General features: G+C 38.0%; 3 protein-coding genes and 1 long non-coding RNA gene across 5 annotated transcripts; 2 read left to right on the top strand and 2 right to left on the bottom strand.

The window, feature by feature from the left end:
- The first annotated feature begins 1792 nt into the window (after positions 1–1792).
- On the top strand, positions 1793–23526 carry LOC142624443 (uncharacterized). Of its 2 annotated transcripts, XM_075798009.1 has the most exons (9): positions 1793–2398; positions 2484–2576; positions 2710–2814; positions 4298–4450; positions 12674–12772; positions 12877–13005; positions 20916–21095; positions 22462–22578; positions 23081–23526. In XM_075798009.1, exons 1-9 carry the CDS (start codon positions 2111–2113, stop codon positions 23243–23245), a joined length of 1329 nt encoding a protein of 442 aa, XP_075654124.1. In that variant the 5' UTR covers positions 1793–2110; the 3' UTR covers positions 23246–23526. The 2 variants fall into 2 exon arrangements, with proteins under 2 accessions (XP_075654124.1, XP_075654125.1); XM_075798010.1 differs by lacking the exon at positions 4298–4450.
- A 10115-nt stretch (positions 23527–33641) lies between these two features.
- On the bottom strand, positions 33642–34141 carry LOC142625138 (uncharacterized). Its single transcript, XM_075798838.1, has 2 exons — positions 33988–34141; positions 33642–33880 (listed from the first exon to the last, which is right to left on the bottom strand). The coding sequence occupies exons 1-2, from the start codon at positions 34139–34141 to the stop codon at positions 33642–33644; spliced, it is 393 nt and encodes a 130-aa protein (XP_075654953.1).
- A 335-nt stretch (positions 34142–34476) lies between these two features.
- Positions 34477–37231, bottom strand: LOC142625136 (uncharacterized). Its single transcript, XM_075798837.1, has 2 exons — positions 37077–37231; positions 34477–35296 (listed from the first exon to the last, which is right to left on the bottom strand). Exons 1-2 carry the CDS (start codon positions 37229–37231, stop codon positions 34477–34479), a joined length of 975 nt encoding a protein of 324 aa, XP_075654952.1.
- Positions 37232–63706: 26475 nt separating this feature from the next.
- LOC142623630 (uncharacterized) lies at positions 63707–67076 on the top strand. The gene is made up of 4 exons (XR_012842171.1): positions 63707–63866; positions 64810–64875; positions 66199–66253; positions 66767–67076. It is a non-coding gene; the product is annotated as an uncharacterized LOC142623630 (long non-coding RNA).
- The last annotated feature ends 5013 nt before the right edge of the window (positions 67077–72089 follow it).

Below are 72089 nucleotides of genomic sequence, written 5' to 3'. Positions count from 1 at the left end.
GCACCATCATATACAAAAAGGGTGCTACATTGGTGGTGGTATAGGTAAAATTTATACCTACATTGCTACAGTGCATAGCTATATATGGCTGTGCATTGAAGCTAAAAGCTAAAAATAAATTAATTTTTTATCCCTACCTCCTATTAAAATATTTTTTTTCTATTTCTTTTTTCTCAACCCAACAGTTTAGATCTATCACCTCTCTCTCAACTCTCAACTCTCACCTCTCTCTCTCAACTCTCACCTCTGCCGAGATTCTTCTTCCACTCCTCACCTGCTCACTCTGTCGACCCAGGCCATAGACCCTCTATGCGACCCACGCTTGTGGTTGTGTGGGTAAATCAAGCTGCTTGGTGTGTGTGTGTGTGTGTGTGTGTTGTTTTTTTTTTTCCTTTCTTTTTTCTATTGTGGGCTGTTGTGGTGGTGGTGGTTGTGGTTGTGTGGGTAGATTGAGCTACTTGAATTTTTTTATGTTTTTTTTTTTTTTTTTGTGTGGGCTGGTGGTGGTGGTGGTGGTTGTGGGTGTGGTTGTGGCTAAGGTGGAGGTGGTTGTGGTTGGTTACTGAAGTTTGTGGTGGATGTTTTTTTTTATTATTATTCTAATGAGTTATTTGTATTATTTTAATCAAATAGCTAAAAATATAGAGCGATTAAATTCAATTAGGACGCGGTGTAAAAGCCTATGTTTACGCCATCTAATAATATTGTGCCACATCAGATTTTTTTAAAATAATTGCACATAATATATTAAACTATAATACACACAATTACTATCTATTTTAGTAAATTAAAACCCTAAACTAAACTTCATCTAAAACCAATACACCTTGGTATGCTGCTAGGAACCAATCATTCTCAACCTAGAAAGCATCAAGCAAATGGTCCACATGGGTGTGTGTTCGTTGTTTTAAAATAAAAATCCTCAAAGAGTCAATTGAAGTGCAGATTGTGGTGAGTTGGGAAAAATGGGCAAATGAGCCTTTGTTAAACTTGATATGTTTGAAGTCTTGTTTCAATAGAGATAACTGATGCACCTTTGAGCGAAAATCATGATTGCTTTGCCATTTGTGCTGATGAATACACTTGATCAAGTTTGGCTTGCACGAAGACCTTGAAGCTTGGTTGAGAATGATTGGTTCTTGGCAACTTTCGAAGGTGTATTGGTTCTAGAGGAAGTTTAGTTTAGAGTTTTAATCTACTGAAATAGATAGTAATTGTGTGCATTATGGATTAATATTTTATGTGAAATTATTTAAAAAAAATCTGATGTGGCACAATATTATTGGATGGCGTAAACATAGATTTTTATATCACATTCTTATTGAATTTTATCTTAAATATAGATCCATTGATGTTGGATGTATTATAAAGTGAAGAGGAAGAATAAATAAAGTAACTTTTGTTGGTGACGAATAGCTAAATTTTTAGTTTCATCAATGTGAATGCTCTAACATGTGCTGAGACTAGTATTTTACTATATTCTTAAGAATTTGCATTTATTAAATTTTTTTAAAGTCAACTTTTTATATATATATATATATATGTGAGAGAGAGAGAGAGAGAGAGAGAGAGATTTGGATATATTGCAGAAAATTAGTTTATTTTTGTGGTTATATAAATAATAACAACATAAATAGATCTATTCATAAAAATAACACAAATAAATTCAATAGGCAAAAATAATGTAGAAGAAATCTATAAAAATAATTAAAAACACATGGACCGAACAAAATTGTTTAATTCTTGTGGTAGGGAAGTTATATTGGTTGCACATTTCTAATAATATTTTTTTGTTATAAATTTTTTTATGTTTACCAAAAAAAAAAAAAAAAGGAGAAGGAAAAAAAAGAAAAAAGAAAACAGAAAGGATATTTACGCGGTAGAAAGAAAGAAAGAGTGGCGTGAAATTAGAAAATAGAAAATAGAAAATAGAGAAGAAAGGGGGGCGGCGCGTGGACGTGAATTGTGAGGCGGGGTGGGGTAGTAAGAAAGTAAAGAGTAAGGAAAGGGAAGGGTGTGTTCTGGAATCTCCAGATCAGATCAGATCGCATAGTCAAGTCACGTGACTCACTAATCTCATCTCTGTCGAAGTGGGAAGAAAACCCTAAAGATGGTGAAGAAGAGAGTGCCGGAGTGGCTGAACAGCTCACTATGGTCTTCTTCCACCTCCAACGAAGACGATCATCGCCTCTCTGTCGCCGTACAACCTCCTCCTTCTTCAACCACAACCACAACATCACAACAATCCAACAACAACAATCACAATCACATTCACACATCCAAAGAAGCTGAAGTTGTTGTTGAAGCAGAAGCAGAAGCAGAAGCAGAGATAGAAACCCATGCCCCAGCCGGTCCCTCCGCCGAGGACATTTCTCGCCAGGCCCAGCTCCTTTCGGAGGTGAGCTATTTTTGTTTTAATAGCTTATAGCTTATTATTATTCTAAAATGTTATTTGATTGATTTCTGTAATTCAATTTTTGTAGATATCAAAGAAAGTTGTAAACATGCGGGAATTGCGTCGGATTGCATCTCAGGGAATACCCGACACTGCTGGAATTCGTTCCACCGTCTGGAAGGTAAACTCTCTCTCTCTCTCTCATCATGGGGGCTGGGGGGGGGGGTTTCAATATTTTCCTTTTTCTAAATTTAACACACTGTGGTGAAGTAAATATATATATTTTAAGACTTGTTGGTTGTTTCTTGTTACAGCTTTTACTTGGCTATCTACCACCGGATCGTTCGCTTTGGCCATCTGAAATGGCTAAGAAGAGGTCACAGTACAAGCAGTTTAAAGATGAGCTTTTGATGAATCCTGTATGTTGTTGTTTTGAACAACTTTTAAGTTTTCATACCTGCATCTTCTGTTTCTTCATTTAGTTGAGATGACAAACAATAACTCAATCAGTTTTCGATGAGATGAATTAAACATAATGCAGCTCACCATTTTTTCCATATTGAATATGGGCATTCGGCTTCTTTTTTTTAATACTCCCCCTTTTCTATGTATTTATGTGTGTGTGTGTGTGTGTGTGTGTGTGTGTGTCTCCGTGTATTTATGCTGAATTGTTCACCTTTTTGTTCAATTGTTGGCTTTCTCCCTCAATTTTAACAGCATTTTTATTTATTTCTGACATGGACCTCACCAAGGCAGGGCCCTTTGGACCCATCTCTGGGGAGTTAACCATAGATACACGATCCCACCCTCCAAAACTGTGAATCAAGTAATCCAGGGGAACTCCTAGTGGGGACATTGAACCAAGGATGTTTGGATCTACTGCTCATCCCAAGCCTCCAACCATTAGGTTTCACCTTGATGGGTCACAGTTTTAGCAGCATTGCCAATCAAATCTATGGTGACGTGAAAACACATTAGTCGCCAATGAACTTTAGCTCAAATGGCATCTCTTCCCCCATAATAAATTGTGGGAAGATGAGGTTGTGGGTTCAAAATCCAATAGGTGCATGAGTAAACTTACCAATTAAGAAATAAAAGAAAGTAAAAGAACTTAATATAAGTTATATGGACTTGGTAATGACAATAGAGCATTATCACTAGCCATTTTTAAATCCCATTTGATAGATGTTTTAATTAGCAAGCCTTGCATTTTCTTTTATTCCTTAAGTTGATTTATACTCTATTTTGTTGAGATCCAAGTTTACCTTCATGACTCTGTAATATTAGAACTTTTTTTTCCCTCTTCTCTACAATATCTTGATAGAAGAGAGAGAGTTTCTTGGGAGGTTTGGTCATGTTTAGGAGAGCGACTACTGCATTGGTAAGAACGAATGAGGGAACGAAAAAGGGTAGACGAAGACCAAAAATAATATTATTAGTAGTAAAAAAGGACATGTCAATTAAGAAAGTAACAAAGAATATGACTTTAAATAGAATAGAATGGAGAAAAAGAATACATGTGGCCAACCCTAATTAATTTGTTGAGGACTCATAACTGACCCTAAAATTTTTAGACTAATGCTTTGTTGTTATTGTACAATATCTCGAAAGATTCCTTTTTTGATTGCCTTTGGAAATAAGATTTATGTTACCGTGCTTCATCTAACTAACTGCAATTCTTTCTTACTTACCAGAAAAAGGAAAAATGTTTATATTCTACCTCTTGAATCTTGATTAAGGTAGTGTGAACCAAAGGCTTACAAACACAGGACTTCATCTTAATGAAAAGTAATGAGATATTTAAAATATTAATGAAGCATGCTTTCATGTTGCATCCAGCTTGAGTTATTTTTTTTCCCCTGCAAAAATTTGGGTTTTCTTAATGTTTCTGTGGCTAGTCAGTCAGAAGTCACAAGGAGGATGGATAAATTCAAAAGTTGTGAGAAAGACGACTCAAAATGTGAAAGCAGGTGCTTGCTCTCAAGATCAGAAATAACCCATGGGGAGCATCCTTTGAGTCTTGGGAAGACCAGCATATGGAATCAGTTCTTCCAGGTATCATATTAAGTGCATTCACTTGAAAAATGTTGTAAAAACACAGAATTGAAAACTCGGAATTTCCTAGTCTATACAAATGAGAATTATGATGCACTTTATAAATATATTTTAGTTTTGCCATCCACTGTGAAAGTAGAGGAAGAGGATTGAAGTTCTCCTCCAATCCTCTTCCTCTATTTTAGGGACTGCTAAAATACGTCTCACTATGGAAATAAGTGAAGTATCCTGCTCACCCTCCTCCAAGTCATCCGTAGCAAAAGCTCTATAATCAAATGCATCTTCCTTATGATCTTCATCTTGCTCACAATCACTCAATTTCCCCTTAAATGAACTCAATTTCCCCTTAAATGATCTCCCTAATTGTGTAGACATGTTGCAAATCCTTGCTCTGATACCAAATTGATGTAGGACAAGAATGACCAAGGTAATATAATTTAGAACACCAGGGACAGATCTGGTATAGCTTGGGGAATAGGCTGGAAAATAATGGGGATTATAGGGTTTCCAAAGGGACAAGGATAGGGTTTTAGGAATGAAATCAAAGGTGAAATTCAAGATTTGGGTTGCTGTAAACAGTAATATGAACAGTAACTTTGAATAGTAAAATTAAAGAAAATAGATAAATTTTAGGAATCACACCTAGACTTCCTAAGCATCACACCTAAGGTTCCTTGGCATCACACCTCGGAGAAGGTTGCATCACACAAACCATAAAAGAAAGTATCATAGCTCTTAAATTCTGAAAACATTCATTGTTAATCAACCAATAGAAAGTACTACAACTCTTTAAATAGAAGACTAATACCTAATCCTAGTTAAACTAGGATTTCTTAAAACCCTAATAAGTCTTGGACTTGGACTTGGACTCCTTGGGCTGTATTACTAAACCCAAACTAAATAACAAAGCTTAAAATAAAACTAAAGTAAGACCCAATAGACTATAAGCACAGCCCATTCTAGAATTTTAGGAAATTACAAAATTGCCCTTGATACATAAAATCAAATAAAATATAGGAAATTTGTCTTCTCACTGCCTCTTGCATCACCTGGCTACCTTTAATTAGCCATAAAATATCTTTCTTTCTTTTTGGTTTCTTTTGATACTTTGTCATGGGTGGTTCTATCTTTTTCTTTGTTGAGTCAAAATCATTTGAATATCTGTTGAAGAAGGGGGTGCAAAGAGATTGTTCATGGGCAAAGAGAGTGCAAAGAGATTGTTATCTATGATGGAGGAATTTATTTCCACTAAGTCTCCTGGACACTTTGCGCGAACCGTCAGAGATGGAATAACAACTTTTATTCTACAATTGGGTTCCAATGCACATGGCTCTTTTCTTATGATTTCAGAACTTTTTCACAGCCGTCGAAAAGGTTTCTTAGTGGTACCGGAGGGGAAATTGGGTAGTGGTTGGGGAGGCTCTTGTCGTTAAACTACCCCCAAAGAATCTACCTGGGATTGAACATAAAGCCTCCAAATCATTTGTGATAGCAGTGGTGAAAGGCCGATGAGTTGAATCCAAAACACACAGGATGGTAGCGGTAGTGAGCAGCTAGAGCAATGGTAGTGGAGGAAATAAAGGAAAAGTATTAATGCTGAATTCTCAAAATTCAAATTTTGCAAATCCTGGTAATCAAACCCACGATTCACGTGAGAGAAACTCTGGGAAAGAGAAAGCACAGATTGGGGCGAAGATCATGTTTGTGATAAATGGAATTGTTTCGAATGGAAGCAAAGGTGGGTTGATTATGGATCTTTATATTAGTATGGAATGTGGGCCTAGGGGGGGGGGGGGGTTAGCTGGTCCAAGGTTCTTGAGGTGGACTCATTGGTTGGCCAAGTTCCATACCCAAAGCCCATTAACTATAAGCCCAAACAAAAACCTGTTTTTAAGTGGCGGCTCAAACCATCGCAGCCCACTATCCCTTCCATTTTGGCACAAAATCAGACCCACCCACACTCTAAGCCTTCCTTGCATGTTCCTCTCTCTCACCCAAATACTTCGGCATCAACAATAGCTTCTTTGGTGGGTAGCGATAAGACCGATGTTGAGCCAACTTCGACCCACATGGAATCGACATGCACCGAGAAGCTTCTCTCAGTGATCAACAATGTCAATGCTTCCGTGGATGAGTTTCTGTGTTTCGATGCTTCCGTGGATGAGTCCCTGTGTTCCGAAGGTGATGTGGCCTTGCAACGTGAGATCCAAAGGATCATCCATGAGCATATAGACAACGTCATCATGAAATGGGGGAATTCCGAGCAGTGGGTTCTTGAATTAAGAGATGGGAGTGGGTTCTTGAATTAAGAGATGGGAGGAGGGTGGCAGTTCCGATTCAAATTACTTTGCCATTAGGAGATGTCGTTGACGGTGTGGATGACTCGAATCAGTTGGCGATGGTACCGGGGTTGTCATCAGAATCTAAGGAGACAATATTAGGACAGGAAAATGGGGATGATGTTGTGGAGGATTGGGTTTCAGATGTCTATTTTGAGGATGCTTTTCAGTATACTGAGGGGGGTCTTCGCTGCTCTTTGCTGCCTCTAACTGTTGAACCATTGGCTTTCTCTTTGCCTATGGGTGTTATGGATAACTGTGAAGGGTCAACAACTCTAGATGGAGAAATTGCTAAGTAAGGACAATTACTCAGAATGGTTTCATAGTAATTCATTGGGTTTGATGATTTTCTGGGGACATCCCTCAAAGGTTTGGAACAGACAGCAATCGAGTTTCTGTTGGCTGATGAAGTTGAGTTACAGCAGAGGGCTACTGAGGAAAAAATTCAAAAAACTGTGAAGAGCTTAGGAAGGAAAGGAATAAGGGAATTGAGAGATTTATTTAGCTCTATCAATTATGGTTCAACTTTAGCAAGGCGCAGTGGTAATAGTAAGGAAAGGGCTCTAATTGTTTCCCAATGCATTTAAAGATTTTATCTTGGAATGTTAGAAGTTTGAATGAGAAGGAAAACGACTTCAAATTCGTAACTTAATACGTACTTGGAGGGTTGATATCGTTTGTTTGCAAGAGACGAAATTGGAATGGGTTACAAGAGGACTTGTTAGAAGTATATGGAGTTGTCCTTATATAGATTGGTTATATCTGGGTTCAAAGGGTGCTTCTGGTGGAATTCTGCTCATGTGGGACCAAAGGGTGGTTGAAAAGATAGAGGAAATAGTGGGGCATTTTTCAGTTTCTTCTAGGTTAAAAAATGTTAGTGATAAATTTGAGTGGGCTTTCATAGGTATCTATGGTCCAAATTTGAACAGGAAGTGTCAACTTATGTGGGAGGAATGGATAGCTGGTGGAATTTGTCATGGTGTTTGGGAGGTGATTTTAATGTTATCCATTTTCCATTAGAGAGGTTGGGGGCCAGGAAGATTTACTCACTCCATGTATGAATTTTCAGATTTTATATCTCTTCATGGCTTAATGGATAATCCTTTGGAGGGAGGTCTTTACACATGGTCTAACTCTACCTTAGCTTCTAGAATAGACTGGTTTCTCTTCTCTCCGGTATTGGCAGAGTATTTCACACATTTCTCCCAAAAACGGCTACCTAGAGTGTTATCTGATCACTTTCCAATTCTTTTGGAGAGTGGGAGTCATTGAAAAGGGTGAATCCCTTTTCTTTTTGAGAATATGTGGTTGAAGGCGGAGGGGTTCTAGACAAGGTGAAGTCCTGGTGGGAGAATTACCATTTTCAAGGGACTTCTTGTTACATACTTGCCAAGAAGTTGACTGCTCTAAAAACGAATCTAAAAAAGTGGAATGAAACAGATTTTGGCAATATCATAGCCAAGAAACAACAACTATGGAACAAATTGAATGCTTTAGATGTTAATGAGGAGAATCAACCTCTAACAGAGGAGGAAAAATTGGAAAAAGCGACCTCTTGCTCTGAACTTGAGAAGACCGTCTTGTTAGAGGAGATTAACTAGAGACAAAAGTCCAGTGTTGTACTTAAAGGAGGGGGACTCCAATATGAGGTTTTTTCATAGGATGGCCAACTCTAATAGAAGAAATAACTATATTGAAAATCTTATGATTGATGGGGATTTGTCTTCCAACTAGGATATGATTGCTAATCATATTGAACAATTCTATTTGAATTTATACTTTGAGTAGCAAGATCAGCGGCCTTTTCCAGATGTGTTGGATTTTCCAAGGATTTCAGGGGATAATGTGGATTGGTTAGAGAGACCTTTTGAGGAAACTGAGATTTTTGAAGTCATCAAGGATTTTAAGAGGGACAAATCACTTGGGCCAGACGGTTTTTTGATGGCATTCTTTCAAGCTTGCTGGGGGATTCTCAAATCAGATATCATGGCTGTGTTCTACCATTTCCATGTTATAGGTCAATTTGAAAAAAGCTTGAATGCAGCTTTCATTGCACTAATTCCTAAAAAAATTGCAGTAGTGGAAGTAAAAGATTTTTGGCCTATCAGTCTTTTGGGGGGGGGGGGGGTTTATAAAATACTTGCTAAAGTTTTGGCTATTCGACTTTGCATGCTTTTAGGAGATATCATTTCAGCACTTCAAAATGCTTTTGTTCTAAATAGGGAGATTCTTGATTCCATTCTTATTGCTAATGAATGTCTGATAGTAGGTTGAAGTCTGGTCTGCCATGGTTATGTAAATTGGACATAGAGAAAGCCTTTGATAGCGTGAACTGGGGATTTCTTACACACTTGCTTGAGTGTTGTGGCTTTTCTGATAGTGGAGGCAGTAGATTTCGTTTTGTTTATCAACTCTTCATTTTTCTATCCTTATTAATGGTTCTCCCTATGGTTTTTTTGGGAGTTCAAGGGGGTTGCGGCAAGGTGATCCTTTGTCCCCTTTGTTATTTATGTTGGTTATGGAAGCCGTTGGTAGAATGCTGGCTATAGCTGTCCATGAAGGTTGTTTGTCAGGTTTTCATGTAGGTGATTCTACAGGAAGATCTTTGGTGGTTTCTCTCCTTTTCATTGATGATACTCTCATTTTTTGTGATGCTAATCTTGATCAAATGCTAATTCTCCGTATGATGCTCATTTGGTTTAAGGCTATGTCGGGTCTGAAGACAAACCTGGGTAAGTTTGAATTGGTGCCTGTGGGGGCAGTTCATAACATTGATTTTTTGGTGGCTGTCCTAGGTTGTAAGCAAGGGTTTCTTCCAATGAAATATTTGGGTCTTCCTTTGGGAGCAAAATTCAAGGACAAGACAATCTGGAATCCAATTCTGGAGAAGTTGGAAAGAAAATTAGCAGGTTGGAAAAAATTATATTTATCCAAGGGAGGTAAAGTCACTTTAATTAAAAACACTCTCTCAAATCTTCCTGCTGATTTTCTTTCTTTATTTCCTATTCTTGCTTTAGTGGCTAACCGAATTGCAAGATTTCAGTGGAACTTTCTATGGGGTGGCCTAGGGGATGAGCCCAAATTTCATCTTGTTAATTGGATTACTATTTGTGCTCCACTTTCCTTAGGTGGTTTGGGGATTTGGAACTTGAGAATTTTTAATGTAGCTTTATTAGGGAAGTGGTTATGGAGATTTGAGTAACAAAGATGCTCTTTGGCAAACAAGTGAAGGTGAAGTATGGTTGTGAATGGGGTGGTTGGTGTTCTAGCTCATTCTCTAGTCCATATGGAGTTAGTTTGTGGAAAAATATAAGATGGGGTTGACCCTCTTTATCTCGGTTTATCTTGTATGAAATTGGAGATGGATCAAAAGTGCAGTTCTAGCTAGATTGATGGTGTGGAACATCTTCTCTTGCAGACTATCCTAAATTGTATAGGATTTGTCGAAACAAAGAGGCAAGTGTGGCTGATCTAATGAGGTACACCAATGGAGTCCTTTATTAGGATATTCATTTTTGTAGGGATGTGCATAATCGGGAATTAGAAGCATTCTGAAGCTTCATGGATACCATTTATGGCACTCCTATAAGGGGATTGGGGAGGATAAGAGATGTTGGTTACCTGACAAGAGTAAGGGGTTTATGGTTAGTGCGTATTACCATCTTCTAGTTGGCCATAGTGAGCAGTTTTTCTCTTGAAAGAGCATCTTGTAGAGTGACTCTCTTTGTATGGACTGTTGCCTTGGGGAAATGTCTGATAATTGACAATTTAAGGAAAAGAAAGGTATGCATTTTGGATTGGTGTTATATGTGCAAGTCTAATAGTGAAACTGTTGACCATTTATTCTTTCATTGTCTGATTGCTTTGGAGTTCTGGGATATGATTTTTGGTTTATTTGGAGTTTGTCGGGTTATGTCAATGTCTGTTGTTAAGCTTCTTGCTTGTTGGCAAGGTCGATTTGGTAGCCATTGTAATGGATATATATGGATTGTTATTCCTCATTGTTTGACTTGGTGTATTTGGAAGGAAAGAAATAGTAGGTGTTTTGAAGACAGTGAGTGCTCTATGCCTGATCTCAAGCTTTTATTTTTTAGAACCTTATTGGACTGGTTCTCAGTGTGGGGAAACCAACCCTATTCTTCAATTTTGGATTTATTTGATTTATGTAATTTTTGTATTCGATATGTACACCCCTGTATACTCCTTGTGTACTTGGGTGTCTCTTTTCTTGATATCAATAAATCTTTATTACTTATTAAAAAAAAAAAAAAGAAGATAGATAGCAATGTTGTCTAATGGTGGGTGATTATGAAGTGTATCAAGGTAAGCATGAAATTCATCCCTAGCAAAGAAGATTTGGTTTATTTCTTTTTCCTTGCGACAATTATGATATATATGTTGTACAAGTGATTTTAATAGATATGTAAATTCATATGAAGAACCAAGTCCAGAATATCGCCTAAAAAGATATTTTGATGAATTCCAACTTCAAGCATCGAGGGAAAATACAGATTTAGGAGTTGATAATTTGAACCCAAACTTTGAAGGAAAAATTAAAGAGGTTGAAAAAGATCAAGTCTCATAACAAGCTGATGAATTGAAAGTTGAACAAGGTATCTTCCAAAAATTCCAAGAGGACAATGGAGTTGTTTGAGAAAATTGAGAAGATTGATGATGATCTCATTTCGTGCAAAGATTTATTGAATGAAGAAATTATCAAAATTATAGGTAAGCTCATAACCCACAAGTTCGATTATCCAATTGATCCTGTGAACAACAAAGTTTTACAATATTTGAATTTTATTGGAGTTGAAAGATTTGATTTGGGTTGTCAATTCTTATTTGGTGAATATTGTCAATTGCATAAAAACGAAGGAGAAAGAATCTCATATTACTTTGTTTTTAATGGTGGGTTTGTAAGTATGAAAAGAAGATTGAGAGATTGAAGTATTTGAAATCTTCATTCTCTTGGTATGGAATATCTCAAATCCTGAGTGTTAACTTACAATGAATTCTTTTCAAGTAGAGGTGTAGGGCGTCGTACACATTATTGGAAGGCTTATTTTTATTGTTGTAGTTTTTGAATTTTATTGAATAGGGTTCTATTTCTTGTTTTAGAGAGTTTTAGTATATTAATTAAGATCTTTTTAGGATTCTTTTTTAATTGGAAATTAGTCTTCTAGACTCTTTAAATTGGCCCTTAAGTTTTACAACAAAATGAAGTATTCTATCAATAAAAAAATTTTGTATTTCACTCTTTTTGGTGGATTTTAGAACTTAATCTTGTGGATTCAATGTGTTCTAGGGTTTAGTCATGCATTACCCCTTCCTAAGCTACCATGCTGCCCCAGATTATGATTGTTTCCTAAAAAAAATGATATAGGATTATGATTTTCTTCTGGATTGAGTCTTCTATGTTTTGGGATATTTTCAGTTGGTTGCATCCTAACAGAATGTGCTGAATGTGTCCACATATACTATGATGACCTATAAACTCGCTCTAGAGAATTTTCCTGCCACAAAAAGAATAAGGCAGAGGGTGAAGTTTGGGTTCAAAACTTACCAGGTGCATGTCTAATGTCCAGCAAGAAAAAAGAAAAAAAGGTTCCACATATTTCAGAATTATCCTTGGATCCACTGCAGATCTGTCTTCTTGTTCTTGACAAAATTTGCTTGCATTTGCTATTATGTCTGATGTTTGCTGCTTTCTAGTCTAGATTGTAGCTTGAGAATGATTGCTGTCTACTATTTCTTAAAAAGATTACTGTCTTCTGATTAAGTGCAAAATGAAGCCCCTTGTGCTATTGAAACAGTAATAAATTATATTAGCTGGTGCTTGTGTAGTATTCTTGTGAGATTTATAATTATAAATATGGGTTTGTAGGACACAGAGATCATAGAACAGATTGACCGAGATGTGAAGCGCACCCATCCAGACATGCACTTTTTCTCTGGCAACTTGCCTTTTGCAAAATCTAATCAGGTACGTTCTCTGTTTTTGTTTTAAAATTTAATGTATGTGCGCATAACCTTTTGACTATGATGAGTATAAGGAGTTGTACTGACTTATATGCCTCACATTTTCAGGAGGCTTTAAAGAACATATTAATTGTTTTTGCAAAGTTGAATCCGGGAATAAGATATGTTCAGGGGATGAATGAAATTCTGGCTCCTTTATTCTATGTATTCAGAAATGACCCTGATGAGGAATATGCTGTAAGTACATGACAACTTATTTGTTTTGTTTTGTTCTGTTTTTTAGGATGATGCCTCTGTTTTGTCTTTATAGTATCTTGTTTGTGTTTGAACTGTAATCTACTTCTATAGTCTGTCAAACTGAATTTAAGGTTTTGAATTTAGGTAATCAGCAATAGTAGTTGGATGCTCATGCGCTGCTGCACTTTATTGTTTCACTGTAATTTCTTGGGATTGAGGCCATACAAATAGGATCTCACTAGGTACCTAATTGCTTAATTCAGTTGAGTGTTTAATAAATGTTTTTAATAAACATTTCGTTTCCTCTAGATATTTGCTTTCTAGGCTTGAAGTGTTGTATTACCGCTTTAAGTTTCCAGATTGGCAAGCATTTGATATCAGAATATTAGGCTATCTTTTATTCTATAGCTACTGTTGCTTTGTCTGAGAAAAGCATATTCCCATAAAAAAGGGGGAGCTTTTTTGTTTTGATTGCTTATGGTTTAGCTACTTCTTAGTTCTTTCTGCTCTTACGGAAGAGGTGCTTCTTCTGCTCTGGTAGAAAAGGTGCATAAGAACCTATACAGTCGGCTCCAGAATAGGAAGGGACGTTGGCTGGGGAGAGGGCTGACTGTGAGTGTGAATGAATTTGGAAAGAGGCGGGTATTATGGGATGCTGTTAAGGGAGGGCAACAAGCTGGCAAATGGATTCCACGAAATTCTGATTATACTAAGGCAGTGGGTCTGGGCCCATCTAAGTTGAAGGCCCAAGCCTCGTTGGGTAATGAAGAATCCATGTTGGGCCTGGGATTGCTAAGCCCAACTGACTTTGAGGCTGGAGAAAGCTCACTTAGTGGATCTAAGAGTCTGGAGCCTTCTTTCCAAGAAGGGGTTACGTTGCCAAGTCCAGGTGGAAATGAACATATTGCCATGAAGGAGTTTCGGCGCTCAGTGGTCAGACCCACCACATCGGAGCAACCAGCGATGCCGTCGAAGGTATCGGCGAACTCACCCATCACATCGGAGCACCCGGTGACATCGCCGATAGCTCCGATGGTCACACCCATCATCTCGGAGCAACCTTCGACATTGCCGACAGCTCCGATGGACTTCGCAGCGACGGAGGCTGAACTCGAGGGTGGTCAGTTCAGCTCGGTTCGTCTAGTCCAGCCACCCACTGAGCCGACAGCACCGGTGGTGGTGGCCCAAGTCTCCCAAGAACAGGTTTCGCTAATCGGTGCTCCGTTTGGGTCGAGGTTGGGGCCGGTGGTGTCATCGGACACAATATCAGAACAAGTAAGGACTCTTGATGACCCGATAGTGTCGGAGTTGGTGCATCTGTCGTCTTCAGTGGCATCGGAGGATGGGGCTGAGGAACTTGTGGGTTTGGAAGGATTGGTTTATTCTGACTCTGAGGGAGTTCATCTCCCTGGCCCAAATATAAGGGAATTGGTTGGAGATTTGGATAAGACTTGGGGTAACTCTAAAGACTGGATTTTACAAATGCGTGATGGCCGGCAATTAGTGCTCCCATTGTCACTGTATCGTTCTCCTGATTGTTTGTCAGTCTGCTCAAGTATAGAGGGTGAGTGTGTACCAGGCAGTGTTCCTTGTAATAATGAAGGGCAGAGGGTTACTTGGGCAGATGAGGGGCTAGTAAACTCCTTGGCTGTGGTTCCCGGGTTAGTAAGTGAGCCTTGGGAGTCTGATGAAAGGTTGAGGTCTTCTGAGGGAGGTGTTGAGCCATTAGTTGTGGTACCTTTGGCTACTGAAGGTCCGTTGGAGTTGGAGTCTAGTCCTATGAAGAAGATTGGGTGTAAGGAGTTTACAGATAACTGTCAACTTTCACAATGGGTAACAAATAGGATAAGGGCTTTCAAGAAATCTGTGGGCACTTCACTAGAAGGTTTTGAGGAGCAGATTACAGGACTGTTATTAGCCATAGAGGCCAGAAAGAAAGATAGACAGAAACTTGTGGTGGGTGATCAGACGAGGTTGGTTAAGTCCGGACAGAAAGGTCAGCGGGAGTTGAAAAATTTGCGGTCATCTTTGAATGTTGAGTATGATACAAATAAAGAAAGGAGTGCAAGTTTTGAGCGGGCGGTTGTGTCTTATCAATGAATGTGAAGATTATTTCTTGGAACGTTAGAGGGTTGAATGAGCAGGATAAAAGGCTCAGGGTTAGAAACTTGATTAGGAAATGGGGGCCAGATGTGGTTTGTCTTCAAGAAACCAAAATGGGACTGATTAATAGAGCAGTGATTCGTAGCTTGTGGGGTGGCCAACATGTTGATTGGTCATACTTAGGCTCTTGTGGTGCTTCTGGTGGGGTATTAGTGATGTGGGACACTCGGGTAGTGAATAAATTGGAGGAGGCAGTGGGGAGATTTTCGGTTTCCTGTAAGTTTACAAGTGTGTCAGATCAGTTTGTATGGGCATTTACGGGTGTTTATGGTCCTAATTTACACCGAGATAGGAGATTATTATGGGAGGAACTTTGTGGCTTGAATAGCTGGTGGAGTGTCCCATGGTGTGTGGGTGGTGACTTTAATGTGGTTAGGTTTCCTTCTGAACGATTGGGGTCTACTTCTTTCACTACTGCTATGAGGGAGTTCTCCAATTTTATCTCAGAACAGGGTCTCATTGATCTGCCATTACAAGGAGGTACTTTCACTTGGTCTAATTCTAGAGAAGTTGTTTCGAAGGCTAGGTTGGACAGATTTTTGTTCTCTGCAGATTGGGAGGATAAGTTCCCAACAATTTCTCAAAGACGGCTATCTAAATTGTGCTCAGATCATTTTCCAATTGTCCTTGAGGGTGGATTTTTTCAGAAAGGGAATATGCCATTTCGATTTGAGAATATGTGGCTGAAGGATGAAGGTTTTGTGGATAGGGTTCGGTCATGGTGGGATTCCTACCAGGTTCATGGTGCACCGAGTTATATTTTGGCCAATAAATTAAAGCTCCTTAAAAATGATCTGAAAAGATGGAATGTGGAGGTGTTTGGTCATGTTGATGTCCGGATTAGAAAATTGTGGAAGGACCTTAGTGTTCTAGAGAAAAGGGAGGAGAGTCAGGGATTATCAGCAGAGGAAAGGGTGGAAATGGGAAGAATTCGTGATGAGTTAGAGAAAGCTATCCTGTTGGAAGAGATTTGTTGGAGGCAGAAATCCAGAGTTCTTTGTGTTAGGGAAGGAGACAGGAATACTAAGTTTTTCCATCGTATAGCTAATTCTCACAGGAGGGTTAATTCTATTGATAGACTTATGGTGGATGGGGTGTTGTCATCGGACCCGGCTGCGATAGCAAACTGTATCTCTCAATTTTATAGGCAGCTTTATTTTGAGGAGGTGGCTCACAGACCTGTTTTAGATGATGTGGATTTTTCTAGCATCTCGGTGGAAGATGCAAGTTGGTTAGATAGGCCTTTTGAGGAAGAAGAGGTGTTTCAGGTGGTCCATGACTTTAATGGTGATAAGGCACCTGGCCCGGATGGCTTTTCCATGGCATTCTTCCAGTCTTGTTGGGGTGTTTTGAAAAATGAAATTATGGCTGTATTCCACAACTTCCATACTCAGGCGGTGTTTGAGAAGAGTCTTAATGCTTCATTCCTAGCCCTTATTCCTAAGAAAGTGGATGCTGTGGAGGTTAAGGATTATCGGCCTATTAGCTTAGTTGGTGGGATGTATAAGATTATTTCTAAGGTGTTGGCTAATCGGCTTCGTAGGGTGGCGCATGGACTTATTTCGGATTCACAAAATGCTTTTGTGAAGGGCAGACAGATTTTGGATTCCGTCTTGATTGCTTCTGAATGTATTGATAGTAGATTGAAGTCGGGGAGTTCGGGGGTGCTATGTAAGTTGGATGTGGAGAAGGCGTATGACCATGTGAGTTGGGATTTTTTAATGTATAATCTTCGGCGTTGTGGTTTCTCAGAAAAATGGAGAAAATGTATAAGGTATTTCATTTCAAATGTGAAAGTTTTCCATTCTGATCAATGGTAGCCCTTCTGATTTCTTTGGAAGTTCTAGGGGGCTTCGGCAAGGGGATCCCTTATCTCCATTGTTGTTTGATATTGTGATGGAGGCGTTGAGTCGTATGTTGGATGTGGCTGTATCCACTGGGCAATTCTCAGGCTTTTTTGTGGGCAGTATGACTGGTTCTTCAGTAATGGTATCCCACCTTTTATTTGCAGATGACACGTTGATTTTTTGTGATGCTGAACCTTCTCAGATTGCTAATTTGAGGGCCATTCTTGCTAGATTTGAGGAGGTGTCAGGGCTTCGTATTAACTTAGGGAAATCTGAGTTGGTACCTGTTGGAGGGGTACCCAATTTGGAGGATTTGGTGGGTTTGTTGGGGTGTGGACAGTCTTCTCTGCCCTTGAAATATTTGGGCCTTCCTCTAGGTGCAAAATTCAAGGACTTATCTGTTTGGAACCCTATTCTTGAGAGAATGGAGAGGAGATTAGCAGGTTGGAAGAGTATGTATTTATCTAAAGGAGGTAAGGTGACACTCATTAAAAGCTCACTCTCGTCCTTACCTACATACTTCCTTTCCCTTCTTCCTTTACCGGGTAAGGTGGCTAAGCGGATGGAGAAGCTACAGAGAGATTTTTTGTGGGATGGGATTGGTGGTGAATCTAAATTTCATTTAGTTCATTGGGTCAAGGTTTGTAGGCCTTTGCAGGATGGGGGGTTGGGTATAAGACAGTTGAGTAATTTTAATTCTGCCTTATTAGGTAAATGGTTGTGGAGGTATGGTACCGAGACTGATGCTTTATGGAGGAGGGTTATAGAGGCAAAATATGGGAACATGTGGGGTGATTGGTGTACGAAGAAGGTGACAAGCCCTTATGGGGTCAGCTTGTGGAGATATATTAGAAGTGGTTGGTTGAACTTCTCTAAACTTCTTGTTTATGATGTGGGGGATGGTACTAGAGTAAAATTTTGGAAGCATGTGTGGTGTGGGGATTGTACTCTCCAAGAGGCCTTTCCGGAGCTATATTGTCTTAGTAGGTCCAAGGACTCCTCAGTGGCTGAAGTTATGGGTTGGTCTGCTGGGAGGTTTCACTGGAATGTGCAATTTCGTCGTCCACCACAAGATTGGGAAGAGGAAGCCTTTGACCGGTTTATGGGGCTAGTCTATTCCTCGTCAGTGAGAGGGTTTGGTCCAGATAAGGTTTGTTGGAAGTCTGCAAGGAATACAAGATTTGAGGTTAGAAGTTATTACAGTTCCTTCTACCCTCATAATCTTGTTTCCTTTCCTTGGAAAATGATATGGCAATCGAAGGCGCCTCCAAGGGTAGCCTTCTTTTCTTGGTCTGCTTCCTTAGGTAAGATCTTAACAACAGACAACCTTCGTAAAAGACGAGTGATAGTTCTTGACTGGTGCTCTATGTGTAAGAGGTGTGGGGAGTCGGTGGATCATCTTCTACTTCATTGCACCATAGCTTGGGAGTTGTGGTCTTTGGTTTTTGTTTGTTTGGCATTCAGTGGGTTATGCCTCGTCGTTATTGAGGTGTTTGAGGCTTGGCAAGGAAAGTTTGCGCGACATCGTCACATTGATGTTTGGAGATTAGTACCTCACTTGATTTGGTGCATTTGGCGAGAAAGGAATGCTAGAAGTTTTGAGGGCGTGAACGATCTTTCTTTGGAGATTAAGTCTTGTATCTTACACACACAATTTGAATTGAGTGAGGTTTTTTCTCATTTTTTCTTGTTCTTCATTTTCTATTTTTCTTGACCGTTGTTCTTTTGTTTCTTGATTTTTGTTCCCTTAGTACATCCCCAATGTACTCGCCTTGGCATTTTCTTTTTTATTATTAATAATATTCTTACGTTATTTATCACAGAAAATCTTATTTTGCAAACAAATTTTTCTAGGCCTATGGTTTTCAGCATTGACCAAATTTCTTCCCTGACAGTTTTTCTTGAATGGTAGGTCATTGCAATTTTGCTTTCTTCCGTGAATTTGATTTTACTTCTCAAAATATGTATATATTGAACATTTCATGCCCCTCCTATTGCTGACTTCACTGGATTGGCCAATATAACATTTCATAGTTAAAAACAAACATTTTGGAGAAGATTTTGCTATTTAACTACTCACTATTTTTTCTTTTATTTAATAGTGCTGTTTTTGTTATTATTATTATTAATAATATTGTTATTGTTATTATGATCTCTGGTATTTCGGTTTTTTAAATGTTTATTACAAATCGATTCATTGTTATTTTCTTCCTTTCTACCTGTAGCAGGTTACAAAATTTGGTGCTTATCTAAAAACCATGTTGTAGAGTTTGCACAGCCTTTTGGTGCTATTTCTCTTTTTGATATGTAATGAACAAACTATTAGAAATTGAAAGGATGTTGCCCTAGAACACACAATTTATGCAAGATAAAAACCTCTTACAACAGTTTTTGTTACTTGTTCTAGAAGAATAATTATAAATAAATAGATAATAATAATAATAATAGTAATAGTAATAGTAATAACTGGGAACTAGCATCCATTTTCTTCCTGTTTACCTTCTCTGCTGCCTTGTAACCCCTTATATCTTTGTTCATGGTTTCAACCATGTTCTTGAGTTTTCCTCTAGCGTTGTTATTGATCTATGTAGATTTGTCACTTGTATTAGTTGTGAGATTTAATATGGAAGAAGTTGATCTTCAAACCGAAGAATTAAACTAAGTTTAACACTAGATTTAAAGATAAAAATAAGACTTGCATTGTGTGTAAGCACCATATTTTTCTGGTATGATGAGAATCACTTGCTAATGCCAATATGTGCTTGCCCCAGTAACTATTAACAGCATGATCACAACATGGAGAAAATCATGTGTCCTACCTTTTGTGGTCTTTCTACATCTATAGAGAAACCTCGGACACTGTTTAGACTTTTTATTTAATCTTTTGAGTCAATCCAAGAAAAGAATGGTTTTGTAGGGACAACGGTTTTGACAGAGGAAATCTGTATTAAAATTTTAACTTTTCAGTCCATCTTAAAGGGTCAGTTGCGGCCTTTGGCTATGAAATGTGATTAGCACTCACTGATCCCTTAGACCTCTAATGAATGTCGGATCTGATCCAATTGCTCTAGACAATGGCCAAAGAATTTACTGTATTTGTCACCTTCAGAATCAGATTTGTTTCTGATTCAATGTTGGTCTGAAATCCTTTTTTTGGCAAGAAATCCTAATGATTAAGATATTGCATCTGTTAGCTTTCCTTGGTAAGGCATTTGGAAGGTCAAGGCACCTCGGCGTGTTTCTTTCTTTATGTGGACTGCAGCTTGAGATAAGATTCTTATGGGTGATAATTTGTGGGATAGGGGTTTTGATTTTGTTGACTGGTGCATTATGTGTCGCTATTGTGGGGAGACAGTAGATCATTTGTTGCTTTATTGTGGGAAGGCTCATCGGTGGTGGAGCTTTTGTCTTTAGATCCTCTGGAATTTCTTGGGTATTACCAGGTTCGGTTGCAGATCTACTTTTTGACTGGTGGAATTGGTTGGGGAAGTACTCATCTAACATTTGGAATTTAGTTCCTTTGTGTCTAATGTGGTGTATTTGGAAGGAACGTTGTCGGCGGACTTTTGAGGACATAGATAGATCTGATGACCAGTTGCTTGCCTCTTTTTGTGGTTCCCTTCTTGATTGATCTAAGGCTTGGGGACTCACATCTAGTGATTCTATTTATATGTTCTTTATCTCTCTCCTTTGTTATTAATTTTCTTTGTTTTTTTTTCCTCCTTTTTGTACTTCTGGTTTGCTTTGCCTTTTCTGCATAGAGCAGTTTTTTGAATATATATCTTTCTTATTAAAAAAAAAGTTCTGAATAATGTAATTTCCATCCATAGCTATCATGTTACCAATATATGCCTTTTAGTTTCATTTTTCATTTCTTTTCCTAATTTGTAAGTTATGCAGGCCTCTGCTGAAGCAGACACGTTCTTTTGTTTTGTTGAGTTATTGAGTGGATTCCGGGATCACTTCTGTCAGCAACTTGACAATAGTGTTGTGGGAATCCGTTCCACAATAACAAAGTTGTCACAGCTTCTTAAGGAACATGATGAGGAACTGTGGCGTCATCTTGAGGTCACAACCAAAGTAAGACAAGATTCTAACTTATAAATTTTTTGTTGCTTTTAGTTGCCCTTATCGTACCATCTCTTTTTCTGTTAGAGAACTGGGTGGCTCTTGATCCAAGCATCCCAGTTCAGAAAACTCCCTGGGTACCTTCAAGCTTAAACGTATCTCTTGATGGGATAATGGTTCCATTCTGAGTGCAATACTAAATATCAGATTCATACTGAAGAAAAAGCTAAAAGTAAAAATATCAAATATGTTATAAATTATTACCTGTTGCCTGTTGGTGACATGCTGGGTGCTGAAGAAAAGAAGTAATTCAAATTCTTGGTTGTAAGGTGTCCAACCTACTTGTGAATTATTTAGGTCCAAAAATCCAATATATTCTAAATTAGTTCCTTTTGGTGACATGCTGAGTGCGGAAGAAAAGAAGTAACACAAAATCTTGGTTGTAAAGTGTCCATCTTCCAAATCAAGGTAATATGGGATAGTTTATTGAAACTATGGAAGCTGGAAGAAGCTTTATTTATGCAAAGGAGGTAGAATTATGTTGATTAAAAGCACTATCTAACCTACTAACCTTCTTTTTAATGCTCTTTCCCCTTTGCCTGTCAGCTTTGGTAAAATACTTGAGAGATTTTCTTTCGGGTGGCATTGATAGACTTCAATTTTCAATTTGTTAAACATGCCTTGTCAGTGAAATGTTATGGTGTTATGCAGTGGAAATAGATGTTCTTTGGAGAAGGGTGATGAAAAAAAAGTACAGCGGTTCATGGGAGCTTGAACTGGTCAAATTTTCATTGGAACCTAAGCTTTATTAGAGTGGTACAAGACTGGGAGATTCAATCCAAAGTTTGATTGCGTGATATAATTTATACTACCAAAGTTGGGCGGGAGGGAGAGGATAAACTTATTTGGGTACTTGCTATAACCATGGTTTTGGAAGTTAAAACTTTTGTAAGAAATTGGAGGGTGGTGATTCTTTTCCTTGAGGAAGTAATTGGAAGGATTAAATCTCTAGTAAGAGTGGGTTTTTTTATAATAATAATTATTATTATTATTATTATTATTATTATTATTATTAGTAGTATTATTATTATTATTTCTAAATTTGGATAGTGGCATTAGGGAAGATTCTAATGATGGATAATTAAGGAAGCTGATAAATACCGATTGTCCCAAAAGCTTAAAATATAACTATCAAAAAATGGCAAGTTTTAATCATTTAACCATAATTTTAACACATGATTTAGTCACCAATCTCCTCCATAATTCTATAACTATCAGAAAATGGTAGCCAGGCCTCCATAGTTTATGAAATATTGTTAACTCTAGCTTATTAATCAATATCTATTAAGCCCCTTTCTGTTTTGTAATAAAATGACAGGTCAACCCCCAATTTTATGCATTTCGGTGGATTACTCTTCTCTTGACTCAGGAATTCAATTTTGCGGACAGTCTTCACATTTGGGACACACTCCTAAGCGACCTTGATGGTCCTCTGGTAGGATTATGTTTCTTTCTGGCATTATGCTATTTGACATTCTTTGACTGTAGAAAATATGGAAATCTTTTGTAGCTGAAGAGGAGAGAAAGAGAGAGCTGGATGGTTTTAAATAACCCAAGCATTCCATTTCCCTTGAGCTGTGCTAGGGAATCAAATTAGCACACAATGTCTTTTTCTAATAATAATAATAATAAACCCATGCATTGGACAGTTTGAAGTTTGAACTGACAATGTCACCCATCACTCCCTACTTATGGGGTGGAAGTACCACTAACCCAAAGGCCTTCGGCAAGTAGCACACAATATGAATGTTATTTACCCGTATCACTAATGATTTAGCAATCAAACTTTATGGGTTTCAAATCTTGTGATCCACTTAACAAAAAGACGCTTTTTCATAAGTTCCATGTAAATGCTTTTGGATGATGTATATTGCCATTAACTGAAAAACAGGTTTGAAAGTATCAACATGGTGACTATACTAAATCTATGTTTGCAGGAAACCCTTCTTCGGGTATGCTGTGCTATGCTGATACTCATCCGGAGGCGCCTTCTAGCTGGTGATTTCACTTCTAATCTCAAACTTCTCCAAAACTATCCCCCAACAAACATCAGTCATTTGCTCTATGTTGCCAACAAGCTGCGTGTACAATCCTTGGGCTAATTTTCTGAGCCACACTTTTTTCCTGTGTCCTCTTTTTGTGTTCCAAAATTTAATGCTTGTAAATTATTGGATGTAAATCTGGATTGAAAATAATAACTGATAGGCAGGAGTTTTTTTTTGGGAACTCAAATTCATTGTTTACCTTATGTAACAGGCATGTGTAATTTTCCATCTTGCTACCCCCTCCTAATTCTAGATTGATTAGGTGGTTGACCAAGAACATTTGTTAATTGTCGTATTTTTCATTTGATGTCTATTTGATTCAAGATATTGTCAGTCGAGTTTACAGTTTACTTTTTCAGAATTGCATGCCAGTAAACCTAAGGCATTAAATGAATCCTTCCCCCATCTTGCCCCTTTGAATTTGGTTCAGGTCTTCTTCCAAGAAAGAACTAGAAACATGCCAGACGAGCCAAAATTGTGCAACCTGTACCAACAAGATGGTCAATCTCAGATCTAACAGATTTGGTGGTGACTGCTTGCTCCTTCAAGTTAGAGCGAAACATAAAAAATCAAAATCAAAATCAAAATTGGAAAAAGGCAACTGAAAAAATGGAAAAAAGCAACACAAATCATTGCGTGAGTTTCAAAATTTTATTTATTTATTTACTTTTCAGTTCATTCAATACATAATTTATATGATATTCACAAAAAAGAAAAACAAAATCTACTTATTTTTTCAACAAAAAAAAAAAAATCTATATCTGATGATTGATGCTATTTAAAATAAGAAATGGATCCACAAACCAAAAAAAGAGCGACCATCTTGATAGATTTCACCACGCGGATGCGTAGGGATAAGTTGAATGTGGATGGGGCTCTTTTCTCAAGGTTGGCTTCATCAAATGAGGAGCATTCCTTACTGAAACCGTGGTTTTTATACCCAGACCGTTCAATGAACTGTAAAAGGGAGAGGTTCAAGATTTTTGAAGTTGAATTGAGGTCGAACCGTGATGACATCATAATAAATTTAATAATTATTTAAAATATAAATTGTAGGAGCGCGGTTTGAGTCCTAAGCCTAAAAAGATTACAAGATTAAGGCCTAACACAATGAATTTGTAGATAATGGGCTGAAAACTAGGCTTTAATGAATTGAACAAGGGTTATGATGGACTAAAGATGACAAGGAAGTAAAGAAAAACAAGTATTATGTGAAGAAATCCTTCCTCGGCAATGTCCGAGGAAAATAGTTCTTGGATATATTGCTCTTAGACTAGATCACAATTTCAGTTCTTATTGCTATAATGTTTTTTCTACCAATCCTTTGATCCCCCTATGTAAGGGGCTTCTTTCTCTCTTATATCATCTTCTTTTCTTCATCTCCACCCTTCATGTGTAGGTCAAGTTACTGGCTTTGATCATTGTCTCATCAGCACTTTTCTGAAATCTTTGAGAGTAGCTGTAAGACTAATATTACTGTTCAAGTATTACCTCCACATTAATGAAGCTAGAGAGTTAGTTGCAGAGCATTCAATGCGGTGGTAGCAGCTTTCCCTGAAATATTTCTTAGCTTCCCTTTGTCCTATGCTCCCCTGATGCTTATCCCTATCAGTAGAATCTTCTAGAGTGTTGCTCTTGATGGTAGACCAAACCTTCTGACCTCTGCTCTGCTTAACTGAGGAGGCATTCCTCATCGGACTTCCTTTCTAAGCCTTTGCAGTCATAATTTGATCGTGGCCCTCTAACTCGTACCTCTTCCTTATCGTCTACTTGTCCTCGGACTACTAAGCGTCCTCGGACAAGGCTCACGACCCAATATATACTCCATAGCCCTTTATCCCAACAATAGCCCTCAAAATTTCCTTCTTTTGCTCCTCGAAAAAAAGAAAGGGATTTTGATACTATAATCCCAATTATGCTCTTCTCTTACATTCTGTATAGGTGTCTTTTCAATTGCCTAGAAGCACACTCTTGACGTTTCGGCATCCGGGACACGCTTGCAATTAATTCCTGTGGCTCCGTGTTCCCCACGTTCTATGGTACGATGGGGATCCAATGGCTGGAGATTTTTACGAGAATTCGAGCGGGAATTTTCCTGCTTGCTTTTCTCTCTCATATATATTGTTCAGAAGCTTTATCTACTTCACTTTTTGCATTCTCAAACTTCAAGAGCTAGTCCGAGGAGCCTTCTTCCTTCTTGTAAGTTGTTCTTAGCAATCTTTTCTTTTTTTCTTCTCTTTGGTCCTTTCTGTTTTCCGGTTTATTTAGATCTCTCTCTTCCTCAGCCTATCCACTTTCATATCGTCTTTTTAGTTTCTTTAACTTTATTTTCACATGGGGAGATTCGTTTACCTAGTAGACACCCCAGAGGGTATAGAGAGTTTTAAGACTCAATTACGAATCCCATAAGGGGTCTCTATTAGGTACTGCAAATAGGGGGAATGACACACCATGAGGCAGAAAGGAGAAGTAGTAATCCCTATGATCGCCTTTATAGAAGAAAGGATGAGAATCTCCATGGGTAGAGTTATTAGAGATTACCTAATAGCTCATAGGCTTTCTCCCACCCAGTGTGCTCCTAATATGTTTAGGATTTTGGGTAGTATAGATGCCCTTAACTAAAAGATGGGCTTAAACCTCACCCACCAAGATGTCAACTGGATTTACAACCTTCACAACCTAAAAGGTCAGGGATACTATCTAAAAACCAGGGTTCTTGAGGTTAGGCTTATCTCCTGCCTCCCTGAGTCTAACAAATGCATGAATAAAGATTTTCTAATTGTCTCAGGGGAGTGGCATGATGGCCTCCACTACCCGACAAGAAATGGGACACCAGGTGGGGTTTTTTAGGTCTAAGGTCTAGGTTTATTACTTAAAAGTCACCCCTTTTTCTCTTTGACATCTTCTGTACCCATTTTTCTCTGTTTGTGTTTGTAATCGAATTTTTCTTTGATTTATGCTATTTTTCTGACATTTTTTTTCTTTGTTTTCTTGATGGTTTTGTAGATAAGTACACCGTTGTTTCGAACCTAAACCTCGTCAATCAGTAGGATTTGGACAAAATACTTAAGGCCGAGGTTTTTGTTCATAAGGATGGACAATTAGGAGCGGCCCACCTCATCCTCAGGTACAACTCCGTCTCGTCTAGTTTTTAGGCGCCTAGGTGTGTGATCAAGGCGAAGGACCCGCGCTTGCACCAAATAAACGTTGCCACCCCAGGTTTCCTCAATCCAGGCCCTACTCTAGAAGGTGTACTAGAAGTAACCCTGCCACTCTAGTATACAGCTGAGGAAGCCACTTCTTCCCAGCCTGCTCTCAAAGAAGAGGAAGAGGAAGAAATTGTTGAAGTCTCAGACTCCGAAGACGACTTTAAAGTTTTCAACCTACCTCCATCCCCAGAAATCCTAGTTAGTGACCTCAGCCACCTTCCTCTAGCACAATTAAGTCACTCCCAGGAAGACCCCACTATCCCAGACGCCATGGTACTCCAGCGCAAGACCAGATCAAGCCTTCGGGACTTGATGGAGTCCCAAGTCGGAGGCAATGTGCCAAAGAAAGCTACCCAAGCCAAACCTCCCACCCCTCCATCCACCCAAGCTCACCGACTTGACCCTGTTGACCTTAAAAGGAAGAGGGATCAAAGGTAAAGAGGTAAAGAGGTGGTGGAAGGAGGAAAAAGCCACTCCTCCAAGGAGGCCGAGTCCCAAAAAGGGGCCAAACAAGCTAGAGTAACGCAAACGGTGGTGGACAAGAAAGGTGACTCTCAGGTTAGGGTTTCAGTCTGGACTCCTGCTATAGTGTTGGATGGAGCTTCCCTGCCCACTAATGCCTCCATTAGGGATTTCCAGCAAGGGAGGGCTGGATACATGGCCGATGCCGTGAAGCAGGCTTTACTACTGCTTGGGGACATGGTCAACCTGAGGTCGATAAGGAAGCATGAGGTGTTCCTCAGCTTGAAGAGGGACCTCGCTCTAGTAAGTCCACTAACTGGCTTTTTTTTTTTTTTTTTTTTACTTATAATTATACTTGCTTTCTCTAACCTTTGTTTTTTTTTTTTTTGAAAGGCTGTCCAAGCTACGCATAGAGCCAAATAATAATGAATAGCTCCCATAGACTGATGAAGGATAAAGAGTCTAGGTGTATTGCTGCCATGGAGACTTTCAAGGTGGCGGAGAAAAAGATCCATGAGTTAAATACCAAGCTCACTAAAGCTGGTAGGGAGAAGAAAAGTGCTAAGGCTACTTTACACGGGGCGGAGAAGCAGGCAGAGGCTTAGCGCAAGCAACTCCGCTAGGCCGAGGACGAGCTTGCCATAGCTAAAGACCAAATAAAAGTCCTAACGACGAAATTGGAAGAGGCTGCGAAAGCCAAGGACCAAGCTGAGCAGGATGAATATGAAGCGAGAGTAGCAGAGACTGAGGAGGCTCTCAGGGCTGAGGTCTCGGAGGTGTGTAGGTACTACTGCCTCCAAGTGTGGAATGAGACCTTCAACCAAGTTGGAGTTGAGGTCTCCTCTACCCTTAGGAGAGTAGAGAGTGTATACTATCCTCCTACTATCCGTGCCTCAAGCTCTTCGGGCTCCAAGGTTGACACTACCTCCAAGGAGGCAGATACTGGCAAGGACAGCCCGACCAAGGTCCTTCCTTCTTCTAACAGCCCTTCCAAAGAGGCAGAGCAACCTGGGGATGCTGAAAAGGAAGCATACACAACCACGATAGTGGCCCCTAATGCCACCCAGCCTCCAAGGTTGACACTACCTCTAAGGAGGCAGATATTGGCAAGGACAGCCCGGCCAAGATCCTTCCTTCTTTTGACAGCCCTTTCAAAGAGGTAGAACAGCTTGGGGTTGCTGAAAAGGAAGCAGACACAACCACGGTAGTGGCCTCTAATGCCACCCAGCCTCCAGCTGCCCCCAAACCCCCTCCAAAGAGAAAGAAGCCTCCCACAATATGGAGATTTTCCTGACTACTCTTCCTATGCCCACCAAAGAGGACTTAAAAGGTAAAGGTCCAGCATCCTCAACTGCAGCCCCTGCCCAGTCTGCCAAGGCCCCAGGGAAAGACAAACTTGTACTCAAGATCAAATAATTCTTAGAATTGTTTTTTTTTTTTTTTTTTTGTAACTGTTGTTTTGTTTTCTAAATTTGTAATCAATTTTCTTTTTTCTTAAGGTTTAGCTTAATGACAATTATGAGCTTTTCTTCTATACTTGTGATATTTATACAAATCTTAGTATGGTTTTTGTGTTACTTAATACTTAATCAATATGAAAATGAGATATAGCTTCATTTAGTTATTTGCATAAGTGATAATGTAGTTGCCACATCCCATACAATCAACAACAGAATAGGCCGAACCATCCAAGTTTATAATCTTAGTAAAATATACTATTAACTTCAAAAGCATACCTTAAGCATAATTAACTTAAAGGATCCTGCATATCACTAGGCTTTTTATTGATCTCAGAGAATGGTGGAGCATTTATCCACCTAGGGTTCCTTATAACCTTTCCCTTAGCAGTATTTTTAAGGAATTGTAGATGACAACTAGCTCATGAATTGATCATGAATATACTTGCAAATGCTTTAAGTGATGCTCAAGTGCGCCTTTTCAACCAAGTTACCACAATGAGGACTTTGACTATACACCATGGCTAGGCTGGTTACTAATTCACCCAAGGCATGTGATTCGGGGAACTTGACATGGCCGAGGTTTTGTTTAGTATTCTCAGAGTCATAGAGATGTTAATTTACCCAAGGCAGGTAGTCTGAGGAACCAGACATAGCCGAGGTTTTGTTTAACATTTAGTTAGATGCTTTATAATGATAGTTTACCCAAGGTAGGTGGTCTGAGGGACCAGACATAACTAAGGTTCTGTTTAACACTTAAACATGTTTGGTAATGCTAATTTACTCAAGGTAGATGGTCCGAGGAACTAGACATAACCAAGGTTTTGTTTAACACTTAGTTAAACGTTTGGTAGTGCTAATTTACCCAAGGTAGGTGGTCCGAGGAACCAGACATAATCAAGGTTCTGTTTAACACTTAGTTAAATATAATGAAGAGTATTAATTTATCCAAGGTATGTGGTCCGAAGAGCCAAACATGACCAATGTTCTGTTTAATACTTAAACAAATAATGAAGACAGCATATAACATCAGAATAAAAACTTGGCAGAGTTGCTTTTCATTAATAATAATACCTTCTCAGATTATTTACATTCCAAGGACGTGGTATAGCATTTTCGTCTAAGTCCTCAAGGAAGCTGAAGTAAAACGGTATGGCCCTTCTCAATTGGGCCCCAACTTTCCCCATGGTGGGTTTTTTTGCAGTACCCACAACTTTTTCTAACACTAAGTATCCAAGTGCTAACAGTCTCAATCTTATACTTGAGTCATACCCCTGTTTGAGTTTCTGCTGATAGTATGCTAACTAAACCATGGCGTTTTCTCTCCGCTCTTCAATCAAATCCAAGTTCTTTTCTAATAGACTGTCATTGTTGCCTGGAGTGAACGAACTTGTCTTTAGCATTGGGAACCTTGTCTCCAGAGGAATTAGCGTCTCGGCTCCATAAGTCATTGAAAATGGCGTTTCCCCTATTGACCTATGAGGGGTAGTCCAATACGTACAGAACACATGTGGCAACTCCTCCACCCACTTTCCCTTTGCATCATCCAACCTCTTCTTGAGCCCACTTACTTTGACCTTATTGGCAGTCTCGGCCTATCCATTCCCCTATGGATAAGCCGGAGTTGAATACCTGTTCTTATTTCACAACAGTACCTCCTAAAAGCCTTGCTATCAAACTGGAGCCCATTGTCCAAGATGAGGGTGTGAGGAATCCCAAACCGAGTAACAGTATTTTTCCACACAAACCTCTTAGCATCCATATCGTTGATGTTCGCCAATGACTCAGCTTCAACCCACTTAGTGAAGTAATCAGGGCTGACCAAAAGCCATCTTCTGTTTCCTGATACCTTGAGGAAGGGCCCCACAATATCCAATCCCCATTGAGCAAAAGGCCAAGGATTGGATAAAGGATTGAGAACACCCCTTGGCTGATGAATGTTTGGAGCGAAACTCTAACATTGGTCATACCTCTTCACATATTCTTGTACTTCCTTTTGCATACCTGACCACCAATACCCTTGAGTAAGGGCCTTGTGAGACAGTGACCTGCCCCCTGTATGACTTCCGTAAATCCCTTCATATAATTCCTCTAAGAGGGGCTCCATTGCCTCGAGATGGATACACAGCTAATATGGCCTAAAAAAAGAGCGCTTGTACAACTTTTGGTCCGTAAACAACTAGAAACGAGGAGCTTTTCTTCACACTTTATTAGCCTCCCCTCTCTCCTAGGGTAGGATGTTATCCTTGAGGAAAAGAACAATGGGATCCATCCAACTTGGTCCTACTCTGATTTGATGAATCTGCGCTCTTTCACTCTTCACCTCAATAGGTTTGCACAAATCTTCAACCAAGATCACCCAAGGTAAACCTACGCCGAGGAGGTCGCAAGTTTAGCAAGAGAGTCAGCGTGTATATTTCTGCTTCGAGAGATTTGCTATAAGGTGAAAGACTCAAACCCTGATTGCAAATGTCTGACTTGACCCAAATACTCTTGCATTCTCAGATCTGTGGCTTCTAATTCTCCCTTTACCTGTCCAACAACCAACCTTGAATCTGAAAATATCTCCACTGCCTTTCCTCCCATCTTTTGAACCATTGCCATCGCTACCAACAAAGCTTCATACTCAGCTTCGTTGTTGGTGGCTGAGAAACCTAACCTTAAGGATTTTTCAATAATGATCTTTTCAAGATGTTAGAACATATGTGATTCATGTTAGGAACATATGTCATCATGTATTGGCTAATCCTTTGACAAAATGCACTTTACTTGTAATTAGGTTGATCTAGAATGTGTTTAATGCTTCAAGGAACAAGGTTTCAAGTTCAAGTGTTAAAACCATGCAAGTCTGTCCAAGAATCAAGTGATGAAGTGCTGGATTTAAATCTCAACAAATAGTATCTATCAAGGTTTAAAAAGCTGTTTAAGCTCGAAACTCTACAGCTGCTCGATAGATAGGGTATCTATCGAGATTTATAAAAATCAGATTTTCAACTTTGATTTCATTCCAATCCGTGAGTATGCGTTTAGGCTTTCTTTACTCATAACCCTAAACATATATAAAGATTATTTTAAAGGCCGTCACAGAGAACACAGTTGCACGAGTATGAAGCAAAGCGTTGTTCATGCAAATGTCTTAGTTCTTCTTTCTTTTGAAGAAGCTGCTGTGTTTGTACACCGTAAGGTTTTGTGACCAAGGAGCTTTGTGATCTTCATCGTGTTATGAAGATCACACGATGAAGATCACACGATGAAGATCATGAAGTCCAATTGGGTATTGGGGTAAGGGTTCAACTGTAGGTTGGTATAAGGTACTGGGATTCATTTACTTGTAACCGCTTATTGTGATAATAGTGAATTCTCGCGAGCGGTGACCTTAAAATCATCTAGTGGGATTTTTGTTTTGGAGGTTTTCCCCATTCGTAAACAAATCACTTTGTCAAATTTATTTTCCATTGCATTTTATTTTTAGTTGGTGATTTATTTGTGTTGCCACGTATATTGCATGTTAATTTGATTAATTAATAAACTTAGCTAATTAATTAATTAATTTATCATAAGGGGTCAATATATTCTTGGCCTATCACAGGAGACACCACACCAGCCCCACTCCAGATCCTCTTTGATTAGCAGCACCATCAACATACACCCTCCAAGATAGAGGTTCTTATAAGGAAATCATTCCAACTGTTTTTCCATCCATTTTCTACTTTTCTTCTTCTTTTCCAAATGAGACTCAGCAATCTCGGTCACCAAATCTATAAGAACCTGAACCTTAACAGAAGTGTGAGGCATATATTTGATGTCAAAAGCCCCTAAAATTGTACCCCACTTGGCAATCCTTCCTGTGTAATCAGCCTTCTGCAGTAATGATTGAAGAGGAAGTTGGGTTAAAACTACGACTATATGAGCTTGAAAGTAGTGGGGGAGCTTATGTGTAGCATGTACAATGACCAAGATGGCCTTCTCTAATGGTAAATAATGAACCTCTGCTTCGTGCAACGACTTGCTTACATAATAAACTAGCCTCCGCACTCCATTGTCAACTTATATCAGCACTAAGCTCACCACATGAGAAGCTACATCAATGTTGGTAAACAAAACTTCATCCTCATCAGGCCTGGACATAATGGGTGGCCGAGAAAGGTATTCCTTGAGCTGTTGGAAGGCCAATACACACTCCTCAATCCCTTCAACCCCTTCCACTTATTCAACAACTAGAAGAAATGTCTGCACCTGTCTATTGATCGAGAGATAAATTGATTTAGGGCAGCAATCATTTCCATTAACTTTTGGACTTCCCTAGGATTCTGAGGGGGTTACAAATTGTTAATTGCTTTAATTTGATCAAGATTGACTTCAATTCCATGGTGAGTGACCATGTAACCCAAAAATTTACCTGAACCAACACCAAAAGAACACTTGGAAGCATTAAGGCGCAGCTTGTGTTTCCTCAAAATTCCAAAGATATTTTCGAGGTCACCAACGTGCTCAGACTCTGCCCTACTCTTTACCACCATATCATCTATATAAACCTCAATGTTTTTTTCTAGTTGCGGCTTGAACATCCTGGTCATCATCCTTTAGTAGGTAGACCTTGCATTCTTTAAACCAAAAGGCATCACTTTGTAGTGGTAATTTTCAGTAGGCGAAACAAAAGCTATCTTCTCCTGGTCACCCAAAGCCAATGGTATTTGATGGTACCCTTGAAAAGCATCTAAAAAGCTCATCTGAGGATAGCCTACAGTTGCATCTACTAATTGATCTATTTGAGGCATAGGGAAGGGGTCCTTAGGGCAAGCTTTGTTCAAATCTGTGAAGTCTATACATACTTGTCATTTCCCATTTTTCTTCTTTACCACCACTATATTGGCCAATCACTCGGGGTAAAACACCTCCTTAATAGCCCCAGCCCATTTAAGCTTGATCATCTCCTCCTTGATAGCATCAAAATGTTCCTTAGATGAACGCAGGTGGTTGCTTTTGGGGGATGACAACTGGATTGGTGTTTAAATGATGACAAATAAAACTTGGATCCATCCTAGGAGCTTTATAAGCACTCCATGCAAACACGTCAATATTCCTTCTAAGGAACACTATCAACCCTTCCTTCTCTTGAGGAGGCAACTGAGCTCCGACCTGGAAGAATTTCTCCTCATCATCACTTATAACGACATTTTCTAACTCCTCACATTTTGCCCCTTCTACCATCCCCATAGATAAATATGGCATCCTTGATTGCCATAATCCCTGCTCGGCAGAGGCCGAGGACTCGCCTTCAGCTTGATTCCTAATTGCAGCTACTAAGCACTGCCTAGCCATAGATTAGCTTCTGACCAATTCCTCAACCTGGTCCCCAGATGAGTACTTCACTTTCAAGTGTAGGGTGGAAGAAATAGCCCCCATGGCATGAAGGCAAGGTCTTGCCACAATGGCAGTGTAGGGAGAGTATGCATCCACTACAATGAAATCCACCTTGACCACTTCTAAACCTATCTGTACTGGTAGTCTAATCTGGCCCTTTGGAATAACAACTTTCCCATCAAAACCTACCTGAGGTGAATCTTAACATGCCAAATTCTTAGGTTTCAACTTTAGCCTTTTATACAAATCAAGGTACATAATCTCTGCTACACTACCTTAGTCAACCAACACCCGCTTCACATCATACCCCCTATCCTGAGGGTAACCACTAAGGCATCATCATGTGGCTGCAAGGTACCAACCTTGTCCTCGTCAGAAAAACTCAACACAGGTCGAACTTCCACCTTACTCCTCTTCGATTCAGGGGAGGAGTCCTCTGTAAGTGGCCGAGCTATGGACATCACCCTATAGGGGCGAGAGCCAGTTCTCCCTAGAGCAGCTAGGATAATGCTGATTGTGCCAAAGGCGGCCTTGAAGAAGCATCTCTTTGAATGCCCGGTCCTTTCTGGCCTCCTTGCCCATTGGGCTGATACAGAAATTGTTTTAACTTCCCACCTCTAACCAACTGCTCCAAATGACTCCACAGAGTCCTACAATCTTCTATGGTGTGTCCTCGCTCCTGGTGGTATTGGCAATGAAGACTCTGATTGCGCTTTGTGGGATCCCTTCCCATCTTGTTTAGCCATTTAAAGTATGGCTCATTCTTGATTTTTTCCAGGATTTGATGCATGGGTTCTCAGAACGCTGTGTTAACCATCTGAGCATTAATAGATCCAGATTGCCTAGCAAAATCCCTCCGAGGCCAGTTATTGTAGTATTTGTCCGACCTAACATCCCTTCTATCTTGAGAGACCACTTTAGCCTTCTCCTTACCTTGTTTTTGGTCCTCCTCGACCCATTTATACTTACCAATACTGTTTATGAGTTGACGCACTCTACTAACTAGTTTCCCTGTCAAAGATTTCCTCAAACCGTGCTCGGCAATTAGGCCGACCTTGAATGTTCTTATAGCCACGTCATCAAAATCTCCATCAATCTCATTAAACATCTCCCAGTATCTGTCAAAGTACATATTCAAGGTTTCTCCCTCTCGCATATTTATAGACAGCAGGGAGTCTAAAGGTCGATGAACCCTACTACAAGTTACAAACCGAGAGCCAAAGAGCCTTGCAAGCTCCTTAAAGGAAATAATAGAACCTTCCTTCAGACCATCAAACCATCTCATCGCCACTGGCCCTAAACTGGATGGAAACACCTTGCACATTAAAGTCTCATTCTTAGAGTGAACAACCATTCTCTGATTGAAATGGCTTACGTGCTCCACAAGGTCTGTCCTGCCATTATACATAACGAACATTGGCTGAGTAAACCGTCGAGGAAGCTTTCCTCTCTCTATTCTCTCGGTAAAAGGTGGCTTGGAGATTTGATTCAGGGCCTTGCTCATGGCATCATTGCCTAGGCCCTTATGGGACGGACCTTTCCCTCTCTGCCTACCACATCGCTCCTCATCACACGAAAAAGACTCACTAGGAGGAGTCCTTGACCTAGGCCGGTAACTATTGCCACTTTCACCATTAGAGGAATAGTAAAAACTTGAAAGAGTTCCTCTACGTCGCTCGCGGTGTAAATTTCTTCACAAACGATCAATTTCTAACCGCATACTTCCAGGTCCCTCCTTCGCTCAAGATTGAGAAACTGATTTTGACGTTGGGACCCCACAGACTCCTCCTGGTTTGGCCTTGAACCCACCATGACTAAACGCTAGTTTCACTAAAGCTCAAGTAGTTTCCCATAGACAGTGCCAATTGTAGGGGCGCAGTTTGAGTTCTAAGCCTAAGAAGATAACAAGATCAAGGCCCCAAAAGCCTAACATAATGAATTTGTAGAGAATGAGCTAAAAACTAGGCTTTAATGAATTGAACAAGGGTTATGATGGACTAAAGATGATAAGGAAGTAAAGAAAAACAAGTATTATGTGAAGAAATCCTTCCTCGACAATGTCCGAGGAGAATAGTTCTTGGATATATTGCTCTTAGAATGGATTACTTCAGTTCTTGTAACTATAGGATTTTTTTCTACCAATCCTCTAATCTCCCTATGTAAGGGACTTCTTTCTCTCTTATATCATCTTCTTTTCTTCATTTCCACCCTCCACGTGTAGGTTAAGTTGCTGGCTTTAATCCTTGTCCCATTAGCACCTTCCAAAAGTTTCTAGGAGTAGCTGTAAGGCTAAATATCACTGTTCAGGTATCACTTCCACATTAATACGGCCAGAAGGTTAGCTGCAGAGCATTCAATGCGGTGGTAGCAACTTTCCCTAAAATATTTCTTAGCTTCCCTTTGTCACATGCTCCCCTAATGCTTATCCTTATCAGTAGAATATTCTGGAGTGTTGCTCTTGATGACAGACCAAACCTTCTAACCTCTACTCTGCCTTGGACTTTCTTCCCAAACCTTCGTAGTCATAATTTAATCGTGGCACTCTAACTCATACCTCTTCTCTATCGTCTACTTGTCCTCGAACAACTAAACGTCCTCGGATAAGGGTCACGGCCCAATATATACTCCTGGACTCTTTATCCCTACATAAATAAATATCTTAAATAAGTACAAATAGCAAAAACTAACTAAAATAGTCCAATTAAATATAAAAATCTATTTTTTCAAATTTATTTTTCATATTATAACTTTTGCAAACAAAAATATAGTGTTTCTTTATTTATTTATATGTTGATTAGTTAAACTTGTGATAGTAATTGTATAATATTAATTATTATAATATAACAATTAGAAGGGCAACTACTCACCAAAAATATTTTTTTAAAAAAGGACATATTATTTATAAAAAAGAAAAAGAAAAATAAAGATACAAGCTGGTATCAATATGGACGAATGGCAAATTTGCAAGTAAAGCTTAAAAACATTTAAATAGTCAAATCGCTATAATTACTTCATTGGGCTTCACGAGGTCACGTGGGTAGTGGTGTTGTCAGCGAAACAATGCAGCACACTTAACAAAAACATGAATACAATTGATTACTTATTGGTGCACTCAAGAAACAAGGAACAAAGAAAAAAAAAAATCTAAGGAGTTATTCTAGCTTCTAGGTGAAGTGTTGCTGAGAAGAGAAGAGGAAAATGGGATGTGGGGATGATCGGCAAAAATATACTACCAGAGTGTAACAGTGATGGTGGTAATGTACTAACGTGGCTTTCTGTTTTCTTTTACTCTCTCACGATTTTTTTTTCTTTTTTATATTTAAATTCTTTACCAGCTAATATATGTTTTCTGACCAAAATACAGTAAAAAAAAGGAACCGCATGAGCCATTAAAACCGGCCACGATCAGGCTCCGTGATCAACTCCTCAAAAATGGGAACGTGATTCTTCACCGTCAAATTTGTATCTTTCTCTACTGTAAAACCATCACCTACTGGAGCACCATCAAAGCTACCACCTTTAGGTAGACTGCCCGATGGCGTTAAGATCATCCGTTCACTCCACTTCCGATTGTTGGATCGCCCTGCGCATTTACCTTCCAGTTTAAAGAAACTCGATCCTCCTGCTCAGTCTGAACATCATCATTCCGTCTCCCTGGGCTGCGTTGTGCTTTGTTTGCATTACCGTGACTTCTATGATGCCCCGCCTTCAACCATTTCCCATAAGGAAGACACCTCTGTTTTCTGTCCCTTGAAACAGAGCAGTCCCGAATCTCATGACCAATTCGACCACATTGATAACAAAGCCCAACTAAACGTTCATACTTGAAGCCAATACAAATCTTATCACCTTCAGGACTAACAACAACTCCTCCTCGACGTAATGGTTTGTCCAATGGCAACTCCACCCTTACTCTGATAAAGCGAGCTTGGTCAGACGAAAAAAGCTTCAAATCAACATCCAGTACTTTTCCCAGACCATTGCCAATATCCCTGCCGACCTCTTCCAATAACAGATCAAAAGGTAAACCCCACACCTGAACCCACATCGGCATTAGGGAAAATCGAACCAAAGTGGCTGTCATTCCTCTCTCCCATCTTCGTAACACCAGAGGGTGACCTTCAAAACTTCACGGACCATACGCCAACACCCACCTCAATTGACTTTCCATTGTAAATTTAAATTGAAAAAGATTATTTCCCACTTCAACTATGCGTAAAGCCGAGCCCATCCTCCACACAGACCTTAGCAAACTCTTGGCTGCACCCTGATTAAAAGTTTGTGTAGTGAGAAACTTTCCCAACAAACTGAGGGAACATTCTTCTAGCATCCTTTCCCTCTGTAAAACCCCAACCTTAATTACTTCTCCCTCATCCTCTGTCAAAGTTATATTTTGCAACTTGTCTATAAAATCTGAATCCACCCTGTGATATTCCTACTGAAACTCTAATAAAAATGGTAGACAAACACCGAGAGTTAAAAAACTAGTCCTCACCCAGAATGTGAGAAGAAAAGTCTCTTCCTAGAGAGAAAAATACTCACCTGGCGTGAGAAGGAAAAAAAAAATCTCAAATTTACCTGTTGCATACAAATATTGAAACAATGTTATTATTTATGAGAAATACTTCAGCAAGTTTGGAAGAAAACCATAGGAAAACCATTCAGCCTTAGCTCGTTATCTCCATTAAAATATTGTATCACACCAAGAACTTCTTAATCAAACGATCCATCCAACCAATCTACATTTTCATCAAAATTCCTTGAAAACACAAAGCCTACCAACTAGGGTCTTTGACTACCATCTAGGGTTTTTGACTACCATCCTCAAAATATAGATGCTTGTAAAATTGAAAAATATAATTAGACATGGTTTTAGGATCCCTAGTCAACTCCTCATCCACCAAAAGATTGATAATGTCGTTAAACCTTTTATGAGAGTTAGCTACCAATGAAACAACATTGTGTTTTTGTGCTCCTCTTAATCACAGAGCCCTAAACTTTTGTCTCCAATTAGTTTCCTCCAAAAGGGTAGTCATTTTAAGCTCTAATCGAATCTAATCCTTCTCTTATCATCTTGTGTAAGTTGATGACTTTTTCTAAAGTATCTAGCTTAGTAAGATCATCTCATAGCCATTACTTCTCTTTCTCTATCTCCACTTTCTTACATTCTTCATTATTCCATTTCTTTAGATCTAATTTCATATCTTTGAGTTTATTAGCCAATTTTTACCTCGAGGTCCCTAGAAATAGTATGACTACCACCATGATTTCACCTTATCAACAAATCCCTCAGCCTTAAGCCACATATTATTGAATCTAAAATGTCTACAACCTCTTTAGAGATTATCACAATCTAACGGAAGCGAGAAGTGGTCTGAAGTAATTTACGCAATATTATTTGGAAAAATATTAGGAAAATAGTCCTCCCAATCTCTAGATGCTAGTAACCAATAAATTCTTGACATTGAGGCCAAATTATACCAAGAAACTATCCCCCTTCCATGGGAAAATCTACCAATCGAAGAACTAAAATGAAATCCGAAAACTCATGCATTGCATTGGTGAAATTCTTCGTGCCTAGATGCTCCATGGGGAACCTATACAAATTATAATCCCCCTTCACACACCAAGGTTTTTTCCACCAATCTATATATATATGCCTCATGGTTACACAAATTTATGCCACACATACATTTAAAAACACCAAACAGTTGTGCCTTTTGAACAAAAATGTGCATATTGACCGAAAATGTGCCTATTGAATAAAAAAAATGTTTATTTATTGAAAATGTGCCTATTGAATGCGAAGGTGTCTATTGACTGAAAGTGTGCATATTGAATGAAAATGTATCTGTTGAAGAGTCATAATCATTTGGGTATAAATAGTGGTTCATATTCATTTGGTAACTTCTTCTCAACTTTTTTTCTTTCATCTTTCTTAAAAAGACAAGGTATTATTCAAAATTGCTATTTGTAAGTCGATTTTTTTTATTTAAATAGTACAAATATTTAGGAATCAAGCCACACCAATGGTAGCAACAATAATACTGAACAATTTCTTAACTTGTTTTGTGATTGTTGCGTAATTGCATTTAGTTCTCTGGCTATTGCAATTGCTAACTATTTATGTCATATTTATAAAAAAAAACAAAAACAAAAACAAAATCAACAAGTAATTATAGGAGTTTTCTAAATGAAAGTCAGACCAATCAACGAGTAAAGTATTGAATTCATTCCAACAACATCACAAAAGCCAAACCAAATTAGAAAAACAAATACTGTCTAACTCGAAAAGTAACCGATTTTATGTTATAACCGCTAACATTATCTAAAAATCAAGTATTTTACTGAACCGAATAGAATCACAAAAATAAAAAGTAAAATAACAAGAATATAAACACAAGCCATCCATATGTATACGTATGATAACGATACATAGTGTGATAACTGTTTTAAGAGTCTTCCCCTATCATCACAACCCTATTTTATAGGAGAAAGCAAGTATTCAAAAAGTTTCAAACGTGGGTTAAACTATCTTATTCATATTACATTATCACCATCTCAAAGTCACAGATCAAACCCTAGCTTTGCAAACACGTGAAAGCAATAACATCCTTAATTCAATAAATTGATTACAAACTCAAAAAACAAATTTCTTTTAAAATATATATTTGTACATATAAAAATATAAAAATATAAATTCATCTTTATTTGTCACCGTCTCTCTTTTTCTATCTATGCTACTCCGTTGCAGTTTTGTTTTTTCTAAGTTCTGATCAAAGGTAAAAAATAAAAAAATTACTCCGTTGCAGTTTTTTTTCTAGGTTTTGATCAAAGGTTAAAAAAAATTTAATCTATATATATATTTATAAATATAATTTGATATAATAATATAATATAAACTAAAATGTTTGACTTTTTGTTAACTACTTCTCATTGCGCCACGTGCCTACATAAATTAGTGCACGTATACATTTAAAAACACCAAACAATAATGCATTTTCATTTTTCAATAGGTACATTTTCGGTCAATATAGACTTTTTCATTCAATAGGTACATTTTCGGTCAATAGACACATTTTCATTTGATAAGCATATTTTCGGTTAATAGGCACATTTTCATTCAATATGCACATTTTCGGTCAATAAGCACCTTTTGGTATATCCAATATGAAAGGTTATGACCTTTCAATAGACACCTTTTAGTATATCAAATTTGAAGAGTAATGACCTTTTAATTTGCACATTTTGGCATATATATTCATATCTTATATACCTAAACTAGATATGCAACATTCTACCTCTTATTTCTTCCCACAAAAAATTAATAAATAAAACAACATTGCTTTTTTTTGCCTAACTAATAAATTTTGTGCTATTTCTTTCAATATATATATATATATATATATATATATATATATATATATATATATATATATATATATATTTAATTTCATGCATTTTTGCTTACTGCTGCAACTAAAAAATAAATGTTTTTCCCTCCTGAAACTCATTCAATAGCTATTTCCGTATATCGCACGGGTTAGCGACTAGTGTATATATAAAATCGAAGCTTTTGAATTTTAGTTGACCTCTCCACAATTTTTCACATCAACATTTTTTTTTTATATTTTTTAATTTGATTTAGGACTTTTAAGATGTATTAAAACGCAAACACCTCCTCTCTCATACAGTTTTCTATTTTGTCTTAGACTCTTCCTTCTCTCCTTCTCTAATTCTCCGGTCACCACATCACTATTAGGGTTTTTAATTGTATTTTTATTGTGTTCTTTACGCAAACACCTCCTCTCTCGTTCGGTTTTCTATTTTATTTTATTTTTTTGCTCTTCCTTCTCTCCTTCTCTAAACCCTCGATCACTAGATCACTATTAGGGTTTTTTTAATTATAGTTTTACTGTGTTTTTGTTGATAAGAATTGTCAATTTTTTCTGTTATGCAATCATATGTTTTTTTTTTTTTTTTTCATTTGCAGCTTTCCAGGGCATTGCACAAACTGCATGAAAATAGCTATCAATGCATTGTAATCTGAAACAAAACGTTCTATGGATTTGTTAAGATGGTATGGAATAATCAATAAAGCTCATATCTACCATGCTTGAATATAAGATTGCTTTATTTTTGCACTTTATTATGGTGTTTTGCTTAGCTTTTACTCTTTTGTATGGTGTGGCAAAAGAAATTATTTGACTGATATTTGGTTTCTACGGTTACCAAGCATCTTAATAAGGGCATCAATGGTGCAAATATTTGTTTTGCACCCAGCAATGTAGCTAGATTCTTTACTCTTTCTTTTGGCTTTTTAGAAGTTTTAACACCTAAATTTTGGGTTCATATTTTGCAATATGAAATTGTCTTGACAAATTTTAATTTTTATAATCATGGATTATTCTTTTGAGGTAGCCTATTTTTCTCTTATATATATATATATATATATATATATATATATATATATATATATATATATATATATATATATATATATTTTTTTTTTTTTTTATTTTTTTTTTCTATTGTGTAGTCATATGTTTTTTTGCTGATTCTTCAAATTTTAAAGCCTTTAAGAAGTTTAACAACTTAATTTTTTGATTCAATTTTTGCAATATTATATATATTTTTTCTATTATGTAGTCATATGTTTTTTACGTTTTGTTTCAATACTTTCTAGGCATTGAATCTTCTGATTATTTACTCTTTCTTTTGGCCTTTTAGAAGTTTTAACATCTAAATTTTGGGTTCATGTTTTGCAATATATGAAATTGTCTTGACAAATTTCAATTGCTATAGTCATGCATTATTCTTTTGAGGTAACCTATTTTTCTCTTATATTTTTTTCTATTATGTAGTCATATATTTTGCCTTACCATTTGAATTAATGTGATATGCCTTTTTGTTGTTCTTCTACGTGTTGAAATATTATAACTATTGCCTATAACACTAAATTAGCTTTTCCAATTCTCTAAAAAAAAAAATTCTTTTCCAAAACCTATTGCTCTAGATTAATGACTTTTTTTGAGTGTCAGTGCCATTTGTGAGTGTAATTAATTACTACTTTCTATGTAAAAACTTCTATAGTTTTTATTTTCTTATTTTTGGGTGTTTTGGTTACATTTTATATGGCAAGAAAAGACATAGGATTTTGCAAACAAATTGAGCAATGGGACGGATTATGTTATATTAAAAAAAATGATTGAGACCTTAATTTTCATTAAAGAAAGGATGCCATTGATAATAGACATGGCATGCCTAACATTATTGGTGTTAGTATTTTTATTCACTCTTAAATTGTAACTTATTTTTTCAAGTGATCATAAGTTTAAGAAAATTTAAAATTTAAAATTTTTTTCAACTAATCCATGCATTGCATGGGTTGGCGACTAGTATATATTAATAGCCAAAGTAGAGAGAAAATTCAATTAAATTCTAAATTGGAGTCTAATTTTATGTCGCGTGTCTCATCTAATTTTTCAATTTTTTTGTTAAGTGAATTATTAGGTGCAAAAATCAAAGAGTCTAAATCTATTTAGATTCTAAATCATATATATATGAGAAGTCATTACATATTTTAAGCCATAAATTTCTAAAATATGTAATGGTTGTTAGGATGTGTGCTCTTAAATCCTATTGTATGATGCTATGTATGACATTAATGTTGTGATTAATAAAGTTGTTTTTTATCTAAAAATAATGGTAACATGAATATTGGGACATTATCATATAGTCCATGAGATGCATAGTATATGATTTATGTGAAAAGTTACAGAAGATATAAATCACAAGTTCTTTGTAAACTCAAAATTTTAGTTTGTAGTCGATGATGAAATTGAGCATTTCATCTGCGAAGACTATAACATATCAACTAAGATGATTTGTCTTGATCATAGAAATGAAGATTTCTAGTTGGTATGTTGATATGTTTTAAGAGTTAAAACATATTAAACTGGATCATTGTGAAATTTATTATTCTCCTAGCGACTGTTAAATGAATAATTCTCACGACTTCTATTTACATGAACTCGTAATCCTGAAAGAATAATGGACTTGATCATGAAATATATGTTACTTTAATATATCAGGAGTGAGATCTAAAGTAACAATCAAAACCTCATTATGTGGACAGCCACATTTAGTGTTGATGGAACATATATTTTCAAGATGGAATTCATAGTCTCTTAACATAGATATAAAATATTCCCTTGAGATAAGTTTAATAGGTTTGGTTATTCAGAGAGTTAGTTACTAAAGTATATATTTATAGAATTGAATTTCATAAATATATGATGAATAACTTAAAGGATTAAACCGGGTACTCAAGGAATGAAGATTTAGTAATCTTCAAAGTGTCAGTATACTTTCATGACTTTGTATTACTACAAATATTTTATGAAGGGGTTGCATGTACAATAAAGTCTTGGGATATAATTTATAAATAAGGCCTAGAGTTCAACCATATTTATATAGTAGTATTAAATATAGTTAATAGTAACTTTGGACTTGTCAAGAGTTAACAGAAAAGCCCAATGCCCATTGGAGCTAGTGTCTTATTGGTCCCTTTTGATCCCACTCCAAGCCACACACTAAAGCCCAATTGAAAAAGCCCAAAAGGCTACCCCAATTAGATAATCAGTTATAAGGAGAGAAACATACATAATTTTGGTATGAACATAAAATAATGTGTATGTGAGTATGAGACACTCTCTTATTCTCTCTTTGGAAACTGATTGAAAGACCACAATTCTTGGGTGTAAAGTGGAATTGGAGTGAAGGTTAAAAGTGGTCTCAACTGCTTCTAATCTTTTGTTTTGAATTTCACTGTACCAAAGTACGCTCTCTTATTCTTGAATTCTGAAATTTACATTATACATGTTAATAAATGCGAATGAAGTAGATCCATTAATTTTCTGTTGCATATGTTTTGTATGGGATACAAACATGTATTTATCCATCAATGGCTTCTCATTAAATGTATCAGTGCATATGTACGGAGTTACACATTAGTTGTTATAATTAGTACCCTAAAATCCAATTGTATGATTTTATCTTATTAATAAAAGTGTTTTAATTTCTGAGACAATATAATATGAAATTTGGATATTATGTGTTGTAGTCCAGGAAATGCATTGTATGTTCTATAGGTGTGGGCATGAGATTCTCATATAGAAAATCTAAATCTAAATTCATTGTAACCTCATAAATTCTAGTTCATAGTTTGTAATGAGATTAGGTATCTCATTTGATAAGACTATAATATATCAATTATGATGATATATCTTAATTATGGAAGTAAATACTTCTAATTGATATGTTGAAGTATTTGGAATACATCGAACTAGGTTGTGAGATGATTTTAACTACTGTCATTTGAAAAAAGTAATCTCACAGCTACTATAAGCATCAACTCTTAATCTTGAGAGGATGGTGACCCCAAACACGAAATGTGGGTTGCTTTGATGTATGCCAGAATGATATCTTGATATGTTGGGTAATTGCATGTAACGTTGTGGGAACATTATTCCTCAAGATGAAATTCATAATCTTGATAAGAGATATGAAACTTTCTCTGAAGATAGATTTAATGGGAATTGATTGTTGAAAGAATTGGGCACAACTATTTTAGTAAGTAGATACCAAAGTTTATATTTCATGAAATTAGATTTTTTTTAATATAAGAATAATGAAGAGATTAAATTGAGAACTCAAGGACTTGATTTAGTGTCAATAAAGTTACAATAATTTGTCACTTTATTTCATTATGGATAATTTCATGGATTTTTTTTTTAGAGATAATTACAATATGCTGCTAACCCCGCAACTAGAACCCTTTCCCCTAAACCCCCAAGCACTTTGTGCATGATGAGGTATTAATTCAACTACAAGGCCCTTAAAGTTAGGGTTTTATTGTCATGTTTTGATTCCCACCTCAAACTATACAAGCTAAAGCCCTTATTGGACTAGCTAGCTTTTACTCTTGATAAGCACATCAAGGGTCACACACATAAAAGAGCGAAAATTTGAGAAAACCCTAATTGAATGAAGTAGGTTTGGTGATTGGCTAAACAACTGGGAAAAAAAAGATGTTTTCTCTATCTTTCTCTACATCGCACAGTTAGGGTTTGGTTCTCAACAATAAAATCTCACACTCTTGGCTAAGCAAATATTCATTGAGGTGAAGATCAAGGAGGATTCAAGAGGATCAAGTTGTTGGATTTTTTCAAGAAGTAATTTGAAACCAAAATGTTAGATCTAGGGTATCAAGGTAAGTTTTCTTTTGAATCCTAATTTCATATTCATAAGGAGCATGTGTTTATACATCATATGGATTATATTTATACTATTTTTAGTTGTGTATTTCATGTATGAATGCCTGTGATTTCCCAACACTTAAAGTCCAAATAACTCCAACCAACTACAACAGGGGACACTCCTTGTCTTCTTTTGGTCCATTTACCCTCATGAATGCCCATTCGAAGTGGTCAACCACATTTTTGAATCTACAACTAAAAGCTACCCATCTATCTCATTCAGTTTCTCCACAACCCATTTGTCCAACATCAGTATAATATCACCAGATCTCCAACAAACCCTAAATAGAGTCAATCCACATGAAGCCAACCCCACAAACTCCTTACCACCCTTCTAGTAATTAATTCCATCTTTGTATATTGAAAAAAAAATAATGTTACTCTTCCCAAGTCTTGATCCAATTCCTAATGTGGAGCCTTTTATCCCTCTAATTCAATCCTCTCACATTAAGAAATCTTATGATTCCTTAAGACACTATCAATGCTCACTCCCTAATAACACTTATTTGTTTAGCTGATCCTGACTCATAATTAATAGAACTAAACAAATTCATCAACTCCTAGCTAACCTTCACCCTTACCTTTATCAATTTCTTTTGAGCACTACCTTTTGCTACCCACTATATTCTCTTGGCTTCTATGACCTTGACTAAGCCCATAACATCCACTAAGAATCTTGCACAAGAGCTACCTGAAAATTTTCAAATCCTTTAAACCTTCTCGAGACCAAACTGAGATATGGGTATTATCCCCTACATTGCTTGCCAAAAATCCTTCCCTTACCCACCTGAAAACCCCATATCCTTCAAAGGGTTTGAAGTGGACAAAGTCTCCACAAATATTGGGCCTTCTTCTTCCCCAGAACAAATCATGTCTACCCCACTCCCTAGGAACTCCCCTTAAACCCAAGGTACTTGGACCAAGTCACATTAATCTTCTTCAACCCATTCATCCACCCTTTGTACAAGCTCTTTACCTTTCACGATCACCATACTTTCAAGACCTTTTATATCAGATTTGCTTGTGACCAACAGGTACTCTAGAGGCCAAGAGACAAGACACGATAGATTCGTTGATGGCCAAAGCCTCAACTAGTGGCCTAGAGATCTCCATCACAACTACAACTTGCCTGTCGCCACACAATTTGAGAATCCATTCTCTAGAATTCCACCATGACTTTTACCATATTATTGTTGATATGTTGCAAGGGTGAGTGCCTATCTTGCTTCTCATACGAGTTGGTGAAAGAGGTATTAAATATTGATACTAGAAAAAGGGGGGGGGGGGTGGGGGTGGCGGAAGAAAAGCACGAAATAAAACTCACACACTAATATAAGAAGCTCAGCACCAAGGGAAAAACCTAAGAATACAAGGCTGAACCCACTCACCGCTCAATGGACTACCCAAAGAGATACATAGTATAACATAAATAATTTCTAAATAATCACTCTCATAATCCACCTATTCAAATTAGATTAACATCTATATATAGTGTTCAAATTTAACCTCTGAACATGGGAGAACTAAATAGAAATAAATGACTACAAGATTTCTAAGACATAGAAAATAAGAATGCAATTAAATGATCAGTATTTCTCACAATCAGCATACTTTAAGATTGACTAAACAAATGTCGTAAGACTAGCCTTAATAAGCTTTGACTAGTATGACCAGCTATGGATAAATTCTTGATTTGGGCCTCCAAATCCAAACCGTACGTTTTTCCTATTTGGGCGTGTAAGACAACAAGGGCTGTTGGGTCCGTTGGCTCTTTGTTGGACACTCTTGTGTCAAATATATCAAGTTTATATCGTGTTTCTAAAGGCAGGTGGTGGTCAACTCGCATCTCACTCACTGTGTTTGGCAGCTCTCTGTGACTTTTGGTACAACCTCCAAGATTTTAGCCTTTCATTTTGCATCACCTTCCTCCACACTCCACCTTGTTCCTGCAAGCACCACCACTTAAGGCTTTTGTTCCCATTTTTCCGACCACACTTTCATATTCTCCCTTTAATTTTGATTGATCCAACCTTGTTTTTGTGGTGACATTTTGCTTAAGCTATAGTACTCTCCACAACTGAAATACAAAATTCATGTTAACCACTACTTTGCTGCCCTTCCGGAATAATGATATGATGATAGACCCCTACCGACGACCCCTATAGATTTCCATCACTGATTAGAAATTCCCATCGGTGTTAGAACAACATTAGATAAAGAACATAGTATCTCGGTCTCTTAGTGAGCGCTCAGGGTAGTTGTTTGAGACCAAATCCTCAATGTTTGACATCATATTAGTAGCACTCCCCTTGATCTCTCATAGTCTCAGAATGAACGTCAACCTCCCTTCCTCCACCGAAACCTCAAGGGATTTTGATTAAATGAAAAAGAAATTAAACTCACCCATGATGAGAGATGGAACCGAGCTCCACACAATAGACCTCCAATTTTTTCAGTACTTGACAGCAGTGAGCACTTTGCATCGCTCGGTTTACCTCATTGCCAACATCACGGATCTAATCATACGTACCCTTTCTAATATAATACAAGCCTCGTCACAGGCGAGTGTGATGAGATTTGTTTAGTAGTCCTATTTTGTAGAAAAAAATAATTGTGTTTAATTATTTTATATATATAATTTTTATTTTAAAAAACTAATTTATAAGTGAATAAATCAATTTAAAAATTAATAGGAGAGTGGTCATATTTTTTAGGCAATGTTTTAGTGGAGTCCAAATCTTCTATCCCACTTTTCTTGCTCCACTCTATACTCCACCAATAAAAACTTGCTACGTGTTTACCTAATTAATTAAATACTACTATTATTGATTTATTTAATGCTACCGTTATTAATTAATAGTAGTATTTAATTAATTAGGTGAACACGTGGCAAGTTTTTATTAGTGGAGTATAGAGTGGAGCAGGAAAAGTGGAACAGAAGATTTGGACTCGTTTTAGTGAGAGTTAGAGTTGCATTTTTACCAGATTGTCCTTTAGTTTTGTCTCTACTTAAACACAGGACTGTAAGAGCATTTTTGAACTAAAAAAATAAAGAATCCAAATAAGAGAAGCTCCTTAAATAGTAGTATAGATACATTTAGCAGTTCTATTTTGTAGGAAAAAAAATTGTGTTTTTTTTTAATTTTATATATATAATTTTTATTTTGAAAATCGAATTTATAAATGGATAAAGTAATTTGAAAATTAACAGGAAAGTTGTCTTATTTTTTAGGCAATGTTTTAGTGGGAGTTAGAGTTGCATTTTTACCAAATTGTCCTTTAATTTTGTCTCTACTTAAACATGGGGTTTGTGGGGGGTAAAAAGATCCTGATGGGAACATGGGCCTTTTGGGCCGTGTTAAGAAAGGCCGACCTGACCCTGGGTTTGGAAATTGTTAATACTATGGGTCGGCCCATGCGCCGAGGGTCCGAGGACCCAGCCGAGGGTGAACTTACCCTCGGACTGACACCAAAGAACCCGGGACTTCATGGTACAGGTTAGGGAATGACACGGTCAAGACCAATGGTTAAAAGGGGTGAACCCTTGAATGCCCCAGAAGCACCAGTGTTGAAGAAATGTCAAAGACAAAGGCTGCTACCTCCACATTAAAGACCCTGCACCTACCACCCTGGCCGCATTAATGGGGAGGTGACACTTAAACAGTGGAAGGGAAACTTCTAGTTACTGTTCAAAGGTACTAAGAAAAGAAATATCTATACTAAGGGAGGAGTTGGGGGCAACACGTGTATAAAGTATTAAGAAGAAGAGTATTTAAGAAAGACTGGAACGAAGGAGGACGGAACTTTTTGTAACCTAAAAAGAAAAAAAGACAAAGAGAGAGATAATATAAGAACAGCTCTCGGCTTACGTCCGAGGAGACCTATTTACGTTACTCTTTGCTGTTTCCTAATACTGGCAATCTTTAGTTTGTCATTTAATCTTCACTCACTTCTAACCTGGGTTTCAAGCCCACTCTCTACAAGTTTTCATTGTTTAAGGCTCATTGGGCCTGAGCCCATAACTGTTCTTGGGTCCAGGTGCAATTGTGCACTTACAATTGGCGCCGTCTGTGGGAAATCTAGTCTGGAAGTAGTAGAGATATTATGCAGGCTTTAGGCTCTCACCATGCAGAGTCACAAGGATCACAACCGGAAGATCATTTCGAACGTCTTGAACGTCATAGGGATCGTGAGGGAAGCGTCCATACAGAATACCCAGGGGATAGCCATACTCAAGGAGGGGGTAGCACTACCCACGATGAGGGCTCTAAATCCATGCAGAAGGAAATTAATCGTTTGAAGAGGAAGTTACGCCGCGCTAAACGTAAGGTTTCTCCGTCCTCATCTAGTTCTTCCTCAGAAAGAGATAGGGGAGTTGACTACGGTTCAAGGTCATATTCCCCCACTAGCGCAACATCCTCCGGCGAGGAGGACGACCAATCAACTCGCAGACGTAAGAAGCTTCGTTCTAGGGGCTTAGGCAACGATACCATGAGTAGAGCGTTGCACCAACTCTCTAAATCTCCGTTTTCGCGGAGGATTGAGAGGGGAAGGCTTCCCAGGAGGTTCACCCAGCCCACCTTTACCATCTACAATGGCCGGACTGATCCGGTGGAACATGTGAGTCACTTCAACCAAAGGATGGCAGTGCACTCTCATAACGAGACTTTGATGTGTAAAGTCTTCCCCTCCAGCTTGGGACCTGTGGCTATGAGATGGTTCAACGGTCTCAAATCGGGGTCTGTAGGCTCGTTTGGGGAACTAACTAGAGCATTTGCTTCGCGGTTCATCACGTGTAGCAGAGTCCCTCGGCCATTGGACTCGTTGCTATCCATGGTTATGAAGGAAGGGGAGACAACGAAAGCATACTCCGACGGATCTTGGGAGATGTTTAATGAAATAGACGGCGACTTAGATGAGGTGGCGCTTAATACATTTAAGGTGGGCCTCCCTTCTGATCACGACCTACGAAAATCTTTGACGAAAAAGCCCGTCCGCGGCGTACGCCGTCTTATGGATCGTATTGATGAATATAAAAGGGTAGAGGAAGACCGGCGAGCGGGGAAAAGGGAAGGAGAAGGTTATCCCGCGGAGAGAAGGGATTTCGGGTCGGACGGATATCACAACAACAAGCCGAGGAGGGATTACATTGGACAAACCGGCTTGGCAGCACCCAGTCAGTAAATGCGTGTTCCGAGAACCGGTGCATCGGTTATTAGAAAAAGTTCGCAAGGAGCCCTTCTTCGGATGGCCCGGCAAGATGGCGGGGACCACTGCGAGAAGAAATCAAAACCTTTTCTGTCGGTACCATCAAGATGTGGGCCACACTGCGAGAACTGTCGGACTGTGGAACCATCTAGAGCGGCTCGTCGGTGAGGGAAAGTTGAAGCGGCATTTGTGTCGGCCACCGGGCGGGTCGGTCAAGTTGGTTCAAACAACCGGAGGAACGGTTCATCTCGGCCGGCATTGGGAACCATTAACGTTATCTTCGCCGCACACAGCGGGGACCGGCTCGGGTCCCACTCGGGTCATGGCGGTTTCCGTCCGCGGGCCGAGGATGTGGGTGGTAGGCCGAAGAGATTAAAGAGCACCTTACCTATCTTGGGTTTCTCCGAGGAGGATAAAATAGGGACTATCCGGCCCCATGACGATGCTCTTGTGGTTACCCTCGAATAGGGAATTATGACGTGAAGAGGGTGATGATAGATCGGGCGGCGGTGCGGATATCATGTACCACGATCTATTTAAGGGGTTAAGGTTGGAGTTGGAAGATTTAACTCCTTATGACTCACCTCTTATCGGCTTTGAAGGGAGAGCCGTTGTGCCAAAAGGACAGATCCGTTTACCCGTTCAATCGGCACGAAACGGTTGAAGTAGATTTCATTGTGGTTGACGCGTACTCTCCATATACGGCCATCCTCGCCGGGCCATGGCTGCACGCTCACGGAGCCGTCTCCTCTACCTTGCACGTTAAGGTTAAATTCCCCTCGGGGAACACGTTGAGGAGATCCTCGGCGGCAGGTAGTGGCCGAGCAATGCATATCGGCGGCAATACTTCGTCGGTCGGAAGTCGAGTTATCAACCTTGCCCATCTAGGAGTCATAGCAATTAACGGCTCGGAGGCACCTGGAGCGATGACGAGAAGATGAGGCTGTTTGCGAGGAGTTAGAGAAGTTTGTAATAGCGGATGATCCGGAGAGATTCTTCCTAGTTGGCCTACTTCTGCCATACCAAGAGAAGATGGAGTTGTTGGAATTCCTAAAGGACAATATAGATGTCTTTGCGTGGGACCCTTATGAGGCTCCAGGCGTGGATCCGAGCTTTATTTGTCATCGTTTAAACGTCAATCCGGCCATTGTTCCGAGGAGGCAGCCACCTCGGCGATCTTCCCGAGAACATTCTGAGGCTGTGAAGGAAGAGGTTCTTAAACTCAAAAGGGCGGGGGCGATCAAAGAAGTTTTCTACCCCGAATGGTTGGCTCATCTTGTTGTCGTTAAGAAGAAGAACGGCAGTGGAGAGTGTGTGTAGATTTTGCGATCCGAACAAGGCCTGTCCTAAAGATTCGTTCCCAATGCCACGGATTGATCAACCGGTAGATGCTCTTGTTGGACATCCTCGGATGAGTTTCTTGGACGCCTTCCGGGGTTACCACCAAATTCCCTTGGCGTTAGAGGATCGGAGAAAACCGCTTTCATTACTCCAACGGGGAACTATCATTATAAGGTCATGCCATTTGGGTTAAAAAATGCGGGGCTACTTATCAAAGAATGATGACCCGAATGTTTGAACGACAAGCTGGGGAAAACCATAGAAGTATACGTGGATGATATGGTGGTGAAGAGTAAGACGGTACCTTCGCACATGACAGATTTGGCCGACACCTTCAAAATGCGAGGAAGTATAAGTTGCGCCTTAACGCCTCCAAGTGTTCTTTTGGCGTGGGATCCGGAAAGTTCCTAGGGTATATGATCACTCATAGGGGCATAGAGGTGAACCCGGTGCGGAGTTAAGGCTATTCGAATTTGCGGCCGCCTCGGAACCCAAAAGATATTCAAAAATTGACGGAATGATTCTTTGCGCCGAATAGATTTATTTCTCGGTCGGTGGCCGGTGCCGTCCTTTCTTTCGGTTGTTGAACAAGTGGAAAGGGTTTCAATGGACCGAGGATTGCGAGGTAGCTTTCCAACGGCTTAAGCAATATCTTTCTCGGCCACCCATTTTATCTCGCCACGAGGTGGACGAGGTTTTATTCGCTTATCCGGCCGTAGCCATTCACGCGGTGAGCCTAGTCCTCATAAGGAATGAAAATGGATTACGAGATACCGATCTACTACGTTAGTAAGTCCTTGAATGAGGCCGAGATGCGCTATCTGCCTTTGGAAAAAGCACTTCGGCTGTAGTCCACGCCACGCGCAAACTCCCTCATTATTTTCAATCTCATACGTGGTTGTTTTGACCCAGTGCCTCTCAAGGCCGTGTTGCGTAGTGCCGATTATTCGGCAAGGTGGCAAAATGGGGAACCATTTTGGGAGCCTTTGATGTTAAGTACGGGCCTCGCACATCGGTGAAGGGACAGGTCCTCGCGGATTTGGTGGCGAGTTTGCGAACCATTGATAGAAGAAACTTCAAAAGAAGCACACATGGGTGGAAAATCAGTTGGTGTGATCACGGATGTATCACCCTCGGTTTGGAGAGTTCACGTGGATGGGGCTGCTAATCAAAGAGGGTCCGGTGTTGGGCTTGTTCTAGTGTCCCCTGAAGGGATTGTCTTTGAAAAATCTTTGAGATTGGCCTTCTCGGCTACTAATAATGAGGCCGAGTATGAAGCGATCTTGGTAGGCATGCAAATGGTACATAAAATGGGTGGCAAAGAAATCCATGTGTTCTCGGACTCTCAATTAGTGGTCGGCCAAGTCATGGGGACCATGGAGGCTAGAGACCCCGAATGCAAGAATATTTGGCCCGGGTTAAACGTCGGCGAGCCGAATTCGACTCATTTGCCTTAGCTCATGTCTCTAGGAGTGGAAACACTCATGCGGATTCTTTGGCTACATTGGCCACATCCTCGGCTCAAGGTCTACCTAGGGTGATTCTCGTTGAGGATTTGATAGAACCTTCTCTTATAGGCTGCTAACGCACCTCGCATCCATTTAATAAGGCCTGGTCCTAGTTGGATGGATTCAATCATATCTTTTCTCAAAAATGACATCCTTCCCGAAGACAAAGTTGAAGCGAGAAAAGGTACGTCGAAAGGCGCCGCGTTTCCGGTTGTCCGAGGACCGGAAGCTATACAAACGATCCTTTTCGGGACCGTATTTGTTGTGTGTACACCCTGAATCAACGGAATCATTCTTGGAGGAATTGCATGAAGGAATTTGTGGGAGTCATACTGGGGAAGGTCCTTAGCCCATAGAGCCACGACTCGGGGTTATTGGTGGCCTAATATGCGAGAGGGAGGCTCGGGATTATGCCGGAAAGTGTGATCGGTGTCGAGGTTCGCCCCTAATATCCACCAACCGGGAGGGGTTCTTAATCCTCTGTCTAGCCCTTGGCCTTTCGCACAGTGGGGCTTGGACATTGTAGGGCCATTCCCGAGAGCTGCTGGAAACAAAAGATGGCTGCTTGTAGGGACAGACTACTTCACTAAATGGGTAGAAGCTGAGCCCTTAGCCAATATCCGAGATGTTGATTCCAAGAGGTTTATTTGGAAGAATATTGTTACTAGATTTGGTATACCACATACTCTTATCTCGGACAATGGCGTCCAATTTGACAGCAACGCCTTTAGGCGATGCTAGTGACATGGGCATCACAAACGGATACTCTACCCCGGCTTATCCTCGAGGAAATGGACGGGCCGAGGCCGTTAACAAGGTCATAGTCAACGGGCTCAAGAAGAGGTTGGATGATGCGAAAGGCAGATGGGTAGAAGAGCTCCCTCATGTCCTGTGGACGTATCGGACCACTCCGCGCAGGTCCACTGGAGAAACGCCATTCTCTATGGCTTATGGAGCCGAGGCGGTGATACCATTGGAGTCTGGATTTCCTACTCTAAAGACAAGTTCTTTTAGTCCAGAGAATAACAAGGAACTTCTAGAGAGAGATCTTGATTTACTTGAAGAACGGCGTGAGGCAGCTATGGTCCAAATGGCTTATTATCAGCAGAAGCTAAAACAAGGACATGATGCTCACGTGAAACTAAGGCCACTTGCGCCTGGTGATCTTGTATTAAGGAAAGTTGTAGGCACTTCTAAGAACCCAGCATGGGGTAAGCTAGGACCTAACTGGGAAGGCCCCTACCGCATTGTTTCAATAGCAGGCGTAGGGTCGTATAGGTTAGTTGACCTGGATGAACGAGTTGTACCACGTCCATGGAATGTAAATAATCTTAGAAGGTATTATTATTAATCAAATAAGCTTTTGTCAATTAATGTTTCAAAGTTATAGCTGGCTCTCATATTTGAAGTTCTTGTTCTAAAGAATCAAACGAAACTTGGTTAAGTGTAGTCCTCGGACCACAAACCTTGTGGAAATTGATGTCTTATCATTTGTTAAACGGAACCTTAGTTATGCCGGGTCTTCGGACCTCCTACTTTGGGAAAATTAACATTTGAAGTTATTGTTTTAAAGAATCAAACGAAACTTGGTTAAGTGTAGTCCTCGGACCACAAACCTTGTGGAAATTGATGTCTTACCATTTGTTAAACAACCTTAGTTATGCCGGGTCTTCGGACCTCCTACTTTGGGAAAATTAACGTTTGAAGTTATTGTTTTAAAGAATCAATCAGAAACTTGGTTAAGTGTAGTCCTCGGACCACAAACCTTGTGGAAATTGATGTCTTATCTTTTGTTAAACAGAACCTTAGTTATGCGGGTCTTCGGACCTCCTACTTTGGGAAAATTAACATTTGAAGTTATTGTTCTAAAGAATCAAACGAAACTTGGTTAAGTGTAGTCCTCGGACCACAAACCTTGTGGAAATTGATGTCTTACCATTTGTTAAACAGAACCTTAGTTATGCCGGGTCTTCGGACCTCCTACTTTGGGAAAATTAACATTTGAAGTTATTGTTCTAAAGAATCAAACAGAAACTTGGTTAAGTGTAGTCCTCGGACCACAAACCTTGTGGAAATTGATGTCTTACCATTTGTTAAACAGAACCTTAGTTATGCCGGGTCTTCGGACCTCCTACTTTGGGAAAATTAACATTTGAAGTTATTGTTTTAAAGAATCAAACAGAAACTTGGTTAAGTGTAGTCCTCGGACCACAAACCTTGTGGAAATTGATGTCTTACCATTTGTTAAACAGAACCTTAGTTATGCCGGGTCTTCGGACCTCCTACTTTGGGAAAATTAACGTTTGAAGTTATTGTTTTAAAGAATCAAACAGAAACTTGGTTAAGTGTAGTCCTCGGACCACAAACCTTGTGGAAATTGATGTCTTATCATTTGTTAAACAGAACCTTAGTTATGCCGGGTCTTCGGACCTCCTACTTTGGGAAAATTAACATTTGAAGTTATTGTTCTAAAGAATCAAACAGAAACTTGGTTAAGTGTAGTCCTCGGACCACAAACCTTGTGGAAATTGATGTCTTACCATTTGTTAAACAGAACCTTAGTTATGCCGGGTCTTCGGACCTCCTACTTTGGGAAAATTAACATTTGAAGTTATTGTTTTAAAGAATCAAACAGAAACTTGGTTAAGTGTAGTCCTCGGACCACAAACCTTGTGGAAATTGATGTCTTACCATTTGTTAAACAGAACCTTAGTTATGCCGGGTCTTCGGACCTCCTACTTTGGGAAAATTAACATTTGAAGTTATTGTTTTAAAGAATCAAACGAAACTTGGTTAAGTGTAGTCCTCGGACCACAAACCTTGTGGAAATTGATGTCTTATCATTTGTTAAACGAACCTTAGTTATGCGGGTCTTCGGACCTCCTACTTTGGGAAAATTAACATTTGAAGTTATTGTTTTAAAGAATCAAACGAAACTTGGTTAAGTGTAGTCCTCGGACCACAAACCTTGTGGAAATTGATGTCTTACCATTTGTTAAAACAGAACCTTAGTTATGCCGGGTCTTCGGACCTCCTACTTTGGGAAAATTAACATTTGAAGTTATTGTTTTAAAGAATCAAACGAAACTTGGTTAAGTGTAGTCCTCGGACCACAAACCTTGTGGAAATTGATGTCTTATCATTTGTTAAACGAACCTTAGTTATGCCGGGTCTTCGGACCTCCTACTTTGGGAAAATTAACATTTGAAGTTATTGTTTTAAAGAATCAAACAACCTTAGTTATGCCGGGTCCTCGGACCTCCTACTTTGGGGAAAACTAACATTTGCGGTTAAACGAAAGATTGCTTAAGATTTGTCTTCGGAAGATGACTTTGCTTAAAGCTAACTTCGATTGTGTCTGGATGTTAATACCTTACCGTTTATTAACTCGGATCTTAAGTTTTATATCTTTAAGTATTGAGTGAATTTGTGTAAGGAATGGTCCTCGGATCTTACATCCTACTAGAAACGAGTGTTATGCATTATAAGGGATTAATCGTTATATGAAGTCCTCTTTCCTTTTTTATCAAGGCATTGTTCAAACGTGTTAACTATGTCACCTCGTATTAAATCTTTAGTAATATACGCATGATTATGTGGAAGTTACGATTGTGCAATCCTTGGAGTTAGATTTTTATACTCGAGAAACTTTTGATATGACTTAATGGGAAAACTTTTGTAATAAGTACATAAAGAATAAAGAAAAAAGCGAGACACAATCCAAGTGAAAAGCAAACGAAATTGTCTTTCATTAATCAAGTTAAATATACATTACAATATATAATTCAAAAACAAAAAAGAATGGAAAAAGAGAAGCCCTAAGCTAAGTCCTAAGCCGTTGGAGGGGATCTTGCTAAGAGGTACTAGTGCCCTCGGTCTTTCTCAACTCCGGCTCAAAAGGAGTCATAACCCGCTTTCCTTTATCCGCCGTCTTTGTTGGAAGGACGTTGGGTTCCACTATCCGGTTCAAGTCCTTCTCTCGCATCTACTCCTCCTTCCTTTTCTTTATTGGAACCAAAAGGTTCTGTAGGATCAGAATCTGCCGTGGGACCATCGGAGGTAGAATAGGAAGAGTTGTCTCGGGGGTAGGAGTAGCGGCAGGAGCTTCTTCAATCTCCCGTATTTCTAGGGGAAGCCAAACGTTCTCGAGACTTCCTCAAATCCGAAGACCGGGGAACTCCTGCTACGTTTAAAGCTTCCCCCATACTTTTTGACGATATTCGCGGCATAAAACCGCGAATTCCTCTGTCACTTCCTCGGTGGTCGCTACCCCTTCGTCAAAACTTGTACGCTTGGCGGCTGAAGAGAGAGTTGGAAGGAGCTGGCTTCTTCCTTCATCGAGCCGCTGTTTCTTCGGATCCGAGCACTCCCTTTGAGCTTGGGAGAGCTCTTCATTTCTTTCCTTAAGGAGTTTGCGCTGTCCTTCTATCTGGGTCTCCATGGTCTTCAAGTTTGACTCGACCCCATTCTTCTCTCTCCTCGGCTCGCTACCTCCGAGGTCGGCTTCTCGTTCTCGGCAAGGGCTGTACCTAAGGTCTTCTCGGTCTCCACCCTAACTTCGAGCTCGGCCCGGCTACTTTCCGAGCGTCTTCAATAAACTTTTCAGCTACAAAGACCTCCCGAATAGCCCGTAAAAAAAGCATGATGGAGTTAGGAATAACAAAAACCAATTTAATTATAAATATTGTTGAAGGGAGAAACATTTACCAGCGCTAAGTCTCTTTTTAGAGAGAGGAATAGTTGTGGTTGGCCCATCTTTTCCAAGGTCTCCATGTCCTTGGGCGAGGCAGGGCGTTCTAGGGCCTCGGCCAGTGGTGGGCGTGGCCTTGTTGAACCGCCCTTATACCGGATCGGCAGGAGATAGGAGCGCCGTCCGGCCTTAGATCGGGGGACCGGGTGGCCGGTGCTCGGTGCACTACGGCCTCATCCCCGATTTCCCCGAGTTCAACCGAACGGGATCTACCCTTGCCCTTATCCGGCCTTCGCCGATGGGCGGGGGAGTTGTTGACGTGGCTTCTTGGGCTCTTTATTAGTCGTCCCCTCATCATCCCCCTTCCTCTTCTTCTTGGGATCCTCGGCTAGCGCTTGGGCTCACCGGAGGAGGAGGAGGAGGTAAACCGGGAGAACTTGGGACGTCCCCTTTTTCTTCTTCTCTCGCAACTTTGGCAGCCCTATTAGTGAGAAGACCCTCCATTCGTCCCATGTCTTCTACGGATTCGTCCTCGGGAAGGGCAACTACAAACCCTGCAATTCCAGAGGCCTCGGTGGCTTCTTCTTCCTCTTCGGAAAGCACTACAAACTGGTTCCAGCTAGGTCTCTCGGTGTCTTCTAGATGTAATTTATATATCTAGTCGTCAAGGGTGTGTGAAGAAGACACCCGCTCTTCTGGAATGACGGCCGTTTGTGCATGCACGGCAAGGGGGACCGTCGCTATCGCCCGGTTGTACAGTAACGGTGTTAGGAGCGTCCGGAGGTCACGGTCGTCCAAAAAATGGCGCCGAGCTACGTTGATCCTCTTCCGTCTTCGGTCGCCCGCAATAATGGCGTCCTCTATCTCTTGGAAGTCTTTGGAAAGGGGAGTGTATCCGAGAATGAGGTGAGCCGCCCGGAGTTGTAAGTCTTCGCTAACGAACACCTCGGAGCGAAGTACCCGGTTTAAATCGGCAACGTTACAGTGACTCAGGCGAGGACGCACGTGTTGCTTATCTGCAAAAAAGACGTCAAAACAAACAAACCTGGTTAGATTCACACAAATATTTAACAAGTCTAAGTAAATACAAATACGCATTTTTGTGTGTGTGTTAGGAGAAGTTGTCCGTGGGGAGATTAATCCTACGGCGTCGCACCCGGATCCCCCCACCGAACCGGGCGATGAAAGCCATCGTGCCGGTTCCGGACACGATCAAGTAGTCGTCCTTCATGCCTTTGTTTGATTTGGGCGGACAGAGATTAGCCTAACGGTGCTAGACCGAGATTTCATATAATAACCTACTTTAGAAAGTTTGTGGGACTCATATAGGAACACGACATCGTGCCATGTGAGGTTTAAACCCATCTGCTCGTTTAGAGCATCTACACTACCTAGAACTCTAAAAACGTTTGGAAGGCATTGGTCGGGACACAACCTGTGGTTGTGAAGGTACTCCCTCATTACGGGTTTCATTGGAAGGGTCATCCCACCCTCTATGAAGGCTATCATAGGGATGATAACCTCTCCCTCTTTCCTAGAACCGGCCACGGCTGTTGCCGGGCAGTATTCTAACCCTACGTCGCTGGGAATATGGTATTTGGCTCTAAAGCCTTCCATCCCGGCCGGCGGTATCAACTAGACACTTGAATTTTCCCATTACGGAGACGATAGACTAAACTTTAAAAGGGAGAGTGTTTGTATTGGTAGCCGAGGACAAATATTGAGGAGAAAAGGTTTAGAATAGGAGCAAGAACTTACAAGGTTCAAGATGTGCAAATCTCCACGGTTTTCTCAGTAAGGTATGATGGCCGATGTCTTGATGGGATTACCCCCGAGGAATTAAATGAAGGCGCGGGTTCCCGAAGCGTCACGACGTGCGAAAAGGCGGCCTCGAAATTATGTCTGTCCCGCCTAAAATTTCGTGGAGTAATGAGAACCGTTGGATGCCCATCTCACCGTTGAACGTGGGAGATAAGGAGTAACTTACAGTAATAAATGCGCGCGTTTTCAAAAATAAAACCGCCAAGTGTCATCTTCTGGGACGCAAAACGACTTCCACACGTGCCATCACTTATAAAGTGTGTAGAGCAGCTTCTCGTCGGATCAAAACCCTATTTTTCTCCTCGGACGTTGAAAATTAGAGTTTTGAGGGGCTATTGTGGGGGGTAAAAAGATCCTGATGGGAACATGGGCCTTTTGGGCCGTGTTAAGAAAGGCCGACCTGACCCTGGGTTTGGAAATTGTTAATACTATGGGTCGGCCCATGCGCCGAGGGTCCGAGGACCCAGCCGAGGGTGAACTTACCCTCGGACTGACACTAGAGAACCCGGACTTCATGGTACGAGGTTAGGGAATGACACTGTCAAGACCAATGGTTAAAAGGGGTGAACCCTTGAATGCCCCAGAAGCACCAGTGTTGAAGAAATGTCAAAGACAAAGGCTGCTACCTCCACATTAAAGACCCTGCACCTACCACCCTGGCCGCATTAATGGGGAGGTGACACTTAAACAGTGGAAGGGAAACTTCTAGTTACTGTTCAAAGGTACTAAGAAAAGAAATATCTATACTAAGGGAGGAGTTGGGGGCAACACGTGTATAAAGTATTAAGAAGAAGAGTATTTAAGAAAGACCTGGAACAGAAAGGAGGACGGAACTTTTTGTAACCTAAAAAGAAAAAAAGACAAAGAGAGAGATAATATAAGAACAGCTCTCGGCTTACGTCCGAGGAGACCTATTTACGTTACTCTTTGCTGTTTCCTAATACTGGCAATCTTTAGTTTGTCATTTAATCTTCACTCACTTCTAACCTGGGTTTCAAGCCCACTCTCTATAAGTTTTCATTGTTTAAGGCTCATTGGGCCTGAGCCCATAACTGTTCTTGGGTCCAGGTGCAATTGTGCACTTACAGGGTTATAGGGGCAATTTTGAACTAAAAAATGAGGAATTCAAACAGGAAAAACCCCTTAAATAATAGTATAGATTATTTTGAAAATCTAATTTATAAGTGAATAAATCAATTTAAAAATTAACAAGAGAGTTGTCCTATTTTTTAGGCAATATTTTAGTGGGAGCTAGAGTTGCATTTTTACCAAATTGTCCTTTAGTTTTGTCTCTACTTAAACATAAGGATGTAGGGGCATTTTTGAACTAAAAAAAATGAGGAATCCAAACAAAAGAAGCCCTTTAAATAATAGTATAGATAATAGTATATCTATACTACTATTTAAGTGGCTGCACTTGTTTGAACCGAATTTTTTTTGTTCCAAAATACCCCTACACCCCTAGGTTTAAGTAGAGACAAAACTAAATGGTAGTTTGGTAAAAATACATGTCTAACTTGCACTAAAATATTGCCTACAAAATATGAACACTCTTTTACTAACCCATTTCTTCAAAGTAACTATACGTTTATTATTTTTTTTAAAATAGAAAAATAAGTTAAACATCCAACGTTTATCCAAAAACAAATCTAAATATATATAATAAAAAAAAAAACTAAAGAACAATCCAGATTGTTTCTGTTCTAAAATACCCTTATATTCCTATGTTTAAGTAGAGACAAAATTAAAGGACAATTCGGTAAAAAAAAAACCCTAACTTCCACTAAAACATTGTCTAAAAAATAGGGTCACTTTCCTATTGATATTCAAATTTATTTATCCACTTATAAATTATATTCTCAAAATAAAAATTATATATATAATAAAAAATATAAATTTTTTTTTTTGCTACTACCACTAAAAAAAAAACCTCATTTATATATATAATCTAAACCTCTGAAACTCTCACAATTTTCTGCATCATCATTTTAATTTATAAAAAAAATTAATTTTTTAAACTAAATAGTGAGAGAGCTCTAACAGAAGTCTATCTCTTTTTTCCTTAATCCCAAAGTTTTTTTTTTTTTTTTACGTGAATCTTTCTTTTTTCTTTTTTTGAAACCTAAAGTGAGTCTTTTAAAAAAAAAATTTCTATCGTTACATTATCATTTTAATTTATAAAAAATTTTTAATTTTTTAAACTAAATAGTGAGAGAATCCTAGCAAGAGTCACTATCTTTTTCCCTAATCCTAAAGTTTTTTTTTTTTTTTTTACGTGAATCTTTCTTTTTCTTTTTTTCTTTTTTTGAAACCTAAAGTGAGTCATTTTAAAAAAAAAATATTCTAACGTGAGGTGTAATTAAAAAAAATTATAATTATTTTTTTAATCCTAATTCTAATGCAAGTATCAAAAAAAGTTAAAATTTTCGGTTTATATTATATATAGATAATAATAATGATATGGCAAGCACTAAGAATATGATAATACAATTTGTAGATCTACTATCAAGATAATATAGATTAGATTGATGGTGGATAGTAGATTTAATTGCAATTGAGTATTATGTGAAGTCATTACCATAGAATAGCTCACGCTGGAATGTGTTATGTGGAACCAATGATATGAAAGAAAAAGAATTTTTCTAAACTATTATATTGAACAAAAGATTACTTATTTTCATTTATGTTCAAGTTATACATTTTTTTTAAGCTAAATCATAAACCTTTAAACAAAATAATTACTTCTAATTTTTATTTAGGGGAGATTACACTTTATCTACATGTGGAATGGTGTTAGAGTAATGGCAAGCATAGAAGTGAGTACCGTTGGGTTAACAGATTAAACCACAAGTAGGTAAAGTGCTAATTTTTAAACCACATGTGGGTAAAGTGTTTTTTAAGCAAATCACAGGTGGATAAAGTGTAATTTTTCTATTTATTTAACTATCTCGTGCATCGCACGGATTAGTGACTAGCATAGATATAAAACCGAAACCACCTTTGCTAACGCCACAATTTTTCACATAAGTACAACACAATATTTAAAAAATAAAAAATAGAATTAAAATAACTGTTTTCCTCTCCAAAACAAAACCTAATACTTTTTTTTTTAACCCATACTTATCTTTAAAAATAAACAAAACTCAATAGACACAGACACACAAACGCAAACTCAGCACGCAGATTTGCTCCTCTCCTAACGCTGCCCCTCATTCCTGCTCAGAGCATCCCTCTTCTCTCAGTCTGGCTCTCTCTGTTCATAGCCTTTGCTGGCTCAAGTCTTGACCTTTAAAGCTTGGTACGTTTTTGTAATCCTATTTGGTTCTGGAGAACATGTTGATTTTGTATGATTTTGTTTCTCTCTTTTCATAGTCAAGTCAAGCTATTTATAGATTACGAAAATTAAAAAAAAAAAAAAAGATTGCTTAGAGTTTTGGGTCTTACGGAATTACTAATTTTCTGATCCAATTTTGTTTTAGGTCCTTTTGTTCTGTTAGGGTATTTCAGCAATTTAATTTTGATTTTTTGTTTGCTCTGTGATGAATATGTGTTGTTCATTCTGCTATGCATGTTTAATTTTCGTTTTTTTTTTTGGTTGGTTCTGTTATGGTTTTATGGTGAGATTTAAGTTTTGTTGTAATTGGTTTTGTTATGGTTTGATGTGTTGTTGAATCCATAAATCAGACTCATCAGACTTTGGTTCTCTGCCATTTGATTTGCAAATTTTAGGTTTGGTTAGAAAATCTGCAATCAACATTCGGCAAAAGGGTATATTTCCTCTGTTTTACAGCTTAGGTATTACATGAAAGGACAAAGCTTTTTGGGTTTAACCATCTTTATTTTGCTTTATTCATATTACCTCTGTTTCTGCTACGTATTACCTCTGTTTGGATGATTAATAGGCAAAACATATTACCTCTGTTTGGACAAAATACAGTTAAGTGAGAACTTTCATATTACCTCTGTTTCTTAAACTTTCATATTACAAAATAAAGATGATTAATAGGCAAAACATATTACCGCTGTTTCTGTTACATATTACGTCTGTTTCTGTTAAATAAATCAGAAACAGAGGTAATATGTAACAGAAAAACAGAGGTAATAACTCCCCTTTTTTCTACAATATTTTTGATCCATACTTTAATCCTTTTTGTTAAATCAATTGTTGTGCTGTAATGCTTAAACAAATTATTTGACCCATGGAAATTATGACTATTTATGTTTTCCACGTTGGTGTTCAGCTTTGCTTGAAGCTTCAAGAAAAGTTAATTTCAGAGATTTCTTAAGACAAGGCTTGCATCTAGAAGGTATAATTTTTCCTTTTCCTTCCAGTGGGATCTAATCATATTTATTTATATTAGTTTTGTTTACAAGTTTATGCTTTAAGGTAGAAGAAAGTGATGCACATTCTAGAATGTTAATTTCCCGTTCAAAACGTCCATAGGCAAGAGGACTAGAAACTCTTTTATAATATTTTGTCTACAATATTTTAGATCCTTATTTTGTCCTATTTTCCCCTATTGTGTTCTAATGCTTAACCACATTAAAATTTGATGGTTCTTTCCCTTGAAAGTTGTTTATTTTCAATCTTGAAAGCAAATATTTTTAGTAAGATAATGGGGTGGCAGATTTTTTATTGATATGAAAAAAATTATAGAGAAATTGTCATAGCAAGTCTTAATGACAACTTATGTTTGTTTATTAAAAAGTCTATTTTCTTTCTTTCAAGCAACTTTGGTGAGATACAGTTTATTTAATTAAATTCCTAGAACCATTGTTCTCTGTCAGTTTTTTTTTTCGAAGTTTGTCTACAAAACTTTCTACATGTAAATTAATAGAGAGATTGAAAAATTGAATTGGAACTTAAGCAAACTTATCTGTCATCCCATATTTGATAAAAGAGGATTAGGAGCCTCATTTAAAATCTGAAAGGATTATCAAATAGTCATAATACAATTGTAGGACAGTTTATGTACCTTGAATTTGGTTCTCTACAATCCATTTGTTTCTTTAATTGTGTACTGATCTTACGTTATTAGATTCCAAAAATTTTGATACTAGGATTTGTTTTAGGTTTCAATATTAAGTAAAAGTTGAGTCTAATCTTGATGTCAAATATGTATTCTTGTATGATTAATTTTCTTTACTTTTAGATGAATTGCATGAGGTTGATTAATAATCTTTCTCTAGTTGTATGTCTTATATAATTATATATATGATCAAAGTGTATTCTCAGTTGGTATTGTGAGTAGTGCTGTTTGCTTCCAATACGTTTCCCGTGTTTTCTTTATTTCAGAATTTCTTTCTTTTTTGGTTTTCGAGAAACATAGGTCTCTTCTCACGAAAGCCTACAATAGGAAGTCTTCCCTGCACAGATTTTAATATGTACTTCTCTTTTCTTTTTAAATTTTCTTTTTGGAATTTGTTTGCTCAATTAATCCAGTTTATAACTCTCTTAACACATTATTATTCTCAACTTTATTCCCATCATCTACAGGGTTTTTGGTTTGAATTTGTTGTTGATTCAAACCCTATATGTAAATCAAAAGAAGATGCAAATTGTTTGATGAATTACATTAGTTTTCTGTTCTTTTTCCACAATTTGATTTTGTACAATGTCCCTTTTTCAGGTTTAATAAGTGGACATATATACTCAATGCTTACACAAATTTGCGTATAAAAAAGGTATAATATACTCTCTTCTATTTTTGCACTGTCTCTTCAAGACCATGGGTTCTCCCAGTGGCTACTCTATTTTATGAAATTAAGATAAAAAAACAGAAAAGTAAATTACATAATTATGACAATAATTAAAGAAAAGAAGCAATTGAAGATCAATATTAAACTCAAGTTCTCACTTGAAGTGAAGCTACAACCTACATTTAGAGTTCAAAATGCTTTATTGTGCACAAAGGCCTTAAGAATTGGATTTGTTAGGACTAAGGAGGGGTTATTTAAAATATGATGATATGACCTTCTTGGCTAATTAGCATTAGCAAGAGGACTATTTTCTTCATATTCAAGTAGTAGCTTATCATGTAAAATTATGCATGATGGAATCTTTGAGGTTAGTTTTTACTTAGGAATATTTATTCTGTTTATTCTCTTTTTAACAACATGGAATATCACATTGTTGTTTCGCCTTTTTTAATTGAGAGATTTTAGCGTAAGGATGTCTAACTTTTATTCTTTTGATAGTTAAGGTGAAAAGGGTTGCATTGGTGAGCTTCTTTTGTATTTCTCTTGCCTTTCAAAGGGCACAAGACTGAGGATGTATACTTTTATAATGCCTGGTCTACATGAGATGGAGTTTCTACTAATGAACAATTGGATGCTTGCTGTGCACACAAGATTGAGACAGGGCTGATGAATGACATTATATGTAATAACATTATAGCCTTAATTCACCAAGTTCAAGGTCCTTAATGTTTTTCTTTTAATATGTTTTTTTATTTATTTAAATGGATGTAGTTTATATAAAGATATGTAAAGCATTCTTGTGTTTGCATGTTGTGCTCCCTTTCTACTGTTTACTAATTGCACCATATATGACTTTTCAAATGATACTCCTAAATGTGATTTTTCAAGCAACATTGATGATGACAAGAACAAGGAATAAATAACCAGGATTTCGCAAAAAGACTAAATAATAGAAGGGATTATGTTTAAAAAAAATGATAGAGACCTTAAATTTCATGAAAGAAATGATGCAATTGATAATAGACATAGGATGCCTACCAGTTGTTTGAGGTTGTTAACTAAAGGTACAAATAAGTTATACGAAGATAGATGTTTTTAACTTTGTACTTGGGTAGAACACAGCAATCGAATTTCTCATATTGGTATAGTGTTTTTAGAGATTTGAACTTCTATAAATACTCATGTATTATTTAACATTCTTAAAAATAAATAAATAACACTATTTTAGAACTTAGTTATTAATTCTCATGTGCATCGCACGGGTTAGCAACTAGTTAAACTAACTAATAAAGATTTGACAAAATGTAACCTACAAGCACATAATTGTTCAAACCAAGCCTACACATTGTCGTTAAATTATGGTTAGTGATATACAATTGTACCCATTTGGGCAAGTCAACCAGATATCATCATTCATTATTAGTTAGTATTATATTTTATCATACAAATTGAAGAAATTTTTTGACAAGATCCAGCTAAGGTGTGCTTTGGCCAACACACCGGTTATCCGTATGATGTAATACTACTGCCCAAACCTCAGGTAACATGAACCTTCAAAATCTAACAGATTTACTAACCACATCTCTCAAGCTGAAAGTCAGCAAGAATGATTGAAAAACCAAAAACTCAAATGATCACACCGAATCAAAAGGACACCAGCTGAAATTGTAATCATCAGTCGTATTAGACTTTTGTTACAAAATGAAAAGGATTAAAATAAGACTGAAGAATAGGAAGAGATGAAATAGAAAGAAAAGCATGGTAATCTTACATAGATGTTCATCAAATATAAAAAAAGATGCAATTTTTGGTCATTGGAAATTTTCATGGACTACAAACAAGAGAAACCCCAACCAAAATCAAGTAGTGGAACTGAAATAATAGAACATAGGAAACTTTATAAGAGACCTATGTGAGAGACCGCGCTTCTTTGAGGGGTGCTCTCAAATAGAGATTTGGGTGCTTAGGGCACTTCTCTTTTGGGTAATTGTGTGGAGTCACTACTTATTTTTTTATAAAAAAAAGAAAAAAAAAATGCAATTCACATGTCCAAAAATACCTCAAATGTCATTAATTGATTATACAAATACAACTTGGTAGAATAACTTTACAAGACTTTTGTCCTAAATACAATCTATTTAAAAATTACAAAACTTTGATCCTAGTTACAATCTACCAAAACAAAAGATAAAACACTAGTCTACTATCCAAAAACCTAAGTTCGAGGGCTGAGTTACAGAATAGGAAGGTGTTAGGCACCCATTCCGCCCAGAAAGAGTCTGGTATTCTTGACTCTAATAACCATTGTATACCCTTTTGTATGATATTGAATGATATGCTATAATACATGTAACAAACACTTACTTGACAAAATTAATTTAAACAAATTTGTCTTATGAATATGTCCTCTTCTCAAAGAAAAATCAGATCTTTTTTTTTTTTTTTTAAGTTGAGAAAAATGAATTTTGATAAACAAAAAAATCAGATATGTTTTGTAAGGGATAAAAAAAAAGGGGGATTTGGTTAATAAAAATCAGATCTGTTTTGTAAGGGATAAAAAAATGGGACTTTTAAAAGAGGATTAATATTCATAATTCAAATCTATTATGCATGCATCATATATTTATGGAATGGCATAAAAAAAATTCTTTAACCTAACTATTAATTCATTCTTTGAAAATTCAAAATCTGCAGTTTTTTTTTTAAGAAGAAAACTATTTCAAAAAAAATTTCAGATCTGTATTTAATGAAAATACTAACCTGTTTTGTGTGCTTGAAAATTTCAGATCTGCATTTAATGAAAATACAGATCTGTTTTGGACTAGAAAAAAATTTTAGATTTGTATTTAATGAAAATACAGATTTGTTTTTTAACCAGAAAAAATTTCAAAAAAAATTTTCATGTTTTTGACCAGAAAAAAAAAATTTAGAAAAAATTTCAGATCAGCATTTCATGAAAATACAGATCTACTTTTGACCAAAAAAAAATTCAGATCCGTATTTAATGAAAATATAGATCTGTATTTTGGTTTTTTTTTGTTAAACAAAAAGAAGTTTTAATGATTAATTGCAGATTTTGAAATTAAAAAAGAATTAAATCACAAATATGTTAAAGAAAATTCCAATTAAACATATAAACATGGTATATATGAATTGTGAACAGGATCATAATGAAATCAAACACATGTTAACAAAACCCATGCAATGAAAAACACAACACATCAATTAAGAGAAAAGAAAAATAAACACAAGAGCAAAATTAAATACCTACTCGCATGAGCGTACCCTTCAATGGAAGAATATTTTAGAAATCAAATAAATTTTCACTTCTTTGAGGTCTAAAATACTTTACTTACAAAAAAGAAATTCTTAAAGCCAAGGCTTCTAGAACATCTTTAACGTAAGGGGAGCAGGGAAGTCAGAAAAAGAAGGGCCCTGAATTTTGATCTTTTTCCTCTATTTATAGAGGTTGAGATGCTTGAAAAATAAGCTGAATAAGATCATATACGAATTGGAACGCGTCCTTATCTCTAAAAATTTGAAAAAGATAGGTTTTATCTTAATCAAAGTTTCCCAGTCCAGCCAAGAGTTTGGGCCAATCGGCACTTGCCATGTGGCAATCGGCAATCCAAGAGTGCCAACTGGCCCTCTTGGGTGCCAAGCCTTCTTTGTAATTTTGGTTCAATCTAGACTCTTTTTTGAGGATTTTGAGATGGGAATTGCACCTAGGCGCGTTTTTAATTCATATTCTAAAAATTAATCTTTTTTGCTTGATATTCAGGTTTTTAAAGTAATAATTATTTGATAGATAAATATTCTAAAAAGACTGAATTATCCACAATTTCTTTGTTATTTGATCATCCACTTTATTCCTATGCAAGTAGGCTTATTTTTGACAAAAACCACCAACCTATCACAGAATTATTTAATTAATTTAATTGTTTAACCAATCAGAATTAATTTAAATTAATCACGCGTGATCGGTTCCATCCAAACAAAATGCATGCAAACCATGAAAACTTGATCATGTGATATCTTTCAATTTAACAATCTGATTTAGGAATCGGGCATACCATTGCGACTGTTAGAATCTCAAGATCATTTTTATGATATGCAATGAATGAATTAATGCATGTAATGCAACTATGATTTTTCCGGGTATATAAATGGTCATTCTAGCCATCTTCCAAGATTAAATTATGGGTGCAAAATCGAGTGTCTACACCCTAAAAGCAAAAGTCTTAGGTTAGGATCACGTTACATTTGTAAGTGCAACATGACTTAAGAACTCTTATTAGATTATTCTTTGAAACTCCCATCCATAAATTAAATATTCTCTTTATTCTTAAGACGCATGTCAAAATTTGTGTTAAATTTTTTGCATGCATTTTTCGATGTTCGTGTAAGTTATTTGTGATTATTTGTCGTGTATCTTGTGATCACTTGCTTCTTTGGTGTTTACATGAGTCTTGTGTAATTGTGTGCTCTTTTACATGAGCTTGCATACATCTTTAATGTTTACATGAGTTTTGTGTGTTTGTTCTTGAAATCTTATGTGATTGTGTGTTTATGTGTGTCATGTATGACTATTTGTGTCTTTGTCATAAATGCACATTTTGAGTGGCCTCTTGTGTTTGGACATAAATGCTCGGTCGAGTGGCCCCTTAGGCATAAATTCTCATTTTTGAGTAGCCTGTTTGTGTTTGGATGTAAATGCTTAGTCAAGTGGTCCCTTTTGGCATAAATGCTCATTTGTGAGTGGTATGTTTCTGTTTGGACGTAAATGCTCGGTTAAGTGGTCACTTTTGGTGTAAATGCTCATTTTGAATGGCCTCTTGTGTTTGGACATAAATGCTCGGTTGACTGGTCCCTTTGGCGTAGGACTTGTTTTGCAGTGACAATTTCTCTTTTTCACTGCACGGCTCCTAGTACATGACTAACCAATCGATGTGCGGATCCTAGTACGCGACTTACTCACCAACTTGAGAAAAATGTTGGTTGCAAAGTTCTTCAATTCATCAACACGATGAAGATCACGAAGCTCCTTGGTCATAAAACCCAACAGCGTACAAACACAGCAGCTTCTTTAAGAGAAAGATAAACTAGGGCAAATCCTGTCCCGGTTACAAGTTGCATGAACAAAACTTTGCCTCACACTTGCACAACCTTTGAAGGCCCTTAAAATAATCCTTATATATGTTTAGGGTTGTGAGAAAAGAAAGCCTAAACATGTACACACAAATTGGAGTGAAATCAAATCTGAAAAACTGATTTTCATAAATCTCGATAGAGAGGTTATCTATCGAGCAGCTGTCGAGCATCGAGCTAAACTACCTTTTAAACATCGATAGATGCTATCTGTTGAGCTAGCTGTAGAGTTTTAAAATCCAGCACTTCTTCACCTGTTTCTTGGACAGATTTACTTTGCTTCAATACTTGAACTTGAAACTTGTTCTTTGAAGTATTAAACACATCCTAGATCTACCCAATTACAAGTAAAGTGCGTTTTGTCAAATGATTAGTCAATTCTAAATGACATATGTTCCTAACATGAATCACATATGTCCTAACAAATTTTTTTTTTTACTTTTAAAAAAAATTGATTTTTCTGGATAAAATCACATTTTTTTTACTTTACTCAAAAAATTATCTAATTTTTCTAAATAAAATCATTTTTTTAACTTTTCAAAACATATATGATTTTCTTTACAAATCTAATTTTTTTCATCTATATAAAAACAGATCTGATTTTTTTTTTTTCAAATCAAATCCAATTTTCTTTGTTCACAAAGCAGATCTAAATTTTTCTTAAAAAAAGAGG

Source organism: Castanea sativa, chromosome 2, assembly GCF_040712315.1.
Source record: "Castanea sativa cultivar Marrone di Chiusa Pesio chromosome 2, ASM4071231v1".
Lineage (NCBI taxonomy): Eukaryota > Viridiplantae > Streptophyta > Magnoliopsida > Fagales > Fagaceae > Castanea > Castanea sativa.
Note: the sequence above shows the minus strand (reverse complement) of the source record. Positions and strands in the feature narration are given on the sequence as shown.

Coding starts and splice junctions, on each gene's coding strand:
- LOC142624443 (XM_075798009.1), top strand. CDS start 2,111: ATGGTGAAGAAGAGAGTGCCGGAGTGGCTGAACAGCTCACTATGGTCT. Junction 13,006..20,915: donor ACCCTGATGAGGAATATGCT/GTAAGTACATGA, acceptor TAAGTTATGCAG/GCCTCTGCTGAAGCAGACAC. Junction 21,096..22,461: donor ATCTTGAGGTCACAACCAAA/GTAAGACAAGAT, acceptor ATAAAATGACAG/GTCAACCCCCAATTTTATGC.
- LOC142625138 (XM_075798838.1), bottom strand. CDS start 34,141: ATGTCCATAGCTCGGCCACTTACAGAGGACTCCTCCCCTGAATCGAAG. Junction 33,881..33,987: donor GGTTACCCTCAGGATAGGGG/GTATGATGTGAA, acceptor TGGCATGTTAAG/ATTCACCTCAGGTAGGTTTT.
- LOC142625136 (XM_075798837.1), bottom strand. CDS start 37,231: ATGATCTTAACGCCATCGGGCAGTCTACCTAAAGGTGGTAGCTTTGAT. Junction 35,297..37,076: donor ACGGAGCCTGATCGTGGCCG/GTTTTAATGGCT, acceptor AAGTGGCAATAG/TTACCGGCCTAGGTCAAGGA.